Source organism: Cupressus sempervirens, chromosome 2 (genome assembly GCF_028749045.1).
Source record: "Cupressus sempervirens isolate cs-2001-9-10 chromosome 2, ASM2874904v1, whole genome shotgun sequence".
In the NCBI taxonomy this organism is placed as follows: domain Eukaryota; kingdom Viridiplantae; phylum Streptophyta; class Pinopsida; order Cupressales; family Cupressaceae; genus Cupressus; species Cupressus sempervirens.
In genome coordinates, this window is record NC_143119.1 from 473,701,092 (window position 1) to 473,773,180 (window position 72,089).

At 31.9% G+C, this 72,089-nt stretch overlaps 1 pseudogene; it reads right to left on the reverse strand.

Annotated features, from left to right (window-relative positions):
• Positions 1 to 15,362: 15,362 nt before the first annotated feature.
• LOC149573092 (receptor homology region, transmembrane domain- and RING domain-containing protein 1-like) lies at positions 15,363 to 47,147 on the reverse strand (annotated as a pseudogene).
• Positions 47,148 to 72,089: the final 24,942 nt, after the last annotated feature.

Below are 72,089 nucleotides of genomic sequence, written 5' to 3' on the forward strand. Positions count from 1 at the left end.
GTGGGAGTAAAATGTCTCTAGTTAAAAGGAGACTCCAAAAACATTATCGACTACCTTAAGGGGAAAATTAAACCAACCTGGACTATGGTGAATATTATTGGGGAGAGCATTGAAGACCTTCAAACCTTCGACAGAATTCATGTGGCACATGAATTCCACACAGCCAACAAGGTGGCGAATAGGGTAGCGAACTGGGGGATAAAAAATGGTGAGGTGGCTAGATGGACAAATGGAAGTGACATTCCGTTAGAAATTAATGAAACCATCAATATGGATTGAATCCCAAGAAAATTGGGTATTATAAATGATAATAATGAATATTAGTTGCCCGTAGGCTAATTTTAGTACACACATGTGTGTTCTCAAAAGGGTGATAATTTTATTTTTGGGAAGGCGCAGATCTATGAAGTGAAAGTACAATCTCACAGGTACTCCCCATGTCATCAAAATCTTTCACCACAAGTTGAGCATCCATTATGACAAGGAAAGTGCTAGAAACATGAAAACATAGGTGTTTATAGTTGGAAAATTTTGTAGGTTTCAGCTCTCAGAGGTAAAGGCAAGAAGAGAGTCATGGTGGGAAAATGACATAAACAGGAGCCAAAGGATGAGGCCTTGAAATGGAAGAGAAGAACTAAAGTCTAGGAGATCCTAAAGAAAGGGGAGATCACCAATTACATTGAGTGTCTCCATGGTTGGAAATCTTTGGTCACCAAAGCTATGGTGAAACACTAGAATGAGGGCATTATGGAGATTGATGGGGTGGATTTCACTATCACAGAGGAAATTATTTCTCATGTAACTAGCATCCCCATTACTAGGAAAAAAATTTATAGAGATCACAAAACCCTAGGGCAAGCAGTGACGAAGTTCACCAAAAACATGGAGGAGAGGAAAAAGCTAGCAAAAAGTGGAACCCACTATCTCTTGAGGTCTATCAAGCCCATTTGGAGGTTCATGCTGAGAGCTATTATCAAATACATAACCCTAGACACCAGGTTTGATTGCATCTGCACCTACCACTTCATGTTGCTAAACCACTTCAGGTACAGGGTTAAAATGTCCATTCCTTTTTACCTCTATTTGTTAATGAATGATAATATCCATGAATTTCAAGATAAGAAAATGAGGAACCCTGCTTTCCACGAAGGGTCGCTCTTACTGTTATATGAATATTTCAAGTCTAAAAAAATAAGCAAGCAAATTAATGAAAAGAAAGAGGGCAAAAGGGTTAAAAGGGATTTGGGTGATACTTATAAAATTTACTCCCCCTCTGAGACTGAGGAGGTGGAGTTGTACATGGATTCAAATGATTTTGAATCCTCTCAGTGTAGTATGGAAAAGTCTCCCTATTTCAGCAAGGAGTTTGCCACTCCCCTTGAGACTAGGAGAGATAACTCTTCAGACAAAGGGTATAATGAATAGGATGATGGCATGGAGACTGGGGGTGATAGTGTTGATGGCAAGGAGATGACTAAGGCTAGAAAAGGAAAAGATAGCAGGAAGAGAAAGCGGAAGATTATTATCAAAGTGCCTTCCAACAGAGACAAGGAAGCCATGGAGATAGCCAAGAATAAGAGGAAGAAGGTGGATGTCAATAAGGAGAAGTAGGGCAAGGGAAGTGTGATGATGGAGGAGAACTCGAGGGACAAGCCTGAGCAGCAGCCCGACTTGGAACTCGACCAGGGTTACAATGATGTGGGCACTTCTACCTATAGGTGCTCCATCATTGGCAAGGACAAGAAGGTGGTCTAGAGAAATTTTGACCACACCACTACCAGTTTGGGGATCAAGAGAGATTATTTGTACCCAGATCCATGAGAATGAGGAGGGCAGGATCCAAATAGAAGAACTTATAGACCCTTCCTTGATCATCCCCAGTCACATTGCTAAAGACAACCTGAAGATGGATGTACTAAATAATGCTAAGAATAGCATTGTGGATAGCTACAAGACAACTAAATGGATCTACCATGAGATCCTCGATCTCAAACATAGACTCAGTGAGTTGGAAAAGGAGACCTACAGCCTTAGGAATAGGGTTAACAAGGATGAACTTAGCATGGAGAAGAAGTTGGAGGCTTTCAACACTACCTCCCTAGATATGGTGAAGACCTTGCAGGGCATATCTAAGAAAAACCTCAACATCCTCAAGGATCATGATAGCATAAAGAAGCTCATCCATCGTGGTGAGGATCAAAGTGGTAAGGAGAAGGAACAGGGTATAAATAAAAAAGACAAGCCCCTGGAGGAAGGTGTTAGGAAAAGAACCAAGGCCAGCACCAAAAAGAAAGACACCATCTCCCCTGAGAAGGACACCATGGAAATGAAGGAGGAGATGGGCAAGCTATCTGTGCTTGAGATCAATGTTGTAGAGATGCTTAGAGACATTAGTTGATCAACCATGGTCTTTGGCAGCCTACCCTGGTTTTTTGGCACTATTCCCTGGCTTTTTCTTGCTTTATGTTTTAGGGAGTTGCTATTTTACATTCAGGCTCTTGGTGGCCTTTTTTGTTTAAACTATTGACTATCTTTTCTATGTTTGAGGTTTTAGGGCCCTTTTAAAGCCTATTTTCCTTAATCAAAAACATTTTTCTTTAAAATCTTGATTATTAATTAATTAATGTCTTAAAAAGATATCTTAAAGTATCACCAAATTTTAATTACTTTTTAAAAAAATCTTACTCAAAGCTTCTAAAAATAAAAGTATTTAAATTTAAATTAGCACATAGAAGCCTACCACTCAATTACTTTATCAAGGACAAACCTTGTCTTTACACATGGAACATATGAGCCTAAAAGGGAGCAATAACTTAGACAAATATTGGACACCCAAACAAAAATATCATTACACAAATAATAGAGATCCAAACAAAAACACTGTTATACATTATCCTACTTTAAAATAAACCCTCTTTATAACTTAATATATAAGTTCATGTGTATAATTAAATTAAATTATTGTTGCATGGACCATAAAAAATTCACCGTAAGTAATTCTATCTTAGATAAATAGTTATAATGTTTGATTGAAGAATTCCAAATATCAATTATGTAACCATCAAATTGTTCTTTAATATTATTATTTTTTCAAACAATTTAGCTTCTATATAACTAGCCTCTTCCAAATATTAATGAAATAAAAAATATATATATAAAACTTAAAAATTAGTTTAGACAATAAAATAACTTAGCACTTTTTGAATAAAATTAAAAGTTGATATAACTTCAAAACATGGAACTATTTAAAAGAAATTTCAAATAATATAATAAATCTAACTAAATAAATATGTCTAAATTACAGACTCAAATATTTCTTATAAATAAAAAAATCTAACTAAACAATATATTTGTCACTAAAAAATAGCAAATCACTAAACCCAAATGTCTTTAATCATGTTTATCAAATATAGTTGAACCTAAGTAATTGATTTTACCAAGAAATGACAAATCACAAAACCAAAATGTATCAAAAATTACGGTAATGACCTAAAGTAAAGTGAATATTACAATGGAGGCATTTATATCTTGGTTGCAAGACATGTGAAGTTTTGTTGTCGAAGTATCTGAATCTTGTATTGCTTTGGCGACATTGTGGGCATGTTGGCTTAGCCTTTGAAACTCTTTGTTCTTTTTTCAAGTCTTCATATCTAAGCATCTCATTCGTTGGTTGAGGAAGATGAATGTTGTAACTCCCCTAATTTTGGACCCATGCTTCAATTAATGCTTCCACAAAGTACTCTTTTATTATCTCTATCACATTGTCATCCATAGCTACTTAGCAACACAATTCTGGCACTTCCTATCATTTATAGGTAAAAAGTTTCACAATGGTATGATTAAAAAATATAATAAAATAGAAACATCTTTGAACTTTATAATTATCACTTGATTGCTTTAAGATTCATTAGAAAGTCCTTGAAAAATAAGGAAGAAAGCTAACAAAAATCTCTTTTTCTTTTAAGGAAGTCTAGTTTTTTTAAATTTAAAAAAAATGGTGTCATCATAATCTAAATTTGTAAAAATTGCTAAAATTAATTTTTTATCTAAATACTTTAAAAAGGAAATCTTACAAATTGGAATTTGATTGAAGAAGACACCTACACAATCAAATTCCAAAAAAATTGTAATTCTAATAAATTGTGAAAATCTAATTAATTAAAAGATAACCTTGTTAAGAAAATAAATAAATAATCTATAAGTTATCAATCAATTTAATTCAACTTATATGAATAATAAATAATCTATATTACAAAATATGATAATTTATCTATGTATTTAAGAATTAAAAATATTAATATTGACATATATATATATATATATATATATATATATATATATATATATATATATATATATATATATATATATATATATATATATATATATATATATATATATATATATATATATATATATATATATATATATATATATATATATATATATATATATTAGTATGTTATACTTTTAGTTTTGAAATTAAATGTATATTTGGATGGTTTCTTTAACAATGATAAATGAAATATTTTTATTGTTAATTCTAAAAAAAATTATTATTGGTGAGTTTATTTATTAGTTCTTGTAATCTTTTAGTCTAATTTTTTATTTGACTTAGTCAACTAATCAATAAGAGATAAGAATTAAGCTCTTTTGAATACAAACATAATTGTTAATTATTAAAATTTATTTTTAATATTTTAAAAGATTGGATTTTGTGATTTTTAATTAGTTTGAGAAATTTGAAAAAATAATTTTACCAAAGGGAAATTCAAATATTCTTCAAATCATAATAATTCCAAACAATTAAATGCTTTAGACCTAGAATTGCAGAAGCTTCCCTCAAAAGATCTCTCTACTTCCTAACTATGAAGCTTCAACTAGAATGTTTGTGTCTCTAGATTAAGAGACAAGCAAGGGAAGAAGGATTTAGTTTTCTTCTACATCCATAACTAGAACTAGTAGTTACATCAAGGTTAATGGGAGATTCCATATCAAGGAGATGCAAATGAAGACTCATTATCCCACTTCCTACCTAAAATTTTTACAAAAGCAACATTCTCACTACCCCCTCACCCAACTCTTCTGAATTTAGGAGCTTTCATATTTGAGAAGGAAATTAGGTTTGGGGTTGGGCATTGATGAAAAGTGAAGACATTAGAATGATGAATTCAAGTTATCTAGATGTCCATCCCATAGAGAATCCACAAATAGGTATTGTAATTTTTAGGAGGCTAAGAATGAAGGTTATCAAGGAATACCCAAAACATTAGGAGGTCTTTCACTTAGACTTTTCTAGTTTTATCTTTCTATTTTTCTATCATGTTATATATATTGATGAATTCTCTACAATGACTATTTTCTAGTATAGTTTATTCCATACCCATTTTCAATAATTTTTGTACTCCTTTTTACATGGTTGAGGATTCCTTATTCTAAATAGATTTCATTGTTGTGAGCATAGAGGCAAAAAAATTCTACCCTCAATATTGCTATGATGCCTTGTGAAAATTACTATTGCAATCATTAATCATTAATCTCCTATCTTAATATATTATTTTACTATCAAAAATTATTTCATAGCTAATATCAAAAAATAACACAATTGTAACTTCACCGATAAAAATATGGAAAGAAATAATAAACACAATGAACATAATATTTTTAGATAAATCATCCCTGGAAAAACCTCTAAGGGAGAACTAGTTCTATAGATGAGGAATTATATTTTAAACTTCAGCAAATCAAGAGATACATAAACTTCTTGCTTCTTACTAGTAGAGCTCTGACAATCTCCAAATTTCTCCTTTTGGTATTCCCCCACTGCTATCCCCAACACTATCATTGTGCCCTTGCTAACATTGCAAGACTATTTTCTATCACTACAAATACTTCTCAAACTTGTTGTCTTGAAATTCCCACTAACTCCCTTTTATACTACTCTTTTTGGAGAATCTAATTCTGCATTTGAAGGTTAATCTATCATAACAATACTTGATTTTAGTTGTAGACATAACCTATTGGAAACTAATCCAAACATTAATTATTAACCATCCAATCATTTACAACATACATTTCATCTTTAACACATAATCCTATACTACTAATAGAATGTCTACATAAGACATTTCAATAACCCTTCAAACCTACAACCTTAGCAATTGGAATTAATTGAACCCATAATTAAATACGTAAAAATATTATAAATATTATTTAAATATTGTCCTAATAAAATAATATAGTTTCACATAATATTCCAACATGATATCTAAACATCATCAAATTCTACTGACATGAAATACAAAGTGATTTCCTAACATTATAGCTTCTACACTATTCTCTATTGTCAAATATTAAATTATCATTCACAAATTTCAATTTTTTTAAAAAAAAAAGATTATAATTACAATTAATTACATAATTCCTAATACAATTTTCATCACACACACTCTAATTAATAAATAAAACATAATTATCATTAGTTCCTACTTAACTATTCCTAACACTACACATTACTAAGTATTCTTAAAAATCACTATCTATAAACAACTAGTCATTACCCCTATCAAAATAACTTAAATTTTTACCCTCAAATAATAAATATAACACATGAAAATTAGTAAAACTTACTAAGAGTTAAACAAATAAATAAATTACTAACTACAATGTTAATAACTAATACTAACTTAAACTAATCTCAACTATCTCATAAACCTATACCCAAGACAAGTGGACCACTTGGCCACTGGACAGCCCACTTCCCAAGTCATACACACATTTCCTAAAGATGATGTATGTTTCTCAAGGTCTACAAAGGTTTGCAGCTAGTATGTATGTACTTGGGACAAGAGTTAAGTTTTTTAAACAAAAAAATGAAAGTGGGGAGTTTGAAGTTTAATATTAGATGCAAGTTTAACTTAAAATCTTACCAACTCCCTTTCTCATTTCAACACCCAAGTCTTCAATAAATGGTGAGGTGGAGTGTAGTGTTGTTTCCAATACAAGGGTGAGGAGGTGAAGCATTTTGGGGGGAGGAGAGAAGAAAGGTGAATGGGGTTGGTAGGGATATTAATGACATGGGGTACCTTTTTTTTGTATGTATTTTTGAAATTAGATTTTATTTATTGACTTTGCCCTTTTATTTGTAGGTTTGTGTCTACTTTTGGAGGAAGGAGAATGTGACTGGGCGTGGGGACCATGGATGTCCCATCTCACTCTTCTTAAATGGGGTCATCAACATATTTAAACATATTTAAAAAAAGGGATGAGTCATAAGGCAATGAGTGCCATAAGGACTTTAATGTCTATATTAATTCTACTTGCTAATTTATTTCTTTTTCTAAATTTGAAAGAGGATATTTCAAAGGATATTCTATGATTTTACTTTTGATAGCATTAATATTTTTTCCATACATTTTCCAAAGAGCAATTGTGCTCTCCTAGGAAATGTATGGGTAACATGCATTTTGAGGGGATTTGTTATTTCCTTCCCTAGGAAGCATTGCATGAATTTATTTATTTTTTGGATTATTTGAGTATTAAGAAAACATAAATATAGCATAATTTTGATATGAAAAATTAAATTTCCAAGGAGCTTAGAAAATCAATTTAATAACTTAGGAAATTCATAGATTAAATGTATTAGTTCTTCTAGGTCTTCATTCTCTTAGAAACTTATTATGTGGCTCTATTCATCCAAATTGAAAATGAACAATGATATATATGTATTAAATTGAGTATTTATGTAATCATGAACCTTAGGATCCTATCTTTATTTGGTTTTAATACCTTTATGCACAAACCATAAGCTTACTAATGTCAATCTTCTATTTTCATTGTAGTAATTCAAAATTACAAGGGGATGGGTTTTCAATATGATACAAATCAATATTTAACAACTACATCTGTTATTTCCATTTACTAACAATAAATCACAATGAGAGAACTATTGAAACATTTCAATAATTCAATGAAACTTTTCTCTTATAAGGAACTATCATTTTATTAAAAAGTTGATTCAAAGACTCATTTAGGAAAGAATCAAGAAAGAAAACCTGATATCGTTGTCATTACAAATATAAAGTTAACAATGAATTATAAATCAAGATAATTTTCCCAAGGAGAAGTCTCTATAACATTGGACTTAGGAACACCAAAACTTTGAATCTAGTTTGGCTTCATATGAAGGTATCAACTATGCAATTTGAAAATTTACATCAAGATAACCATGGAGAACCAAAACTAATTAGGTGACAATCAAATCTAAACACATAGACAAATTCAACCAATTACTCCCATCCCAAGTTTGCACAATAGGTTCCTTATTGAACAAAGACTAGGGAGAAGGTGGATTTTTTTAGGGTAGGAGAAGTCAATCACAACACCAAAATAGATGCCTCTTCTGAGGCTAATAATCACAAAAACTTTTGTTCTATCACTTCTTATCTCCCCAAACACAAAATAGTTTGTATTGACAAGTAGGGGCCCATAACACCCTAATTTTCTCCCTCTCCTCATCATGAGGAGAGACTCTGCACTGACCCAAAGTCCAACTGAGGCCCTCCTCCTATATATGGCCACTTCTTCCTTATTTGAGGGTGAGTAATGCCAATACAACCCTTACAATTTTCCCCATTAAAAAAATTGTAAAACATAAAAGGAAAATAATTAAGAAACCCACAATAACCCATCCTTCACATGTTTCATCACACATACAAAATACGCACACATGCAAAAGGCCTACTTAATCAAATGAAAATACAACATGAAGAATAAGGACATGAAGGATCCTACCATACAAATGTTATGGCAATGGGATCTTTGAGAAGAGCTAATCCTTCTTTCTCTTCCAATCCTAGCTTGAATCTCTCTAAATGTAGAGAATGGGTGAACAACCTTCAACCCTCAAATTTGCAACTAAATAGGCTTCTAAACTCACCCATCTAAAATTGTACTAACACCAAACTTGACTAAGGCCTTCTAGGGTCTTCAAACTTGATCCTACCATTAAGAAAACCTTTTTGGTGGAGTGTAAACTTGGCAAACTCATGAAGAAGTTCAATTTTTGCACTAAAGGGAAAACAAGATATTTAAGGGGTCATAAAAGTCGACAAAAGGGTCTAGAAGGGTAGTAAATGTCTCCAACCCATAAAAATACCCCTTAAGTACTTGGATAGCGTTAATTTTGGCCTCTAGAATCATATTAAGACCTATATTATTTGCATAAAATTTTGGATCTTTTAAAACCTTAAGAATGACACCTTTACACTAAACCCTAATTAGGGTAATTAATCTAGGTTACCAAATAATTAGTCTTAGATTACTAACTTAATCAATCTGAGTAATGGATTACTTTGCTAACCCTATTTAACATCTTGATACACATATATGCATTACGAGTGTCAAGTGACACCATAAGATTCACTGTTATGTAAGATTCAACACCTTACAAAATATAGAATGATACACACATTCAGATTATGATACAAATAAAATATGAAACAATGAGGTCCATGTCTTTTCATTAGAATCAACCTTAGTTTCACAGACTGAACATAGGGTCAATTATTGATTCTCCGATAAATTCCTTGGTTGATAATCCTGCACACTCAATTCACACATTAGTAGTTCAGTAACATCATATTCATATATTTAAACCAAATTGCATAATCATATTGATCAAAACATCAAACTTTCATTTAAATAATCCTTTCTCATTTCTATACACATTTAATCATCAGTAATTACATAATCAATATAGCATACCCTATTCATTAATTTGAATTAAAATACTAGAATAATCATCATTAGGCATGCATATACCTAAACATCAACAATAGGGCATACTAAACTATCTAAATGCATATAGCCTAATCATCAAGGTACCATAATCAACATCATCATTATAAGGTGAAACACCTTGTATCATCATTAGTGCAAATTATTGTAGTAAGTCTTGAATCACGGAGTATTAAAACTTGAATGCATCCACTGATCTCTATTTCCATTAGGACATCTAAATCATAAAATGTTAATTCAAATTTAAATAAGTACATACAAGGAGGGGTCTTACAAAAAACAAAAATATATCACTAAATAAACTACTAAAAATTGTAGATATATGACCAATTTTGATCATGTAACCATTAGTAGTTTATTGCTAGTCATTAATCAAGCAACCAAATTTATGAATAGACTATTTTAATCATTAATTTGTTCGTTTATTTGATCATTGATTTGGTCAATTATTATTTTTTCTTGGTAGTATATTTGGTAGTTCATTGGATAGTATATTTGGTAATATATTGGGCAGTTTATTTGGTGGTCTATTTGGTTTATATTTGGTAGTTTATTTGATATTTGATTTAGTAGTTTATTGGGTAGTATATTTGGTAGCATATTTGGTAGTTTTTTTAATCACGAGTTTAATCATATTAGGACATGATGGATTTGAACCACCATCCTCCTACTTGTAAAGTAGGTTCTCTTCCATTGAGCTAGTACCTTTTAAGGATAATGTAATAGATTGTCAAAGTTTCAATAACTATACCTTTGTTAATAAATACTATACATATATAAAAAAGAGATATTCCTAGAGCCAAACTCTTGAATATGGTTCTTATGGGAAAATTAAAATAGCTTTAAAAGTCAAATGCATGTGCCTAAAACTTTATTAGTCATATATTAGTTCTAGCGATAAGTTAAGCTTATTACTCAACTATTAACAAATATCATTTTTTTAAAGTCCAAATTCATATAAGAATATACTTGGAATATAACTTTCTATAAATATATTGTTCATGAACAAACTTCTTTGGAAATTACAATGCAATATTCACATTGATTCTTTTTCCTTTTCATTTGATAAATTAGTGTTGAAACTGATTTATTGCAATTAGTTATATATTACAATACTGTAAATTTTTCAAGTGTGTTGAAAACCAAATCAGGTGCCATGGTTGTGGTTAGCTCTATTTCACTGAAATTTCATTCATTAAATCAAGTAGACAACACAATGACTACAAGATGGAAGCTCAAGACACACAACCATTAAAAATTATCTAGGTGAATGCATTAAGAAAATAAAGGTTATCTATCCTCCTTAATGAGAAATTCAATTGCATTTAATTTTAAAATAAACAAAAAGGTCATTCATGAATTTATATATTGTGATACAAAAAAATCTAAATTCTATTCATTCATGTTAAATGGCCAAACAAGATCTTGGTGTCTTAAAGTTTACAAATATGACATATAATATATCTTGAAAAAATTATCATTATTACCAAATTAAAATTGTGATATTACTATTAGGATTTAACTATGTGATTTTGAGTCAAACTCATTTACCCATGTTTCATGAGTAGTGATTCAATATGAACCCATCTCTCATGAGTATAAATGGAACACTTAGCACTTATTGGATCTATGTGATGCTCACAGATTAAAATTGTCATAATTATATAGTTCTGAGCCCTTACAATAGATATTGTGATTCCTGATGTTATTAGCATGGATAATAATTTCTAATATGATAAACGGAAGTAGAGAACCATTGTTGTCATAATGCTTTGAACCATTCCAATAGATTTTGTAATTCAGTTAATATTTCCTCCTCTAAATCAACAAATAAAGCACTAGCTCTTTCATCAAGACCAAAAAATTGGACACTTAGTGTTTAGAAGAAATAGGAATCGATCTCATTCTATCAATATGTGTTTTATTCCTTTCTCATTGATATTTGTTCCATCCAATGCAGCAATATGTGGTGGGAACTGCAAAGAAAAATTAGTCTGTGGAGCAAACTGAGTCCATTTTTTGAAGAGTACATCATTAATGCTTTGTGAACTAAATATTATTTCTTCCTTATGTTTAATAAGAAAGTTTCTCAAAAAAATCAAAATTTGATGTGACTAGTATTTTGAAAAAGGTTACTTATTAATCACACATATTTAAGGGTCACCACAAGAAAAGGCATATACTTAAAGTTGTTGCTTTCAGTCATCTTATATTCTAAAAATTATTCTTTACAATGGAATCATTTATTTTCCATGTACTTATCCTTTGAAAAAAATAAATTGGTATTTGATATAGAATATTTAATTATGTCAAGTTGAGATAAATTTTCAAGATAAAATCAAGGAACACCATAGTTCTTTGAAGTGCAAATTAAATATTGAGTGTATGAAATGAACTTCCACTCCTGCTAATCCTTCTCAACTATAGATTGACCATTCAAGAGAAACATTTGATAATTACTGAATAACAATGTTATCAAAACTGTGATCTACAAGGTTTCAAAATAAGAGAGGAACATTAAATTTGAGGAAAATTGTGAAATTCATATACATTTGGGCTTCCTATCTTAACTCACAAATATTGAAGTATGAAAAATGCATGCGAAGGTTGGAGAAAACTTAAGTAGAAGAACAAATGTGGCACATAACACCAGTCCCTACCTTGGGTAGGGGAGATAAGGGCATAATAAAGTGTAATGATGTGGCCTTGGAAATATAGATTGCTTGTGAGATGGTTGACTCACATAGGCTAACTATTGGTGGTGTCATAGTAGGCTTGCAAGACTGACATAGATTATGCCTTGCAAGGGAAGAAAATTAAATATTGAAAATTAGGACACAAGATGTGGAAAAAAAAAAAAAATTCGTCACAATTTTTTTATTTAAGGTTGATTTTTGCATAGATACTTATCCTAGTTGTAAAGGGGATGATTGAAAATTAAAAACAACATATAGCCATGATGCTCATAGGGAGTTAACTAACTAAGCACTCCACAAATACTTTTTTCTTTAGGCCTAATGTAAATATTAATGTATGGAAAGATGATTTTCTTGATGTTTGGGGAAATGGTAATCTTAATGTTATTATAAAGAAAGTAGATAGAATGAGAAGGGCTCTAGGAAGTTTTTTCTTATCTTCTTGGTTGACTATCATGGATGTTAGAAGAAAGGAATTTCTACCCTACATATTTGCAGTATTTACTCCACTTGTCCTTCATGTATAGATCATTTCTTCTATTTATGCAATTTGCTAAACAAATTTTAGTTGAGACTATTGAATCAATTATCATTCATTAGAATGAGTCAGTCATATCTCACACTCGTGCAATATATTTCAATGTTGAGGTCCTATTTCATGATCTTGGCTACATAAGGAGATTTCTACTCTATCTTTTTCTAGTTATCCATATTCCTTACTATGATAGCTACCCAATCTAGGTTCACTTATTCTATTGCAAATAAGAGGCATTGGAGATAACAATTGGAATTTTAAAAGAGAGCACAATAATATAAGAGTTAAAACATATATAAAACAAAAGAAGTAGGTTTGTTGCAACATATAATATAGAGGAAAATATGTTCACTTTATTTAATACCAATTTGAATCAATTATGATTTATTTTCAAAATGCAATAGCTATGAAGAATCTACAATGTTCTAGATTCTACAGGTTTCTTTATGTAAAACACTACAATGTTTTGTGTTTTCTTAAATAGAGCATGCTTTAAGTTGAATTCTAATTCTAAAATTATTGCTAATGCTTGAGTTAAACTCTAAAGTGCAGTTCGAAAATATAGGAATGATGAAAAAAATATTCATGTAAATTCTTCCTTATTCTAGGAAATATTAATGTTAACTTCCATGCATGACTCTGGCATATTTTTGCATGTAAAGTAATTTCAATTTGAATGGTAGAAATTATCTTTCCTTACATAGCATTAATCTCAAGTAGATTTTTAACTGGATGAACAACTGGATTAATATCTCCTATCAATACTCAAATTGATTTCCAACACCATATTTAAATTCAACAACCATCCATAACCACCACTAAATTAAGTATGTCTCACATAATATCTAGTATAACCTTATTTAAATATGATTTCCCAAAATCAAATCCCCATATTCAAGAATTAGACAAGCCAATAAATATTTAAATAAAGATTTGTAAAAAAGATCAAGAGGTTCACATATACACAAGAACCACAAATTTCAAATTAAAAAACATACATTCTATCTTTACTTATTTGTAGGTCAAGCTAATAGCAATAGTAGGCACAACATCGCAAAATTTGAAAGCTAAGCAAATATGACATAAAAGGAAAATGACTACCCCACAAGTAATGCGAACAAACTATCTTTGACTACATAAATCCTCTTCTACACATTTTTTGTAATTGGAATTACTTCAATCAACTATGTTACTTTTACCTCTATACACTATATTTGACAAGAAATTAAAAAATCAATTATTTTTGAATATTTTACCACTATTGCCAATAGTGGCATGTTGTGATGATTAAATTGTTGAATTGTTATCCTTGTCATCAAGGTTCAAATCTAATGGGGATGAGGTCCCCCATTTGTGGCCTCACTGGTTAATAGCTCCAGGTCAAAGTGTTTACCCATATATATATATATATATATATATATATATATATATATATATATATATATATATATATATATATATATATATATATATATATATATATATATATATTACCACTACTACTTTATTCTTTAGTATCCTAATTTTTTTCTTATTTTAAACCCAAGTGATGAATTCTATTGATCCTTTTCCATGACATGTATGTACTAATTAATGGTACCCAGAGTTATTTTTCAGTGACCTTTTCTCTACTTAATAAAACATTACAAACATTTGATCCAATGATAGCATGTATGCAACATTAAAATTCTCCCTATGATTATTTCTTAAAGTAGTTAGAAACCAAGTACAAAAAATAGTAGTTTTAGTACCTGTATGGTAGGGTTAGAGGTAAAAAGTAGAGAAACAACAACACCATCAAATGTCTTTTTGCAAGAGCCCTCACTAAGAGTCTGTCAAAGACCTTTAGATTTCCCAATTCTAGTATCTTTATCTAAGTTGATGCTATGTTTGGTATCTTTACAAAAAAAAAAAAATGAAAAAATAGTAGAATCTTTGACACGATGTAGATGAGTAAGTTATACATAAAATAATGCAATATAATTATTCGTACTTAATAAATAAATAAAATCTATGATCAAATTTAACTCATAAATACAAGAATTTCATAGCCATTATAGAAATATTAAGAAAATTACTATTGAGTGCGAAGGATGGAAAGACCATCTCAAGCACTATGTCAAAGACTAGTTTTCACAAGCAATCATTGGTAAATGTATGGCCTTACACTAGAAAATGAGCACCATATGAAATCATTTTTTCTAATGCATAGATAGTTACACACAACATTTCTAACATCTTGGTAAAGAACATGCTAAATTAAATAGAGATATCACATCCATTAACTTGTTACAAGATAGAATGGATGGGGAAAGAGTTAATGAAAAATTAGTTTATGGAGATCCACCCAAGGAATTTTTTACTATGGATCGAACACCACAAAGATAAAAATGCATTTCCAATTTTTCCAATGTTGATGCTCAAATTGAAAAAATTGCCATAGGAATCTTATGTATGGACAATGTATGATGATGTAGTTTGATAATACTAAGAATATATTTATTCAGCATGAGGAAGTAGGGAAACTAAAGGTTTATGTATTGATGGAGATTCTATTAAGGATGGTAGTGTTGATTGGCCCTGGGAAGAGATTGAAGAATCTGCATATAAAAGTGTGGTGCTATTTGTCACTAGGGGGACTACTATAGTTACATATTTTGTACCACATTTATATACAAGAAAAAATTTCCACAATCTTGTGATCCAAGAGTCTATGTAGAGAGGATAAAATTTATCGTAGTATGGTAAGATATGTAATTTCTCTCCAGATTTATAATCTTCAAGACATACAATAGAGATTTCTAATGTGGAGTTGTCATTAGTGGTAGATGTGAATATTAGACATAGTAAAGCTTTCACTTGTCAATGACTCATACCATACAATTAGCAATGGTGTTAGTTTATCCATCTTCCACATAGTAACCAATAGATTTTCATAAATATATAGATTGCAATAAGGGAAGACATTGAAATTAGAGAAGAAATAGTTATTATCATTACTCCTTATGATGTCTTAAGTGAGGGAATAATCCAACATTCCATATTTTGTTCTCTAACATACCTCAAGATAACTTGACCAGCCACCTTTGAGAAAAATACAACATGTATTGTAACACCCCGAAAGTCCCCATCCATTACAACCAAAGTATTTCCATTAACATTTTTGTAAACGATGGTTGCTTTAAATCTTGTACAATAATGTTAAGCCACATATATCTTATACTACATATAGGATATCGATTCAATAGTTGGAGATGAGATGTTTCAATAAATAGTAAAAATTTAATTCAAACTTTGGTTTTAGTGGAGAATAGCTTAAAGTTCTTTTTAAATGATATAAAATCCCCTATCAAAAAAGGTCAATTGATATTTTTCATCATCTACAAATATAATTATAAGATTATCCCCATTTATTATGTGTTATTTTCAAAATAACAAGTAAAAGATTGGTTTCTCAAAAGGTACATATCTTATCTCAACAACATACATTATATTTGTGTGATTTCACGAGGCAAATTGTAAAAAAATGTTGTATAATTTTCAGCTTTGGCTATTTGAAAAATAGATAAAAATAGTATTGCTAGTACAAAATAGATTTTCTTGATTATTGCTCAAACACTTTTAAAGAATAGTATGTTTTACTTCTAATTTTATAATAATTGATCAGTTATTGCAAACTAAGGTAGAAGCCACCTATTTTCCTACTTTCAAATTCATTACATGATTGATATACCGTAAAAAAAAAAGAATGACTACATAGGAGGTCATACACACTCCAAGGATGGGTACAAAAATCATACAACAATGGTGGAAATAGATAGCTAATTGACTACTATCTCAGGTTACACATCAATTTTTCAATGTTTTTTAGTTTTCAATAAGTGTTGCAAACAAAAGTTTTAGAAAATTATCATAGAGCTAGAAATGGTCACCCTCCAACACTATGATATACATGATATACCCTAAAAAGAAGTAAGAAACATGAGGAAAATGGAGGCAATAATCAATCCAATGAACTTGGTATATCACATACACCTTGATGGTAAAGAGAGACGGGTACAGGTTCCAACAATAGTTTGCAATTAGTTTTAAATTATAGAAGTTTGGTGTGGTGTGTTGTTTTTTTCCACAAGTGTGTTTTTTTAATTAATTTTTTGTTTGGAGAAGGTGTTGGAAATATAAGGTAGGAAAATTTACTAAGAGGGGAGGGGTGAATCAAGAAACAATAAAATATGTATCTTACTTCACCACTTAATCCTTCATATAATATTCTGATATAATTGCATGCATGAAAGAATGAAAATAATAAAACATTCATAACACTTTGACACAAGATATGGTGACCCAAAAACCTTCCAATTAGAAAGTAAAACTGAGGTGGGGATGAAACCCACAATCTTTAGTACTACAGTATAAAGTTAACCTGATAAGGCTTACAATTTGATCATTTATGGTGATCTACCATCTTAGGAGCAATAAGGACTATGAGGTCCACCTTGTTAAAGGATTTAAAAACATACAATAAAGTATGCACCCGGTTAGGAGATTTATTAAAAAACTATCAAGTCTACCCTATTAAAGGATTTGACTGATGCACCTATTAGGATGAACTAGTCATTGATCTCTTATCTACAACTATGATTTACTAGTTGAGATTCCTTGTATTGCAATGATCACCTAACTATGATAGATAAATATTTGTTGTCCCTTATACTAAATATAGCATTCTTTAATTCACACTCCTGCTCATCATATTATTATTCTCATGATTATTTTCACATTTGGATATGATACAATGTATTTCATATATACTAATCCAAATCACAACTTACTAGAGTTGGCTACAATACTAATTTCATCATAATTCTCAAAGTTGACCCAACTATTGTAGCTTAGGTTTTGAAGGTAGTCGACAATCTTTGGCACTTGGTTGAACTTGAAGATTGGTCCATAATAACCACTTCCAAGTAGCTCAAACTTGGTTAGTACTGTGTGACTTGATGAACACTAAGAAACTCAGTAACTATTGAATCACTTGGTTGACATTTCTTAGCTCAATCAACACTAGATTCACATAGTTAACACTATAAACTTGGTAAACACTATAGAGCTTGGTTAACATACCAGAGCTTGATTAAGACTACAATCTTCTTTACTTCTTTTGAATAGCTTGGTAGCCTCTACTACACTTGATTTTCACTAAACATAGTCTTTGAAGCTTGGTAAGCACTGTGTAGCTTGGAAAAAACTGTAAACTAACTTAGGTGCTTGGTAGACACTCTATTCTAACTACTTGGCTCGGGAACATCTAAAACACTTTGTTAACACTACAGAGTGAATGATAAGCTTGGTAGCAATGTAACCAATTGACTAAGTATTGAGTCACTGATAGAAAAATTGACCTTAATGTCAACAATCTCCCCCTTTGGAATTAGTTACAAAAAACATATCAAACCAAAAATATGAACTTCAAAACTATAAGTCACAAAACTTCCTTTACTAGCATTTTGTGGCTTCAACTCAATTTGACTTCCTAAAGTTATAGCTTGGTAACATACTCTATTTTTCTAATTTTTCAAAATTTCTTTTGTAAAGAGATTTTCTACTTATCTATACCAGTATTTACATAATACTATATTACTCCCCCATACATATATCTTCCTTATATACATACATCTAAAGTATAGTAATCTTCACCTCCTTTTACAATATCTTCTCTCTCTTTGTATTTTAAAAATATCTTCTCCTCATTTTTGACATAAATGCCAAAGGTGTATAATATATATATGTTAATACCAAAATGTGACATGAAATCAAAATGTACCTTCAAAATAAGTAACATTGTCTTGTCCCAATTCTCTTGTAGTATCAAACTTGCATGTAATACAATATGAACTTTTGCTGATAATTCCATCATGTGATCAGCTATGGAGAAGTTGTTGTCATGGTTGAGTGTCTTTGAATGTGCAACGTGTTTCTATAATGCATCCATGTTTGGAAGAATCCATCCCTCGATTTCTATGGAGAGCTATGACTTGGGTCAAGTGATAGCTGGTGTGCACTTGCCTGTATATCTTCATTTATCTTGGATATTTTATCCTTGATCTCCTTTGTGAAGATAGATGTGTCACTTAACTTGACAAATAATGAAATAACATTATTAACAAATGTTTCCAATGAAACAAGAATAGTAGATAACTCTACTTGATCTATGGAAGTTCTTTGTGCAACTTGTTCCAACACTCTACTCTCAAATTTTCTTTCATCTCTTTGTAGCATTTTATCTTGGCCATTCAAGTCTTCATTATATTTGCGGACAATTTCTACTAACTGGTCCAAAATGGGTTGTTTTACATCAACCTCAATACTCAAAGCATCAATAAATATGCTCTTTATGTCTTCAAGAACTTGATTTTCTTTCTTCTTTTCTTCTCTAAGATTTTGTTACTTAGCTCTCTTCTTTAGTAGTTCATCCATGGTATCCATTTGATTAGGAGTGAGGGTAGAGATATCCCAATTTGGAATAACTATGTCCTCATCTAGACCAATTTCTTATGCTTCTTCTTTACCCTTTTCCTTTAGAATGGTAGGAACAATTTGTTTACCCTTATCCAAGACTTCAGTACTCAGTTGAGACTAGTTCACAAATGTCATTGTACTAGCTATGGTTACTCTTGGAATAGAAAAAATTGTAGAAATTTATGGACTAGCAACAAATGTAGAAATGATACTAACAACAAGAATACCTTACTATTGCTTGGTCAAGCCTAATGATGGAGGAACTTGTTTCTTAGTAGATGAAGTGTTGGGTACTTCAATCAATCTAATGCTTAGTTAAATAGATTTAGAGCTTGGTTAGGTGCTTGGTGTAGTAGCGGTATCCAAAACCAACTTGGTAGAAGCTTTCTCTAAGCCTGATTGCACTAAGGTGTTTCTCACAGAGGGAGGAAATGAGGTCATGACTGCTGCTACAATTTTCTCTGCATCAGTTTCCTCAATGCTTTGTATCTCTGGAAGGATTCCTCTAGTAGCTTCTTGTTCTTCCTCCTCATCATCTAGATTAACATCATCTAACTCACCATCCTTTATTTCTACTTCTTTTTCCTCATCTTCATCATCCTTTTCATCAACATGTACAACAAAGTCACTGGGTTGGTGTAGCTTATAGATGTTTTTCCATTGGTAGTAGTTGTCTTCACCACATATTCAATATCCTTAAGCAATATCATACAAGTGTTGAATTTGAGAGTGAACTTCTTCTCATTTTTGTTCAAGGATTCCTTCACTTCTCATTAAGATTTGATATGAGTTGCCTCAAATTTTGTTCAAAGATGTCCTTGATAGTCTTTGTTGCACTTTCCCATCTAGGTTTAATCACCTATAATAGTTCATTAGGAATTTTTAATGCAATCTCATCCAGTGAGTACTTCCATTTTCCCAATTTTGACATAAGAATATCCTCAATCTACTTTTTCTCTTTTGCATTCCTAGTCTCATACTTAAGATATTTGAAATTTGTGATGTCATATCCTTCTTCCATCCTTTTCAATTTATCTTTAAGTGTAGGTGCAAATATTTTGAAGATAATTTTCTTGGCTTCATCTTTACCTGACTTCAACTTCTTCTTAGATTTGGTTGCCCTTCTTGTAAATACAGTAGGGGAGGATTTGACAGGTCTGGTTATGATGACCTTCCCTTTCTTCTTGGAAGGCTATTCCTTTTTAGATTTAGATTCTTTTGCCTCATCCTCTTCATCATGATTTTCTATATCATCTCCTTTTCCTTCTGTTAGGATGAGATTAGAACTTTCTTATTTTGTGCTTTTCATTAACTTTTCTATTCTCTTCCTTCCTTTGTTTACTACTTGAGGTAACCTAATCTCAAGATCAATTCTTTCCTTTGATTTGTCTTAATAGGTGGCTTTAGGATCTATAGGTTCATTCAATAGCGCTTTTATAATATCCTTGGTGTCATCAATGTTAACCTTATAGTCTAGAGGTTTAATCCATGCCACTCTAGGTCTAATTGCCTAAATGTATACTTTGTCATAGTCGACCATGAAATAGATATCTTTCTCATATTCTTCTACAAGACTCATAGTATCCTAAACCTATTTTCATCTTCTCTTTGAATGTTTCAAAATAATTATCCATGATGCTATCAAAATTCTCACTCATTTCTGCTATATACTCATTGATCTAATATAGAACTAGAACATCCTTCATCTATCCTACTAAACCTTTGGAAGGGAAAATTTTCTAAATAAAAAATAATAGATATGTCAAAAGATAACCAAACTTACATGGGTTATTCTTTGACACTCTGATTCTCTCCATGTTCTTAATGAATTGGTTCAACAACAACTTGGCAAGATCAAAGGACAAATTATTCTTCACCATCTTTTATGCAAGATCAATAGCTTTGCATTATATGTTATTCAATAGACTAGAATTGTATATCTTATGTGCAATTAGATGTGTATCAAACTTTAGCTTCATGTTTGTTACACCAATCAGCTTCATACCTCTTCTATCCCACTCGACAAGAGTTCACTTAGCCAACTTAACCCAACCTAGTGTTTTGGTTGTCTTAGCTTTGTTTAGCATTGGCAGTCTATTGATTTTGTGAATCATTTTCTTCATAATCTAAATTAGTTGATCCAACCATAATTGCCCATTATAAACATGGCTTAGGATAAGTCTAATCCATTTGACTTGAAAATCCATTGGCATATGTGAAATGTGTGTCAAACCCTTGGTTTCCAAATGTTGATGCTCAAGTTTCAATGTAGTATCAACATAATTCCTTGAATGCCTCATTCATTTCTAGGGTTCCAAGTTGCTGAATAAAACAATGGTAAAATTAAAAGATGTCATACAAGAGTAATACCTTGGGTAGAATTTGAGATTGTGCACCAGTAGGGTTGAGCACCTCTATAATCGTTGGACTCAACTTGAATGTAGGTGCTTTGTAGTCCACTCCATGAACTAATATTTTATAACCCTTCTTTATTTTGTTTCTTGAAGATGCCATGCTCGATAAGGTTTCTAAAAACTCAATAATTCTTTAACAAAAAATACTCAAATCACTTGTGGGATCTAAATTCACTCTTCACAAATAGCTTTGGAAATTTGGGGTGAAATAATGCATTCAATTTCTTCCTTTTAAAGAATTTACTCCTTTTTATCACCATTAATGCTTTGTACTTCATACTCACTTGATCAAAAGTTATCCTCCACCCAGTTTAGTCTTCAATGCTCAGAAGCATCTACAGCTCAGTAGAGTCACCATTATTCTATAGATACTACCAACTATATTTTTGCAACCACAAACAATATGCAACCCAAGCTTGCTTAGTAAGGTCTTACAACCTGACCTAGCTCAATAAGATCTCTTGCTTTCCATCATGCTTGATGATCTCTATGCATCTTGAATGCTGATTTGGATCCATCTTGTTTGTTGGAATTGATGTTAGATGACTTCTTTTGAATCACAGTACTAGTGATCTCCATAGGGAACTAAATTGAAATGATTGATCCAGCCAACTCATTGACTTGGGTGTCAATTACTTCATGATTTTGGCTTTCTTTCTGTAGAGATTTTGGTACCCATTATTGCCTTATTTGTTTTCTGATATTGTCAGCTTTGGCTTTCTTTTCATCCTCAATTCTACCTATGTTCATACAGTTCTTGGCAAGATGTCCAAGTTCTATACAAATAAAACATCTCTTTGTAGTATCTCTTTTCCTCATATGATGTTTCACATAGTTATCTCCAATGTACCCAAATTCACCACAGTAGTGACATCTACACCATGTGTTGTAATCCCATCCAAATATTTCTTTACAATTTGTTCTATTGGGTTCCACTTCTTGGTTTTGCATTCTGAACATTTGTGTCCTTGCTTCTTGCAATTGTGACACTTTCCTTCAAACTTAGGTTTCTCTATGCATTAACTTTCTCTATGACCATGCTTGTTGCAATTGTAACACTTTCCACTAAATTTTTCTTTTCCATTACTCTGACATTTATTTTATTTATGACCTATCTTACCACAATGATTGTAAGTAGGCATTTTATTCTTTTGAGCTCCTTGCTTAGATGATTCACCTTCTTTTGTGTATCATATTCTAGCTTTGCCTTTGTGTCTATAATGACTTTGCTCATTCAATTGATTCATGCTTTCCTAATATTTCATCATTCTCCCATTAGTTTTCTTTTTAATGCTAAGACCATTCTACATTCTTTCATTCTCTTACCTTAGATTCATAAGCTCTTCATTTACATTAGTGAGTTGATCAATAAAGTATGCTTGTTGAAGGGATAGTTGTTGAATTTCATTGTTCTTTTCTTCTATCTCTTCTTTAGCTGTGTCTTTTTCTTCCATGACTTCACATAATCTAATTGATTAGATTTCTTTCTCTCTTTTTATCTTTATGACTTCTTCTTGAAGATTGGAATTCTTTTCTAATAGGTCTTTGATTGTTACATCAACTTCATCTAAATTTCTTTCTTTAGTATAGATATTGTCATTCATTTGTACTACAAGATATACCTCTATTGCCTTTGATATTTATCTCAAGTTATTAAACTTTTGATGTGAGAACCAAGAATCTTGCATACCAATTGTTGGAAATATAAGGTAGACAAGGTTATTGAGAGGGGAGGAGTGAATCAGAAACCAATAAAATATGTATCTTACTTCACTACTTAATCCTTCATTCAATATTTTGATCTAATTGTATGCATGAAAGAATGAAAACAATAAAATATTCATAACACTTTAACACAAGATATGGTGACCCAAAAACCTTCTAATTAGAAAGTAAAACTAGGGTGGGGATGATACCCACAAGATTTAGTAATGCAATATAAATTTAACCTGTTAAGGCTTACAATTTGATCATTGCTAGTGATATTCCTTGTTAGGAGCAATAAAAACTATGAGGTTCACCTTGTTAAAGGATTTGCAAACATACAATGAAGTATGCACTTAGTTATGTGATTTAGATAAAGATTGTTAAGTCTACCCTATTAAAGGATTTGACTTATGCACCTATTAGGATGAACTAGTGGTTGATCTCTAATCTCCAACTCTGATTTGCTAGTTGAGATTCCTTGTATTGCAATGATCACCTAATTGTGATAGATAAATCATTTTTGTCTCTTATACCACTTGTAGCCTTCTATAATTCACACTCCTGCTCATCATATTATTCTTCTCATGATTATTTTCACATTTAGATATGATACAATTCTTTCCATATATACTAATCTAAATCACAACTTACTGGAGTCGGCTGCAATACCAATTTCATCATAATTATAATGCCCTGCTAAGGAACCCAAAAGAAATTAACCTAAAGTTTCACTAAGTTTTAAAAAAAAAAATTTAAAGATAGTAACTTAACAACAACATAAATAAAAATAGCAAAAGCAATAATATACACATAAACACAAACCACAAAATAGATTATAATTCTTAAGGGTCCCATGACATTGAATCACTCTTAAGTTTAATTAAAACTAAAACCAATAAAACACATCAACATTAAAGAATAATAACAAGTACAAATCCATTTAAATAATATACAATTATCTTGAATGCCACTTGGAAATAATCAAAATCGCTGAAATAATATACATCATGAAATAGATTACATCATCTCATAAGATCTATGAAATCAAATACAATACACTTAGAGTATAACCATCTATCATAGAAATAAAAGATCAAATAGAAAGGAACATTTGCAACATCCAATGGTATAAGAAAATTCACTACCACCCAACCTCGTGGAACCTAAAGGTCCACTCCCACCACACTAAGGAGATAGTCTCAAGTCCCAAACAAGATAATAAACTCAAAAGTCAAAACCAACATCTAGGTAGAAGGAATCAATTGAAAAAAAACCATCTCAAAGGGTGCCAAGACACAAGTAACAACTACTCCTAGAGGCAAAAAGGACATGTTGGAAATCTACTATTCAGGTGGGCAAGTTTCATTGCATGAGCCAACTCTAAGGTTAACCTGGTAGCCACTACAGACTCTAAACCCCCTAGTGTCTCTATGCAAAATTAGTATCATTTCATGTAGACAAGGCATAATAACAAGTTAGCTCTAAGGTTATCCTGACATTCTTTTAATACTCAAGACCCCCTAGTGAATTTATGTGGTATTGATATCTTATTAATTCATTTTAAACCCATGTAATGAAATGTTATCACTTATTAAAATAACCTATAATGGATTACCCACCAGCCTCTTTAGGGCCTCGGCCTCCATTGCAAGACACTTCTCAACATGACATACAAATAACCTACCCTAAGCTTAGTATAAGAAAAATATCTCAAATGATCATAAACCACACATCAATTCTTAAACAAGCAACTGGAACGTACCTAATATATTACTAATCATAATCACAGATTCCACCAATATGATCATCCTAATAGGACTGATCCAAAATCAAGTAGATATGAACCAAATCCATGTCATAACATGACATCATCAAAAAAAAATCTTTTAATCACCTCAGTCCTATACAAGCAATTAGGAAGTAATCAAGGATAATTGATAGAAGACTCTAAGGTTATATCAAAAAAGACACATCATCCACCTCAGTTATACACGGGAGAAACTAAAAGCAATAACAAAACATCTGATAAAATTAGCATAGAGAACACATGACACATCACCATGGTTGGGTATAAAATATCATAACCAAAACAATCCATAACATCATCACAAAAGAAAACTCCCAAGCCTCTGGTAAACATCCTAATTTGGTCAAAGCTAAGTCAACACCCAAAACCCATAACAATAAACCACACATTAAATAAAGTACATAAAATGGTAGATTTCATAATTCATTAGGTTTTGGAACATACACAAGTTTATTTTTCACTATATATTTCCAAATTCTCATTTTCATTTTCAAAACACAAAGATTTAATAAAAACCAGGGTTTTCAATTTTCTTTTCCAAGTATTATTGTTTCTAGAATTTTCAATCTCAAACTGGGTTCATGTTTTCATTTTCTCAAAGTATTGTAGTTTGGTAAGGTTTCAATTACAACCCCAAATCTAACACCAAAGAAATTATATATCATAACAAGTATAGATTCATAATTTTGTTTGGTTTGAAATCACACAAGTTTGACCTTCACAAATAGGTTCACGTTTTCTCATATACAAAGTGCCATAATAGCTAAGGTTTTTTTAGTTATCAAAAGATGTAATAAATTTCTTTTAATAGTAGAAATCATTTTCATAACTACATCATCATGTAAAATCTGAGATTACCAATTTTCCCATATTTTCATTTCGCAATTTACTATATAAATACATTTTTAATAATTAATTAATTAAAAAATTTAATTAAATATTATTAAAATTTAAATCAATAATCACTAAATTGTTAACAATAATAATAATTGTGCTAGAATCTATGTGAAAGTTTCTCATTTGAAGAACCTTCCCCAAAAGGTGGAATTGAATTCAAAACCTGGTAAAAGGATGGAATAGATAATCATTGAAGATCTTCCAAATGCTTTTTTTGTTTGTAAGAACTAGGGCCACTAAGTGAAGAGTTTTCCTTTGAAATTAAAAATCAACCTAAGTTGATAAATGTGGAAAAAAAATAAAGAAACTAAGATCTAGAAAAGGGTATGGAAACCTAAAGTGATGCCTGAGAAGGTGATTGAAGGTAAAGATATCCTAGATAATCAAGATTCAAGAATGAAGATGGAAGTAGAGGAGACTTCAAGTGTGCAAGAAAAAGAGAAAGATGTAGATCCAATGAATCAGATGGTTATTTATAATAATAAAAAGAGCTAGAATGGGAAGATTTAGAAGAATTAGAAGAGACAAAGGAAGGAGAAATTCTTGAGGAAAGGAGTCATACTCTAGCTTTAGAGAATATTTAGTTTGTTGAATCTTATATTCAATTGCCTCCCCTTTGCCAAGAGATTATATCCATTGAGAGAGTCCTTGAATCCAAAGGAATGGATGTGATTTCAGATAAGAAAGAACCCAAATAGAAATAGAGTCAAAGAAAGAAAATAGAGAAGAAAGGTAACATTTTATCTAAAGGAGTTGAGACTCAAAGTAGTAACTAAGAAATTCACCTTCCAAAATTGAAATTGAATGTTCGTACTCCAGAGAAACCTAAAAGGAAAACATCTAAAAAAACCAAAGAAAGTGAAAGTTTACAGGATATTTTTGATGGGAAATAGGCAACTATTCTTGATTTTACCTCTAAAAAGTTATGATGAATATTATGACTTGGAATATTGTGGAGTTGAACAGTATTCATAAGTTAGATATTGTTTGAAATTTTGTTAGAGAGAAAAAACTAGATATTTTAGTGCTTAAAGAAACCAAAATGGATAAAGAGAAAGTGAAAAAGCTTAAATCTTTTAATAACTATTGTATTATGGCTAGTAGTTCAGAAGGAGCCTTAGGAGGAACAATGATAATGTGGAAGTACTCCTTGTTCCTAGGTACTTTGTTGAATGCTAATAAGCATTTTATGGTGGTTAAGATAAAGAGTCTTTCTCTAAATAATGAATGGTAGATTGTGAATGTGTATGCACCTAACATCAAGAGTGCTAGAAAAAGGTTGTGAGCTACTTTATCTAACATTAAGAATAATGACTACTATGGTAGATGGATCTTTTTGGGGGATTTTAATGTTCCACTTTATGAGTATGAAAAAAAGGGGGAAATTCTAGTCAACTGAATGGTAGAATAGATTTTATGGATTTTATAAACAAGGATTAATGGATTTAGATCTTCTTGGGATTGATTTCACTTAGAGTAACAAAAGGGTTGATAATGTGATTATATATAAGCTCACCTCAATAGAGTTCTAATATCACTAGATTGGACTAAAGATTTTTTGTATAATCTAAAGCTATCCAAAAGATTGGTTCAGACCATTTTCCTTTGATTTTTAGAGCCAAGGCTATTCAAAATAGAAAGAATTTTCCATTTAGATTTGAGAAAATGTGGATGTAGCATCCATAATTTGAGGATTGATTGGCTGAATGGTGGAATATAAATATTGAAGGAATTACTCTATTTCAAGTGGCTTCCAAACTCAGAAATGTTAAAAGGAAAGTTAAGTTATGGAACAAAAGATTTTTTGGGAACATCTTTGATAGAAAATCTAAGATTAAATAGGATTTTTACTCTATGGATTTGGTGATGGAAGAAAATGAGAAGATGGTGGAGTATCATGATATTGTCACCAAAGAAGAGATTTATTGGAGGTAGAGATCTAGATCTATTTGGTTAGATGAAGGTGACAAAAATATGAAATTTTTTCATTTGTCAACTTTAAAACATAGAGCCAAAACTCAAATTTAAAGTCTTAATAAAGGAAGAACTAAGTTAACTGATGAAAAGGAAATTTTAGAGGAAATCATTTCCTTTTTCTCTTCTTTGATGTCCTCAGATCCTAGAATTGATTTGACTAATCAAGCTGAGTTATTGGATATTATTCCTTCTTTGATTTCTGAAGATTGTTGTGTGTTATTCCTAAGGAAGAGGAAATTTATAAAAAAAAAATTCTCATTAGGAGGGGACAAGTCACCAGGGCTGGATGGTTTTCCCATGTTGTTTTTTTAGCAAGAATAGAATCTAGTTGATAAAGATGTTTGTGATACTATTGAATAATTCTTTGGGGCTAAAAGAATGTTGAAGGAAATTAATTCTACTTTCCTATGTCTCATTCCTAAGAAGATTGGTGTTGATTCCCCAAATTAGTTCAGGCCTATCAGTCTTTGCAATTTGATTTATAAAATTATTTCTAAAGTCCTAACTTTGAGATTGTTACATATGCTTCCTTCTCTTATTTCAGAGCAATGGAAAGGTTTTATTCCTAGTAGACAAATCCTTAACTCTATTATCTTTGTGCATGAGAATATCTATCTTTATCTCTCTCTAATAATTAGGGGTTTATTATAAAAGATGATATTGCTAAAGCCTGTGATAGAGTAGAATGGTCCTTTCTTCATAAGATCTTATTATCTTTTGGTTTTAGTGTCAATGTGGTTAAGCTTATTATGCAGATGTTCTCTACTACTACGGTTGTTGTTCTAGTTAACAGGCATTGTTCTGCTTTCTTGAAATTGACAAGGGGGTTGAGATAGGGAGATCCTTAAATCTCCAACCATCTTCACTATAATGGCTGATTTTTTGGGTAGATATATTTGGAAATCAGTCTCTTCAAGGGAAATTAAAGGCTCAAGATCTTCTTCTCATCATCTTATTTTTTCTCATGAATAATTTTTGGATGATACTATTTTCTAGGTAAATCTTAGTTTAGGGAGGCAAGGAAACTCAAAAAGGACCTTAATCTCTATTCTTTTGCTTCTGGTCAATTGATTAATTAGAATAAGAGCTCCTTGTATCTTATTAATACCCTTGTTTCTAGATAAGGTAAGATTTCTAATATCATTGGTTGTACTATAGGGTCTTTTCCTTGTAAATACCAAGGTCTCCCTTTGGGACCTAATCCTTCAGATTCTTTTTGGGAGGATCTTGTTAAGAAATTCAACAAGAAATTGGCAAGTTGGAAAGGTAATTTACCAAGTCAAGCTAGTAAAGTCACTCTTGTTAAGGCTTGCCTCTAAAGTATCCCTACTTATGCTTTGATTCTCTTCAGGATTCCAGATAAATATGTTGATACCATTGACAAAGTGCAAAGGAATTTCCTTTGGTCTAGATCTAAGGAGAAGAAGAGAATAGCTTTATTTTCTTGGGAAAAAATTTGTAAGCCTAAATTGGATGGTGGATTGGGCATCTGGTCTATTAGGAGTATGGATAAAGCTTTACTTACTAAGTAGGGTTGGAGAGTTTATCATGACAATAAGGAGTGAAGTTCTATTTGGAAACATAAATACCTCTTTACTGCTCCTTCTTTTCCTAATTTTCTATCTTATCCTAATTTTTGGTCTTCTTCTACTATTTAGGGTGTTGTTCAGGGAGCCAAAAATATTTTAATCAAGGGATGCATCTAGAAAGTGGGCAATGGGCATAAGATCTAGTTTTGAGATGATGTGTAGCTTTTGGATTATCCTCTGATTGAGGATTTTGAGGATAGAACACTTGTTGATAGATGTAAATAAAGTTTTGGTATTTTAATAGAGAATGATTGGACTAATAATTATTGGTATCTTGCTTAAAGTAAAATGGTTTTTACCAGTATCCAGGTAATCTTGCATTCTTTTAGCCTTTATCCTCATATTGAAGATAAAATGGTTTGGGGGATTGAACCAAGAGGTTGTTTTAAAGTCTCTTCTATTTTTAGAACTGAGGAAAAGGGAATTAGACCTTTATGGATTAAATCTTGGATTAAAGGTCTTACTCCCAAAAATAACATTCTTTTTGGATCTTGCTTCAAAACAAAATCTTAACTTTGGACAATATAAAAAAAAGAGGGGTTTATGTGGTCAACAAATGTTGCCTATGCAAAAGGGAATCTGAAGATAGGAACCACCTTTTCTTAAATTGTAGGTACAGTCAAAAAGTATGGATTTATATCCTTCTCTACTAGAAATTAGATTGGGTTTAGCATAATTGATCAATGTTTCCAGAGTTGGAAATGTCCTTCAAAGGATGCTAATATCAATTTTTTGTGGAAAATTTCTCTACCCCTTCTCTAGTGGGGAATCTAGAAAGAAATAAATAATAGAATTTTTAGAGACAAAGAAATTCTTGAGTGGATTCTTGGTCATAATATTAGCAGGTCTATCAACGAAAACTTTAATTCTCATAGAAAACTAAGTGATGAAATCCAAATCAATAATCCTATGAAGACTAAAGGAAATAAAACTAAAATTCATGATAAGATGCAAAGTGCTAAATGAGATTCTCCTCCTATGGGTTGGATAAAAGGTAATTTTGATGGTGCTACTAAAAGTAATCTTGGTAAAGCTAGTTGTGAAAGGGTTCTAAGGGACTATACTAGTAGAATTGTTGATGTTATTATCATTCCTATAGGGATTTCTACTAGCCATAAAGAAGAGGCTATGGCTACTTTGTATACTATGAGGTTGGCAATGGATTCTAGTTATCATAATCTTTGGTTGGAAGGAGATTCGCTCAAAATTATTAATATGTTTAATAACAAAAGCCCAGTTACTTGGACTGTTGAGGGAAATATAGTGGAAATCAAAAACCTTATTAATAAATTTGATAATGTATTATTTTCTCATATTTTTGGGAGGGTAATTTAGTTGTTGATTGGATTTCCAACCAAGCTATTTATAGGGAAAGTAAGTTGAGGTGGCAATGTGAACTATGCAAGGAAGTGAAGCTAATGATGATAGTTAATTATGACAAGACACATGCTAGAGAAGGAAAGATTTCCTAAGATTGGAAAATTTATTAAGGGGAGTGATGGGATTATAGAGGACAGTTTGAGTTTCCTAGGAAGTACTTTGGTGCTATTATTACTTACATATGATGTGTAAGTAAGTTTAATAGCTCCTTAGTAATCATAAAAAAATTACTCTTTTTTCTAGTTTCTGTTTCTCAAGTGAATTGTAGGGGAAAATAAGAATTTGAGATGGGAGGGGAACCTAGAAAGCAAAAATTGAGCGATTGCAAGGAAGGGAAGGCAAATGTTTCTGTGTGGGAGATTTTGCAAAAGGGGAAAGTGATGACCTACATTGAGAGACTCCATGGGTATAAACCTCACATTACAAAGACCTTCTTCAAAAATTGGTTTGAAGAAAGAGTCACTTTGAATGGGGTCATGGTGAACTTGACTGAAGAATTTATTTTTGAGCTTATGGGCTTCCTATGGAAGGGATAAAATTTAGTAAGGAGACTAGTATCTCAAACATAGCTTTTAGAAATTCTTAAAGACAGAAGCTAAAGAGAAAAAATTGAAGAAAAATGGTGACTTCTATGACCTGAAACAAAATAAGGTCATCTGGAGGGATGTGTTGTTATGTATCTATGAGTATTTTATTCTTGATGGTAGGGCAAAGAGATTCCATAAATTTCACTTCATTTTCCTAAATCATTTTAGGCACAAAGATAGGATTCCTTTTCATTTTATCTGAAGTATTCTCTACTTCAAAGCCTCTATGCTCATAGGAAGAAAGATTCATGTCCTATGCTTCATGAAGGTTTAATATTACTTATTGAAAAATTCTATAAAAGTAAGGCCATTAAGCCCTCTCTATTTTTAGAGGAGAGGAAAGGGTCTAGCAATGATCCTTATTCTAAGAGAATTAAGGTTAAAAGTGAGGAAGTTACTAGAGATAGAAAGAAGATTTACAAATGGGAGAGGAATAAGAAAAACATGGAGGAAATCATAGAATCTAAGAATTTTGACAATGATGACAAGATGGAAATGGGGTAAGTTAGCTCCAACCTGGATGGATATTCTGGGAGCAAAGGGGTGTCGACTGGTAAAGATAAGGTGGAAGGAAGCAAGTATATAATTATTGACTCAAATTTTGGGTCAGAAGCCCTCAGGGAGGATGAAGACAAATAGAGTGATCACCCTTCCCACCTGAAGAGGAATATCAAGGGGGAGAAAATGGAGGATACTGATAAGGAAATTGAGGATAAAGACCTTGTTGTTAAGGACAATAGCCATAGTAAAGAGGAAAAAGAGGAGAGGTTGGAGAAGCAAGATATCAATACTAATATCCAAATCAATACTATTACTACTATTATTGACTTTGAGCTTAGAGTTGTTTTAGATGGTAGGGATGATTCTCAAGAAGTGAAACTATCCTTTCTTCACACTACTCAGCTTAAAGTGGAGGCTTCCCTTCAAGGCAATTCTTGGCTTTATAATGAAACTATGGCCCTTAAGAAGAAAATGGGGATTATGTAGAAAGAGTTAGACATTGAACACACCATGAGAGCTAAGATGGAAATACAAATTGGTAACATCCTTGAAAAGCTCAATGAATTAGGAGCTTCATTACTTGATTAAGGAAAGTGGTCAAAGAATGGAACAAATCACTTCTAGTCTACATGTTGCGATAGCCAGTCTAGGTAAGAAGAGTAATGAGTAGATAATGTCTCCTAGTAATGTTTGCATGGGGAGTCTAGGAGGACCTAATAAGAGAACTAGGTAGAGTATGAGGAAAAAGGTCACTGAGGCTCTTGAGGCTCCTATTTTAGCTTTGGCTGACATTATCCAAAGTACTACAGAAGCAAGTAAAGAGGTGGTGAACATCATCAAAGAGCTATTGTAGGTGTTGGTTGTGGAGCTAATGTGTCAGTTGTTGGTCTAGGTGGTTTTTTTGGTTTTTGGTTTTTGTTTTCCATCTTGTTTAAAACTTTAAGTTCCAAGTCCTTGAAAAACCTGGCTACTTTTTATGGTTTAAACTTTTGGTTTCAGGTCCCTATAAAACTTGGTTTCTTTATTTAAAACTTTAGGTTTCAGGTCCTTATAAAACCTGGTGGTGCTTAATGCTTATCTTTAGTTTTTTGTAAAGGGTTTTGGGTCCCTTCAAAATTTATTTTTGCCTTAATCTAAAACAATCATAATAATTTATTTATCAATAAAATAATTTATATTAAATTATTAATAACCAATTATTAATGTATTAATAAAATAGTAATTATTAATAATACAATAATATTATAACATTTAATACTTAATAGAATATTTAATAATTATTATCATTTAATAATTTAAATAACATATATTATAAACATAAAATAAATAAATTTCATAATAATAATAACTACCTTAAGAAATATGTTTAAGGCTCATTCAGCCAAGTTGCCTTTTGCAGTGTCATTGCTTAAGCAGCCTTGGCTACCGTAGTGATTACAGTCACTACCAGTAACCCTGGCTACCTTCGCAATGGTAGTGAAAGGTCTATGAAAAGGATGATGGGGAGGTTATTGCCCCGATTCCTCTTTTCAAATTATATATATTATAAATAAATAAAAACATACAGTCCCCCACCAAATTGTAATTTGCTTGATTTTTGAGGCAATATACAGTACATAATCATATTTTAAAAATATTATTATTACCATACTATTATATTATTACGGTGGTATAAATATATATTTATATTTTTAAAGGTTTTCTTAACTGGTCTGATAGGAGAGAAATAGACAATCAATCAAAAATAGCAATTCCATTACTGGTATTCTTTTTTTTTAACTCTAATCTAAATTCAAGTGATCAAACTACAAATGCATAAAATCTATCAAGGAAGAGTTTCAATTCTTCCATCCATTTATAGAGGTTTCTAAAAATGAAGAACAAACCAATTCATACACAAGGGTTTCAACCCAAATTAAAATTTTGAAAATAGATTTAACTAGACACGAAGAAGATAGGAAATTAAAGAATGGAAAACTATTGTGCAGATAACTCACAAGATTCTACCTGAATCTGATGCTAATATGACAATACACGAAGCCCGCAAGTAATTCCCTTTCCTTTTGGAAACACTTCTCATAAAATTGCTCCTCCAAAACCCAGTTCTTGCAAAATGAGCTCTAGATCTCTGGTAAGGCATTCTCCCCTAAATTTAGGGCTTTGATTGTGAAATCACATGAGAATACTCATTGATCTTTATCTTTTATTATTTTATTATATTTTAAATTTCATGCACAACCTTTATGCAATTTAATTAATATCTTTATTAAATAATTTTCTCTCTCTTTAATTAATTTATTATATTTTAATTTCATGCTTAAGCTTTATGCAATTTAATTAAAATAAACTTTATTAAATTCATATTTTCTCTCTAATTAATTACAAGATATTTTTTAATATAATATTTATTAATTTAACTAATAATATTATTTAGAGTTTATTATTAAAATAAAACTTGTGAGGCCTCACCCTAGCCCATCATAGCATATCATAGCAGTTTATTTTATTTTTAGATACTTTATATTTTGCATTGCAAATACTTTATATTTTGAGACCTTGTTATATGTTGGACTATTTTGGACTGTTACTTAGACTATTTGATACTATGGGATACTTTATTCTATGGTAATCGTTTATAATGTTAGAACTTATTTATGATGCTTGATGATTAGTTGCATTCATGTACTTGGTTGGTTATTGTATTAATGAGTTGGAAATTATGTTTTAATATAAATGTTAGATGGACTTTATATATATATATATATATATATATATATATATATATATATATATATATGTCATAAAATGTTGCAAAAGAGCCATATCATGTTTAGTTCAATAATGGTAGTATTACATATGCACAATGGTTAGAAATGGAAAAATATTATTCAATTGAGAAATTCTTTATGTTTTGATACAATTATGAATATAAAATTAATTAAGGATTTATATGTGCATATGTTATATTTATCTTGGACTACTTATATGTGGTTTGAATGTGCAGGAAATATCCATGATAAACTAGAGAACCAAGACTATACCTTTGTATTAATTGAGGTTGCCAAGCTAAGATCTAATAAAGAGATCTTAACCTCGTTGTTAAGTATTTTACTTTGTGAATGTAATATTAATGGATATCTTGGATTAGATTACTTTTTGTGAAAATTGATTTGCCATTCGTAATGTTAAATGTATATTTATAGTGTCACTTGACAGTTGTATTGTTATGTGTTTAAATGGCAAGTCAGGTTGAGTCATTGGCAAAAGACACCCAAAATTATTCCTAACTAGTTAGAAATTTTTAAGTTTTCATCCCCTTGCTAAAAATATCTTATGAAGGTTTTAATCAAATTAAATTTCGAATTTCAAGTTTAGGGTGACTTTAGAGGGCTTTGTTTGAGTCTTAGGGTGTTCTTTTAGTGAAATTAAGTTACCTACATGTTAGTACTATATGATAGGGCTTTAATTTTGGCTTTAATGGTGTTAAAATCTCTTTTCTAACACTTTTAAATTCCCATTTCTTAAGTATTGCGAAAATGGAAGAATTTTTAAGCAAAATTCCTACCTTATCTCTAGTGAGTTGATAATTCCAACCAAATAGGGAAACTTAGGTGGAGTTGAAGTGTTTGTTCTCTTTTATGATGAAGAAAAATGAGGAATGTTTATCTTTTAGAGGAAAATTGGAAAATAGGTTGGGCATTCACCCACTCTCTAGTTTTTAGAGATTTTTTATTTTGGAGATTGGATAAAGGAAGGATAGAGAGCTCTTCTCAAATTGGGTCATTTACCATAGCTTCAAGAAAGGTTGGATCTTTTGCCATGTTTTGTAAATTATGTGTTGTATTATTTTTCTAAATAAAAGATGTGTAAATTTCTCTATAGATGCATATGTGTGTTGTTCATTGTCCATGTTGTATTATTGGGTGTGGATGAATATCTATTGCCTTATTTTCATTTGATTTTGAGAGTGTGATGTTATAGGTGTGGAAGGAAATCACTCACCCTTGGGAGGGAAGAAGTGGCCTTCAAGTGAAGGGGTTAGTTGGGCATATCCCATAAGTTCAGAGTCTCTTCCCTAGAAGGAAGAGGGATAAGCATGTAGTATGGGTTGCATGTGCCAGTACTTTGTTATGCACTTTGGGGGTGATAAGGGGAGAAATTTTGTGAGAGTTGGTATTTATTCTGGTATGCCTTATGAAGGTAGATTTGGTTTTCTATATTTGGCAGCTTATCCCCTGAGTGCAGAGTCTCTTCCCTGGAAGGAAGAGGGATAAGCATGTAGTATGGATTGCATGTGCCAGTACTTTATTATGCACTTTGTGGGTGATAAGGGGAGAAATTTTGTGAGAGATGGTATTTATTTTGGTATGCCTTGTGAAGGTAGATTTGGTTTTCTATATTTGGCTTCTCCTTGGGGTTTTAGGCACACCTTCACCCATTCTATTGGTTCCTCTAGTAACCTATTGTGTAAAGTCAAAAAGGGTGTTAAATGGTGTATCTTGTAATGTTGATTTATATGTGTGATTGATTGTTACCTAGTTGGTCCTTGTTCTCCAAGCTCGGCGGATGGTCTCTTAGAGACCTAGGCTAAAAAGTGAGCTCTCCATGGTTTACAAGGTTGTTTTGTACAGGTTTTTTAAATGGATATGTGTTGAAGAAAAACTTTGAATATTTTTTTCATTTTTCTGTTGGAGATTTTAAGAAGATTTATTATGAACAATGTAAAAGTTATGTAATGTAAAAGATCAGAAGTAGATCTTCATGTAATTTGTAATTTAATGTAAGGATCCAATTATGATTGTAATATTTGAAATAATTTTTCAATACTATGAATATATTTTAGTTTAAATATTTTTGAATTGTTTTCAAGAAATAAAATTAAATATTATTATTATTGAATGTGTGTAAGTGTGTGTCTTGTTCAAGATAATTTTGGGCATGAAAAAACTCCTAAATAATTATTATTAAATTAAATAAATATAAATACACCTAAATTAGACTTTAATAAAATCTTTTAAATCATGAAAGAAAATCTTTTAAAACTACTCATGAAACATGGGTCAATGAGTTTAACTCAAAAGTCACACAGTTAATTCCTAATAGCAATATCACACTTTGACTTGCTATCGAAATTATCTCCTACTTATCAATTGATGAGTTTCAGGGGCTTTCTAATGAATGGTTCATAAGGAAAAACACTTGGTGAAGGTTTTGCAAATGGGGTTGCAAGCTTTGGGTTTAACCATGGAGGAAACTTCATAGTTAAGTGCGCTCAAGATAGAGTAGTACTGGGATGGGTGACCTCCTAGGAAGTCCCGGTGCTTCACCCCCATGATCATCACCTAGATCTAATGAGTGCTAAGTATCACATTTATTCTGATGAGAGATTTATTCATTTTGAATCACTACTCATGAAACATGGGTCAATGAGTTTGATTCAAAAATCACACAGTTAAATCCTGATAGCAATATCACAATTTGACTTGCTATGAAATTATCGCCTACTTATCAATTGATGAGCTTAAGGGGATTTTTAATGAATTTTTCATAAGTCACAACACTTGGTGAAGGTTTTCCAAATGGGGTTGCAAGCTTTGCGTTTAACTATGGAGGAAACTTTGTAGTTAAGTGCACTTGGGCTAGAGTAGTACTCGTATGGGTGACCTCCCAAAAAGTCCTAGTGCTTCATCCCTATGAGCATCACCTAGATCTAATGAATGCTAAGTGTTCCATTTATTTTCATGATATATGGATTCATGTTGAATCACTACTCATGAAACATGGGTCAATGAGTTTGACTCAAAAATCACACAGTTAAATCCTGATAGCAATATCACAATTTGACTTGCTATGGAAATTACCTCCTACTTATCAATTAATGAGCTTAAGGGGATTTATAATGGATGGTTCATAAGGCATAACACTTGGTTAAGTTTTTTGAAATGGGGTTTCAAGCTTTGGGTTTAACCATGGAGGAAACTTTGTAGTTAAGCGCACTCAGGCTGGAGTAGTGCTAGGATGGGTGACCTCTTGAGAAGTTTTGGTGCTTCACCCCTCTAAGAATCACCTAGATCTAATGAATGCTAAGTGTTCCATTTATTCTCATGATGGATAGATTCATGTTGAATCACTACTCATGAAACATGGGTCAATGAGTTTGACTCAAAAATCACACAGTTAAATCCTGATAGTAATATTGCAATTTGACTTGCTGTGGAAATTATCTCCTACTTATCAATAAATGGTTTTGTTTTTCTCAAATCATCTTATCCAAGAAAGACATTTTTTGCTAAAGACCCTATCCATTATGCACATAATCAAGAGTCTATAGAGGTTCCCTTGGCCATTACAACATTGATAACATAGACAAATAACTTACAAATGTTTGTGATTTCCAATCCATAATGGAAGCCTCATATTTGGTAGTTGCATAAGGAAGGCTAAGATGTGTAAGATAATGCTTCATATAAAAATTTTGTTACACACTTGTTCAAATCCATCTAATAGAAGTTCTAAAAATATTAGTACAAATCATTCAAATTCTAGATTTTTTTTTATAAAGCTAAAGGCAATGTCCTTATCATATATAAGAAAAGTTGTAAACAAGCTAAGGAATTTCAAGAAATCTTATACATCAAGAATTTAGAAAACATAATAGAAATGCAACATTGTTATCCAAGCAATGGTAGATGTTCTTATAAGAAAATATCAAGATAAAATAGTAAGAAAAACAAAAATATAGTCATCTTGTTTATGATTTTTAAACAAATGAGGTTGAATCTTGCTAAACCGTGATATGGATTTCATGTAGAACAATGACATGAAATAGCTCTCATGCAGGAAAATACCCCAAAAAGCCTTCAAAAGTCATGTGGACTCAATGTCCAAGAAGATGTTCTAGACTAAACTAAAAGATAGATATGTTCAAGTAAAACATAAACCCAAATTCTATTCCAAGCAAACACATGTTCTTCCATCCATATACCAAATATTAAAGACAATATAAAAGGTTCAATTTATACTAGTTAAGAAGAAAAAAGTGGCATGTATTCATATAGTTTTATAAAAAATAAAGAAGTCCTCATTCAAAAATCTTAAATGAGAAAGTGTCTTTACAAAGGTAAGATGTTGATGCTTTACTATTTGTAGTTAGTGCCTCTTAACTAAGATATAATAAAATAAAAATTATGGAAGTGGGAATGTTCAAGTTTTGAAAAAAATCATGCCCAACATAAGCTAAATCATTAAAACAATACATAGGCTTTTCACAACAAAAAAAATGGTGGATGAAGCCCAAATAAAGAAGAACAACATTTCATATACAAAGAAAGCATCTTGTTGCAAAAGACTTTGAAAAGGTGAGCTTCAAATAAAATATTTATTTTTTGTTTCTATGAAGTGTCTTATGATGGACAAAAGCATATATGGAGTGACAAAGAGCATAGGCAACTTAACCAATGGGCAAAAGACAGAGACCATACAAGCAATAGTTTTGAGGAAAGAATTTTTTCTATTCTTAGACTCCAAGAAATGTGATATCATTTCACTAGTACAAAAACAAAAATTTATTACTAAATAAACTACTAAAAATTGTAGATATGTGACTAAATTTGATCACATGACCAATGGTAGTTTATTGCCAAACATTTATCTCCCAACCAAATTTATGACTAAACTATTTTAATCATTGATTAGGTCATTGATTTAGTTGTTTATTGTTGTCATTTGGTAGTTTATATGGTAATTTTGGTCATTTATTTGGTAGTATATTTGGTATTTTTGGGTAGTATATTTGGTCGTTGATTTAATAGTTGATTTGGTAGTTAATTTGGTAGTATATTTGGTAATATATTTGGTAATATATTTGACAATTTATTTGGTATTTTATTTAATCATTAATTTAGTCATATTAGGGCATGATGAAATTGAACCACCATCATCCTACTTATAAAGCAAGTGCTCTTCCATTGAGCTAGTACCCTTTAAAGAACAATGTAAAAAAATGACAAATTTGTCTTCCTAGCATTAGATCTACCATGATCATGGTCACTATAACATGATATAATCTTCTAAAAGAACACAAATTTTAGTTATTATGAAAAACAATAATCTAAATCTTTATCAATAATAATTCAACAACACTAAATTTATAATTATATTTTATGTCAATTACACTTCTCTAAATTATTGTAGTGATAGACACTTATAAAATATAATTTGAAGCACTTTGGCCACACACAATTATTATTTCTTGTGCTAACTTCTCAAAAAAAAGATACAAATGATTATGCAATTTATGTCAAGAAAATAGACCTTTGCATTAAATAAAAACATCAAACCCCATTAAAAAATTGCATCTATTAAAAACTATGAAACACAATCAATTGAAATACTCACTTTTTAACATATGGAAGTGTCAAAGGATCAAATATTTCCTCTCCCTTATGCTCAAGTGGGTGCTAAAAGTGTTCATTACACCTAAAGTTGACATTTATTGAACCTTAGTATACAAACAACATAAAAATAGGAATTTGATAAAAATAAGGCACATGAAAAGAAAGTTTTTATCAATGATCTATAATTAAGTATTCCTAGTAATGGGGAAAGTGGTGCCAATCCATAAATGTAACAAAGAACTAATTAATCTATTTATCATGAATTGCTTTAAAAAACCTATAACAAAAGGAAATAATGGACTAGGAAAAAACAAAATGAAAAAAAATGGTTTAGGAAATGTAAGCTTTGTCAAGACAAGATTTAGAACCTTGCTTAAATAATTATTAGCCTAATAAGAATATTAAGGACCATTAAAAGAGTCTCAGCCTAAACATCTTGTATTACCAATGGCTCCTTATCCCTCCATGCTACCACAACTAAATAATCTAGAGAAAGAACAACAATAGGACTAATTCATTAGAAAAACCCATGAATCTTGAGATATAAAAATTGACAAGAAATATTGATTTCAAAATGAAAGATGACATCTTACCTTTGTAAGTGATGACTTTACCAGCAATTTCCACAAGAGATAAAGGAACTCTATCATCTCTACTCTAAAAATTCTTGTTGAAGGAATCAATTTCTATTCCACTCTCTATCTCCATTCTCCAAAAAATAAAAATAAAGCAAGATTTTTGCTTCTCTTCTAATCTCTCAATCTTAAAATATTTTCTTTTCCAATATTCAAAGCCCTTGGATATAAAATCTCTAATCAATATGTTGGATGGAGATAAAGCATAGAAGGAAAATAAGGATAATAATCCACCAATATTACTCTTTAGCAAGATAATATTCATATCAAACCAATCAACATAAGCACTCATTAAAAGAGAAGAAATCAACATTCAAGAGGAAAATGACATCAAATCATATCCATTTGATAAGTCTAAGGAAGTAATCTTAAGTCAACAATCAAGTGAAAATAAGCAGTGAACAAACTAATAATAAACAACAATAACAAATAGAAAAGGTAATTAGAGTTGCTAACAGATATGGAAAGGTGCAATCAAGGAAAAATAATAGGTAACTATAGAATGATTCCTTACAACTATAGAAGAAATCATTTCAAAGACTAAAATGATATTTAAAAAATTATCTAGGTAACTGACTAACTATCATACCTTATTCAACATTTGATATCCCCTTTAAGTAAGTTGATGTGACATATGTCACCTCTTCATGGGGGACTTCAAAAAACCCAATTGTGTCCACAGCTTCTAAAATATTTTATCACCAAACCATATTTTAAACTGAGGCCCTCTTGGAATACATTTAACCTAGAAGAGAAAGGGCATGTAACCATGCATATATTAAAAAAATTAATAAATTGAGCAGATTGGGTTTCTCTTTTTCTCAAAACTGAGGCCCTCTTGGAATGATGAGTTTGTAAAGTCACTAAGCTACAATCCTTAATCATGTGATCCTTAAGTAATCTTGCATGCCTCTTGACCTAGACACTCTTTGGTATCTACCCACCCAACCCCATAGACAAAACTCTCAGGAGCACTACTTGATCGTGATTTTGACGCTTAGCCAAATTGTGTTGGATTTTGATGACTACCTCATACTTGTTTCTATATCAAATAGGTTGTCAAAATAATAAGAGATACTTGTGATCAGAAACTAAACACAACATGAATAAGATAGAATCATTTGAAATTCAATAGCATCACTAGTCATTCACTATAGGTTCAAAGTTTTTGTCCTCATCCACTGAAAAATCACCACGAAGTCATGCAGGGTCCTTTCCAGTGAATGATGCTCAAATTCAGTACATTGTAGGTGAATATTCATTGAATCCAAATTTTGGGTTGGAGGGATGAATATGCTAACTTAAATTTCAATCATTAAACTAATTGAGAGCTCCCCTTCAACTTTTTGACATTGGATGTTACAGTCTAGCATTAAAACCAATTTTTATGCAGCTAATCACATTACTTATTAAAAAAAAATCCTAATAGGGTGTTATATTTATGTTTTGTAGGTATTAATTATATTATTAAATACTTTTCTACTTCTATGCAAACACCAAACTTGATTTTAAATATTTTTACAACTATTAGCTTGCCAATGAGTTTATGCCACTATCATTTCCAATCCAATTATCATGATTTTTTGTTCTATAAAAAAATGATGAACTTCAAAAATTATTTTGTACATATCTTGAGATATTAATCAATTCCCAAGTTTAGAGTCTCATGCTAGGTATGAGGATATTTCTATACATGTTTAACTAATATTTTTTTATTTGAATCCATCAAAGGAGGGTCTCAAATCTATCCATTTTAGAACAAAAAAAGGCTCACACTTGATGTAACATGTTCCTATAGTTTCTACACAAGGAATAATTAGCAAAAGGGACAAAAATACATAACAAAAACCAAATAATAAGTCTCAAATGTCCATTAGTTCAATATCTAGTACAAGAAAGCTCACACTCTCTGACCACTAGGACAATTGATCTGGAAATGATAAATATTTATTAGAAATATGTTAATGCAAGTGGTTGGTCAAGTAAATGTCTTGGTAATAAAGGATTGGAAATCCTTCTACATTGACTCCATGACTAGATAGAATCATGTATTTTTCCTAAGAATAACATACTAAATTCATTTTATTTGTCAACCTAGGAGCATAAGCTTGAGAGGGTGACTAAAAATTACATGCTTTGATTCCTCTTTAAGTCATTACAACTAAAATAGGAAAGAAATGTTGAAGGAAACTAAGCTAGGAACTGAAACAACATTTTGCCTTAAAGCTTAGAGTAATGTTGTAAACAGTAAATATATTTATGCATCTATGTTGTAGGAACAATTCAATGGTTCTATTATCAATGGTTGTAGGAATAGTAGAAGTCTACTTTGCAAAGAAATAATCAAAGAAATAAAATATATTCTAACAAAGTGGTTCACTCACCAAGTGGGCCTCCTTGGATGAGTGAACAAAAAAAATAATCAAGTCTAAAGGTGGAAACTTGAACTCTTTATTCTATTCATTCATAATAAGAGATTACCTTTGAAAACAAGATTACACACTGCTAAACAGAACAATCTATCTTCTTTCAAGTTAAAACTAGGAAAAATCTCCTTTCAAGGTTACAATAGAAATTATTTTAAGGAAAGCGACAATGACTTCCTAGTCCTACAATCACTCCATCAACAAGGATCAATTACAGATCATAAAGTTCACAATAAAAATATCATTAAATATATTTTAACTCCTCCAAGAATATAGTAGGTTGAGGAAACTATATTCATGTGCTTCCATATTAGAAATTGCACAATAATATGTGTGTGTGGTGATTCATCAATCATCTGGTTGGCTTTGACTTAGCATTGAAATGTTGACTTGAATGTGCACAAAAAAAACCTACAAAATATTAAATGCAACAACATCTACATTCATATATTTATTTTATCATCAATGTTATAAAAGGTATATTGTTCAAATTATCACTCTTGCAAATCATACAACTGTAGGAAGGAACCTACCCAAACATAGCATGGATGAGAAAATATTTATCAACATGTAATATTCTTTCATTAAACCATAGAAATCCATAGATTCAAGCGAACACAACATATCTAAACAATCTATACTTCAATCTTCATGTCTTAACATATAGATAGTATATTCATAAAAACATAAGTTCTTTTGCTTAAACCATAGAGTCATAAAATGTTTCTTGCAAAATAATTATCCAAAAATAAGATATAAGGTTCTCAAAATAATGGCCTTTTAGAGGCTCATCATTCCCCCCAACTGATCTATTTTTGGTCTCCAACAATCATAAAGTTCCATATTCAGGCCTGCATTCTCTAGTCACTAGGTGTCCTTTCACCTAGCTCATCCTTCACATAATCGAAGTAACCATATTTTTTTTTGAGCCTCTTCTAGTGCCAAACTTTAGCAGTCATGTCATGATCTTTTTCATTGTCATTTACTTCTAGTAGTGGTTGTAGGAGAACTAGGGGTTAATACCTTAATGGCAACCAATGTTTGCACTAATTTCCTCCAAGTCAATAAACCAAGGAATCCTTATTATAGCAAGATTCAAGTTTTGTGGAGACTGGAGTTCTCTTATTTTTAAATCATGTGGCATTCTAACCATCACTACCTTGAGGCAATGATTGTTGTCTCAACATTTTGAGATAAGTGTTATTCCCAATCTATGATTGTCTATTCTCTGACTGTACTCACCTTACCAAGTCCTACAAGATTTCCCAAAATTAGATCTAATCTAAATATGTCTATCTAGAATGTTGAACTTTTGATCTCATGAACAAGGGTTTTGTCATCTCATTCTCCCTATAGGGTGCAATTTGATGTTCTCTACTTATTTCATTATGTATCCAAGACATTGCTTCCCTTAACTGTACATCTCCTACATGTAAGATCGGGTTCCAATCAGTGTCATTAGGCACTACTAGATTGTGAAGATACAATTCACACAATAAATTTTTCAAATCCATAGGAACAAATCAAAATGCATCATGAAACTCATGTGGGGTAGAGATAGAGGGGTTAAGACCTTCCACAAATTGAGTCAATTTATAATTTGCAAATTGTTCTTTCAAAAATAAATTATATATGGGTGATGGTGGCCTACATTCCATTAATTCAAGAATCAATCCTATAATTTGCTCAATTCTTCTTTTTAGAACTTCATTCTGATCTAAACTTTGTTTCAACTGGTAATTATACTCATCAATAATTGGTAATTTTTCTCATCAATAATAGCTGTTCAAACAAATTAATTCCTATAGACAAGGGTGTAGACAGGTTTGGTGGTGGTAATGGCTCATGATTAAAGAGGTATATCCATTTGGTGCCAACTACTAATTTTTTTTGAGATTTTGTAGTGTGGAGAACCATCTTATTCTTATGATAATATTTGTTACCTCCTTTTATTCCTTATTATATTCTATGGTTGTTGTACTTAATGTATCTAACCCTTCTTGATCCAATTTTTCTAATACATCTTTAACAATTTCATGTCTGAATTCTAGATAATCCTTTGAAGGGAGTTCTATAGAATTTTCACTAATGTCTTGCATAGCAAGGTTTTCTTCATATTCCTCAAAAATTTCAAGCTCATCATATTCCTTATCATTTTTGATAAGCACATAATTAATACTACATAGCTTCTGGTTGTAGATTATGGGTTTTGCTCTAAGTTTCACTAGCTTCTATTTGTTGCAATTTTTCCTCATGAGAGGACTCCTTTTCACTTTTAGACATTTAGGGGTAACTATGGGAATAGAGGCTTTTGTAACTCTACTCTCAAAGAGTCTCACACCTCACCTTGTGGGTGGTGTTGATAAGCATGGAGGATTCTTTCATTTCCTCCTACTTATAGGTGTTTCTACCACAAATGCTTCAAGAGGTTTTTCTAGATCTTTCTCCTCCTAAGAGTGCAAGGGTTTATTAAGGTTACTCTCCTCATCTAGTTGCTCTAACCTTTTTTATTCAAGTTCCAACATTTTACCTTTGTCCTTCTCAGTGGAAAACCTATTCTTAATAAATGATGAGGCAGCACTAACAACTTCTACCTCTTTGCTTCTTCTTTTTTTACAATGGAGGGTTCAATCTTGTAAATCCTCTTCTTAATTGGTTTAAGACTAGAGGGAGATCCTTTAGGAGCATTTTCAATTCTAGGGAAAATTTTATAGAAACTTGTGGGTGTTCTTTCCCTTTGTCCTACACCCTAGCCTCAAGGGCTAACCAACCTAGGCTCTACCTCCTTTAACTACAAGAATTCATCCCATGATCGAATTGCTTGCTTATTTAATTCTCTTTCTACAATTAATTTTATTAGACCATGGTGAGAGACAAACTAATCACTTCCTGACTACACTATAGAAGCTTTCTTCTTAATAATGTTAAAAAGGAAATTTTGAAGGTTTACCTATCTATAATCATGTTGTAGGTGAGTCAACATTTTAAAATGTAGAGCATGCAGGTATTTGTAACATACCCCACATTTGAAATATTGGATGATAAACATAGTAGATTGAATAGACTCCATTGGCAAGGATAGCCTCAAAGCACCTTGTTTCTTATCAATGTCTAATTGTGGGTCCTAGTGTATACTAAATTGTGCCCTAGTTGTCCTCGGGTCAAACTCTTTCTCCCATTTTTCACCTTCCTGGGGCAATCCAGTGACCTCGGTAGTTACCTCTTCTAAGAACTCAATTCTTAGACCTTTAACCACTGCAATGCCATCCCTTAAGGTGGTCATAAATTGAATACCTACTTCTTCATCAAATCCATTCAAACTAAGACAATAATCCAACTATCCCCTTCTCCTAAACATTTCATAGTTGACTATATCTCCCAAAAGAACTCAATGATCAATAGGTTTATTCCTTTGTATGCCTCCACCCATGGTTAATTACAACTTTATTATGGAAAAACCCTAATGTTTCAAATCTTAGTAGATCAAGGTTTACAACACTGGCCCTAGTGTTTCAAAAAATGGTGTCTACTTGGGGATTTTAATGTACCATATCTCATAATATCCTTCTTGCTTCAAATTTCATAATTTTTGCTCATGTACAGGTTCATCAATTGAACATGTTGCAAACTAGCATTAAAAGTTAAGTGACTACTTCTAATGTTCTTAATTTCATAATGATTCAATTGCAAAAGGACATGTCACCAACATGTGATATTAAATATGCACTTATTTCTAGTCATCTCAATACACTTTAAAGGTACATGTGTTTTGAAATTTTTAAAAAACAACATTTAAATATTTTCCTCCCCCAAGTAAAGTAAGGCATGGGTCCCACCAGGCCAAGATAGGTAAGAGTGAATAATTATAAACAATACCAAATCGCAACAAAGCATGAATAAAATAGAATAAAATGCATGCAAAGTTATGAGGGAGGTACCTGGCAACTACTGCAAGAAAGATGTTCTAGAAATATCACCAAAATTGATAGAGTGATGGAATGGAATGATAAAATGGAAGAGAGAGAAGTTGAAGTGAAATGGATGTGAAGAAGGTACTTCCAAAATGGAAGTGTTTATTATGAATGCACTGATTGGAGTCAAGAAGCATTAGGAGTTAAGGTAGGAGATCTAGACTCATTGGCTACAAGAATGAAAATATCCTCATTGTGCTGGAATTGTTGCAAGAACTCATCACGACTAACTGGTTTATCGTAAAGCTTGAGATGATGCCCATTAAAAAGTAGTTTGAAGAAAATAGGATTAATGGTAGATAATTAAATTGCACCATTTGGAAATATGAAAAAAATCTCATAGGGTCCTAACCAGTGTATTTGGAACTTCCCTAGATTATGTTGGTGCTTTGAGTCGTCAAGGAGTGCCAAATCTCCTACAACAAACATTTTATGTTTAATAAACCGATCATGCCACTATTTTCTCTAGTGTTGAATGAGCTTAGTATTATTCAATGTAGATTTTCTCCATTCATCAAGACCATTTAAATTCAGGATTCAGGATTTTATGTTTAATAAACCGGTCATGCCACTATTTTCTCTAGTGTTGAATGAGCTTAGTATTGTTCAATGTAGATTTTTTTCCATTCATCAAGACCATTTAAATTTAGGATTCAGTCCTGTTGGGAAATATTCAATCCTATCCCAAGCTCTAAGGCAATCTATTTTATATTCAAATTCTATAGGAATTACTGTTGATTTTTCATTAACAAGTTTGAAGGAAGTAAAACTAGTTGTGGACTTCCAAGTGGTTCTATAAGCCCAGAGAGCTTCAGGAAAGCATGTGGCCCAATCCTTCCTATTAAGTGTTATAGTCTTGGTGACAATAGATTCCAACTCCCTATTAGTAACTTCTACTTAAGCATTAGTCTGAGGATGATAAGGGGATGATTTACTATGTTTGATAGTATACTCCTTCATAAGAGCAGTTATTAATTTTTGATGTAAACTGAATCCCCTAATCAAATGTCAATTTCCTAGGAACACCAAACCATGTAAAGATGGATTCATATAAAAACTTTGTCACATTGACATCCCTAGGGTGTTTCATGGGTTTAGCATCTACCCATTTGGTTATGTACTTCTTGCATACTAGAATGTAGGATTTGCCTTAGGAAGTAGGTTCAATGGGTCCTACAAAGTGAATCCCCCATTTTTCAAAGGGTGTGATAAATACTTGAGGCTCCAGGGTCATTTCATCTAATTTAATGGTTCTACCCATTTGTTGCCACTTGTCACATTTCTTTGTATATTGGCTACATCCTTGTGTAAGCTTGGCCAATAATACCCAGTTGTCAAGATTTTGAAGGTTGTTCTTTTGGCTGTAAAGTGACCTCCACAAGGCTCATTATGACAAGCCTTCAAGAAATCATATGTTTCATCTTCTCTTAGACATCTTCACATGACTTGATTAGGGCTAGTATAGAACATGAATCCAACAATCCATGAATAATTAAAGCTCTTCTCTACTAGTAATTTTTTTGTTTGGGCAAAGAAGTATACTAGCATTTTTCCTATGGTGAGGTAGTTGGCAATATCTACAAACCATGGGTTTTGTGTAGCCAATAGAAAAAGGTGTTCATCTAGAAAGCTATCATCAATGGTTGTAGGATCATTAGAGACATGCAACTAAGAGAGAAAGTCAGCTACCACATTGGCTTTACTAGGTTTATCAACTATGGTGATATTGAATTCTTGCATGAGTAATAAGCATTGAGACAATCTTCCTAAAATTGTAGGTTTTTTCACCAAATACTTTATAGCAGAATGGTCAGTGTGAACAAATATCTCATATCCAATAATGTAATGCTTGAACTTATTAAAGGCATAGATGACTATAAATAATTCCTTTTCAGTGACTGTGTAATTAAATTCTATAGCTTGCAAATTCTTACTGATGAAATAAATAACATGTTCAATAGAGTCTACCTTCTAGCCCAACATGACACTAATAACATAGTCTGAGACATCTATATGAATGTGAAAAAGGCATGCTCCATTTAGGTCCTCTAAAAATAGGCTCAGTGGTAAGTACTTCCTAAAGCTATAGGAAGGATGCTACACAGTAAGAGTCCCAAAAAAATTCAAAATCCTTTTTTAGTAGGTTGTAGAGAGGTGCTACAAGTTGACTAATGTTTTTAATAAATCTTCTAAAATAGCCAGCATGTCCCAAAAAACTATGTACATCCTTCTACATCTTTGACATAGGCAAGGTAATGACTTCAATCTTTATTAGATCTACTTGGATGCCCTTAGATGAAATGAAATGGCCTAGGACTACCCCTTCCTCTATCATCATATAGCATTTCTCACTATTCAAGGAAAGGTTATAGTCCTAACATCTTTTAAGTACCATTTCCAAATCTATGTTTGTTTCTTCAAAAGTAGCACCATAAACAATGAAATCATACATATAGATCTCCATACAATCAGTAGAAATATCTAAAAAGATATTGCTCAAAGCTCATTGAAATATGGTTGGGGCATTACACAAGCCAAAAGGCAAGACTGAGTAGGCAAATGTTCCCCATGGGTAGGTAAAAGTTGTTTTTTCTTCATCATTTGGGGCTATTTGAATCTAATTGTAACCACTGAAACCATCTAGAAAATAAAAATATTTTTTGCTAGCTAGGTTGTCAAGGACTTAGTCTATAAATAGCAATGGGAAATAGTCCATCTTAGTGGCTAAATTGAGCTCCCTATAATCTACAAAAACTTTCCATTTTCCTCCCTTTTTGGGTACTATGACCAGGGGTGAAACCCATCGACTATAGGAGATGGGGTATATAAAACCAACACTTAATAGTTTCTTAATGATATCTTTTAAGATAGGGTTAATTCTCCTTTGAGGTTGTGAAACAGGCTTGAAGTTAGGGCTAATGTAAATTTTGTGAGTGCAAAGCATAGGATCTAATCCTTTCATGTCCATGTAATCCCAAGCAAATGCACTTTGATTCTCTTGTAGTAACTACAAGATAGCTTCTTTTTAGTAGGGTGTTTACATTCAGATCCTTGCCTAGACCAATTTCCATCTTAATAACCTTATCAGCTATAAATAATTGATCAATATAAGAAGAATCCATCTCATGAGGTAATAATGAATGGAGAAATTGTGAATATTATGAATGATGTAGTTAATTCAAAGATGGTACAATGGTTTGTAAGATACATTCAGTTTGAGGAGACATTGGAAATTTTGTTCCATATTCATTAAGGATAATGGATGAAATTATTTCATCTTCTTCTCAAGTGTCTATAAATGATTCTCTACCTATCATCATCAATTGATGAATGGAATTGGCTTCTACATTGTCATCACCCAAGTCTGGCCAGATTACTTGGTCATCTAGTAACAATGGTTGAGTAGGGGAGTATAAAGTAAAGTTCTTGATGAACACCATTGGATATTGTCATCTTCCCAAATCGGAAAACTATATAAGCATTTGCAATGGCTAACTGTTGTCTCCCTAAGATTAAAGGATATCCTCCCAAAATGGCCTTTGGGAAGAGAGCAACAAAATCAACTAAATATTCCCAGGAATTTAAGTTGACTATAACATCTTCTATCATCTCATCTCATTTAATGGTAGAGAAATCAACAAGTTGAAGGATGGTGGGGGTCTCTCTAAGGCTAATGATATGTAACTAAGATAGTGCCTCCTTTTTCATGACATTAATAGATGTCCTACATCATCCAAAGCATTTTGAACTTGGATCCCATGAATAATGATTGTACTTATAGGACTCCCAAGGTCAGAGTATTTGGGTACAGTTAATTTTTCTAGCATTAAGTCAGACAACTATCTTAGGACATGAATGGTTTTTGGATCTTTCTTCTTCCTTCTTAGCTACTTAATGCATGCTTCCCTAATAGCTTTAGTATAGGTGGGAACTTCCTTAATAGCATCCAACAATGGTATTTTTACTATCATTTGTTTTAACTGATTAAGAAAATCAATTACTACATTATTCTTCATGGGTTGGTATTATTCTATCAACCTATGGGGAAATTGAGGTTCTTTGGCTACAAGAGAGGTATGCCGATTTGACTCATCTATATGCTTAGTAGGAGGATCCTTAACTTCATTTATTATAGGTTTTTGGGGTGCATAAAGAGTGGTGTCTAACCTTAAGTGAATATCATTAAATGAGATGGCATAGCTTTGTTGTTGAGCTTGATGTTTAGTATTTTTTTGATTAGGGTTTGGTTGAACTGGTTGTTGGGTCTTCTTGGAAGGAGTATTAGTGGCTGCAAGAGGAGGCATTAGAGCTTTCTACTAAGCTAGTGGTAATAGGGTTGGTTGACTAGATTGGGTACTCCAATTTTGAGGTTGTTGCCAACCCTTTTGAGGTTGCTACCAACCTTGCTGAGGTTGTTGCGAACCTTGGTGAGGTTTTTTCCAACTATGATTTCCACTAAAACTAGTATTTTGAAAAATTTTCCTTTGATTATTATTATTATAACTTTGAAGAGGATCTTATGGCATATCTTTTCTTTGAGCCCACTACCTTCTTTGAGCAACATAAAGTACCTCTCCATTTTTATCAATGGTTTTAAACTTAGTTGGCATTGGTTGTGTCTACATACTTCCAATAGACTTACATCTAAAATGCTTTTTATTTTCTCTACAATATGGATGGTATTTAGTCAACATGGCATTAGCTTCATCTTTCTTTCTTTGGTCTTGTATGGTGTCTAGTTGAGTGGCTACATCATTAATGATGTCTTGCTTGATGTCTAATAGTAACTTAGATAACTCCATCTTCAATACTGCTAAACTACTATTGGACTTATGTGGTAGGTCTCTAAGTCCCCTACTTTTATTCACAATATCTCTGGAATAATTTAGGCATATACTCTCTATATCATTCCAAGTCTTTTGAGTGATATCCCCTATTTCCATAAGGTCTAGAGATTCAATGCTTTCTTCATTTACACCTCTCAGAAAAAGATGTTTCTTTGACTCCTCATTCAATTAATGTTGTGTGTTACAATATAGGTTGAACATGAACTAGAAAACATAATCTTCCAAGGCTTCATCATCCTTTTGGGACATTTTGAAAATGTCATCCCCTTTTAAATCTTGACCCCTACAATATTCCTTATACTTTGTGAGAAATAGATTGCACATTGCATGCCAATTTTCTACAACATTGGCACCCAACCCCATGAACCATCTCAGAGCAGCTTCTTTGAGGGTAGAAGGAAACAACTTCAATTTGTGGGCATCAATTGTATAATCATAACTCCTACATAGTATGTCAAACTCAAAGAGAAAGGTTTCAGGGTCTTCAATGATGAAGGCATAAAACTTGGGGAGTGCAATATTAGGTATGTTTTTCAAATTTTGGCTACCTTGCTAAGGATGGATAGGAAAAGGAAATGTTGGTTGAGGTTGAGCCATTCTTGGAGGGGGTACTATTAGTGGTGCTTGATAGATGACAAAAGCAAGTGGATTATCTTGGTATTTAGGTTTGACAAAAAGGTCATTCAAATGCAAGGATTCATCAGAGGATGAGGGTATTCATTCTTGAGCAGCAATGAATGGATTTTCAAAAGTTTCCTCTTCATTCTCACTGTGAGGTTCTTTAGGTTCAAGATTAAAAATGTCTTCCTGAATGTTACAAGGAAGAAATTTTTCAAAGGGGTTTCTTCTTCTATGCATGCAAAATAATGCAAAATCTAATCCAACATAATGACTTTAGGGTTGAATTAGATTGACACCTTCCTTTAAAATGGTGCCAAAAATGGTCGATTAGCTAAATACCTTAGTAACAAAGGATTGGACATCCTTTTACATTGACTCCATGACTAGATAGAATCGTGTATTTTTCCTAAGAATAACATATTGAATTCACTTCATTTGTCAACCTAGGAGCATAAGCTTGAGAGGGTGACTGCAAAGTATATGCTATGATTCCTCTTTAAGTCATTACAACTAAAATAAGAAAGAAATGTTGAAGGAAACTAAACTAGGAACTGAAACAATACTTTTCCTTAAAGCTTAGAATGATACTCCAAATAGTAAATCTATTTGTGTACCTATGTTGTAGGAAACTTTCAATGGTTCTATTATCAATGGCTGTAGAAATAGTAGAAGTCTACTTTGCAAAGAAATAAAATCTATTCTAATAAAGTATTTCACTCACAAAGTGGGCCCCCTTAGATGAGTGAACAAAAAAATAATCAAGTCTGAAGGTCAAAACTTGAACTCTTTATTCTATTCATTCATAATAAAAGATTACATCTGAAAACAAGATTACACACTACTAAACAGAACAATCTATCTTCCTTTTGGTCAAAATTAGGAAAAATCTCCTTTCAAGGTTACAACAAAAATTATTTAAAGGAAAGTGACAAAAACTTCCTACTCCTATGATCACTCCATCAATGAGGATCAATTACAGATCATAAATTTCACAACCAAAATATTATTAACTACATTTTAACTCCTCCAAGAATAAAGTAGGTTGAGGAAGCTATATTTGTACACTACCATAATAGAAATCGTACAATAATCTTCTTGCATAGTGATTCATTAATCATTTGGTTGGCTTTGACTTAGCATTGAAATGTTGAGTTGATTGTGTGTGGAAAACACCTACAAAACATTAAACACTACAACTTCTACATACATATATTCATTCTATCATCAATGTTAGAAAAGGTATAATGTTAAAATTATCACTCTTGCAAATCCTATGACTACGGGAAGGAACCTATCCAAAAATAGCATGGATGAGGAAATATTTATCAACATGTAATATTCCTTCATTAAACCATAGAAATCTATAGATTCAAGAAAGCACATTATATATGAACAATCTATACTTCATTCTTCATGTCTTAACATATAGATAGTATATTCATAAAAACATAAGTTCTTTTTTCTTAAACCATAGAGTCATAAAATGTTTCTTGCCAGATAATTGTCTAAAAACAAGATAAAAGGTTCTCAAAATAATGACTCTTTAGAGGCTCATGAGTAAGATTTTTACTTCTTAGATCGCATAAAGTACAAAGATCATATACAACATGTAATTCAAGAAGGAAGATAGAAAAGAAAGAAATCATAATTTTAATTAAAATTTGATTGGTATTATTAATCAAATTAGAGGTCATGCATGAGTACATAAAACAATGATAGATGATATGGATGATGTAAACATTCATCTAGCAAAGACATCATTCAAATGGAGACAAAATTAACCTGAAATTTTTTGTGTCTAATTTATATATGCAGTTATTCGACAACATGTTCATCTAAATAATAATGTTTTCTTAATTTGACATTAGAAGATACACTTAATCAAGAATGGATTTTAGCAATAGTTCTTGGGTAGAGAAAAATGGTAAAAGACATATGGAAATACTTATAGTTTCATATGCTTATAAAGCAATGATAATATATTGGAATACACAACAGCACTGAAAGAAATGATAGTAACTACATGATTAAAAAATGTAAAAGAATATTTAGAGATCAAAGGGTGAATAAGGTAAAAGTAGTGGTAAGTATTGTGACAAATCATACTTGCCATGTCACTAAGAACAACAACAACCATCTACAAGTTAGACACAAAAGCCTTAAATTCAAAGGTATATTGTAGTCATAGTTAGATAACAACTTGATATAGTAGCATCTTTTAATGTCCTAATCCTATTGCTACAATTTATGGTGGCATCTATTAGCACAAAGTTTTATAGTATAGGATGCACTCTACCTTATGAGTTTTGTAACTCATGTTTTTTTTTTATGCATATGAAAATTTCTTCTTCCTTAGATTACAAATTTTTCTCAACATTTGGCTCAGAATGTATCATGTTGTCTGCAACAACAAGAGCTCATTGGTTTTACTAATGAGAATGTATGATGTGATTAGTATAGTCTTGCAGGATGCAGTTTATCAGTAAGATTCCTAAGGGTTAACAAAGAATGACATAATTTCTATACATAGCCAAACTTCATAAATTACCACCCTTCTCATGAATTCAAGGAACTTACCAAATCAAACAAAATAGGGTTAGTTAAAAACAATTATTTCCAATAGAGTTTTGACATCATTCTTTTACTCCTTTTCCTGTTTATGTAAAGAAAATATAATTATTTGATCAGCAAGAATAATGTATAATCAATGCCAATCATATATAGTCACAAGGAGGTTGACAAAATAAAATACTCATGCAAGTTCTAGAAAACTAAGACTAAATAATATCAACTAATATAATGCAATATTTCCATAAAAAGAAATTGGCACTGATTTTAGGGCAGCACCATTTTTTCAATAAATTTTACTTGACTCTAAATTTCAAATTCCACATGATGAGATATGTTATGGGCTTTTTGTTGAACTATAATGGCAAATAAATTTGTGGAGATGAGGGAATAGCATCAATCCTTGCACATACCATGTGTTTAATTCATGGGAAACTTCCTTTTTTCTACAAATGGGTATTAATTTTTTAGGAAGTTTAAGATCAATTAAGTCACCACATCAAATTTGTCCTCCTTTAAATAGGTGGAAAATTAAATAGAGTGTCCATGGTGAACTATACTTTTTAAGGAAGATTGGCAGAAATATGCTTACCTTTCTAGACACCTACATAATCTTTGAGTTTTCATTCCATGCCCCCAAAATCAAACTCTAGGTTTTAGGGACATGGTATACTTTTAAGAGTCCTTGAAATTTAACCATGTCTTCAACTTTTTCTTTGACTTGGAAGTCTTCAACTGATACTACTATTTCCTATAGAGAAATTTCATATATAGTTATATTTCTTTATGTGTATGAGATAAAGTTGTGAACCCAAAAAAATTGAGCTCTAGCAATTATGACCTACAATTCTTTGGATTTTAACATCAATGGATTTGGGGCACAAATGAGTCACATTTTTTTAAAAATAGAAAGTGTGTCATAGTAGAAATAAATGGTATAGGCAAAATGTTTACAAATCAGTATAGTTCATTTTGTTTAAAGTAGCAATCAAAATAAATGTATAAGAAATAATATAATTTAATACCTTGTCACTCACATTGTGTCATCATTTACAATTGCATTATGTCTCAAGTCACAAATGTACAACTCCAATATGATATCTCATAACACAAATGAATGAAAAGAAGGATAAAAAACTTTAGACACATTTTTTTAGAACATCTTCATATTTATTATTTCTACTATTTAATCTATGAATTTTTTTGTGAAGACCATGAGATCAAAGCCAGGGTTTCAACATAGTTTTGAAGAGAAGGGAGCCATACCTAGTAAATCTACCTAAAAGATGTGTGCTCAAGGCATCTCTTGCTAATCCACAAAAATGTGTTGATCATGAATTGAGAGGGCTCCGAAAGGGCTAGGATTTCCAATTACTAGAATATTCGATCATATGCCCTAATCTCTAGCTCTCTTTGCTTTGACTTTTGTAAACTTAATACTATTAGTTGAAAGATGAGAATCTACTTTGGCAACTATGATTATATATGAACAAAAAAATTGCAGGTGCATTCATTCCAACCTAGATCATAATTTAGGGTTCTTCAATAACATCATTCCAACCTAGTTCACAATTTAGGGCCTTCTAACAACATCATGATCACTATATATCACTCATCTGCAAGAATAAATACGAAGCCTGATGAACCTCTAAAAGGCCATTTATTTGAGAATCTTTTATCTAGTTTTTAAACAATTATCTTGCAAGAAACATTTGATGACTCTATGGTTTAAGCAAAAGAACTTATGTTTTAATGAATATATTATCTATATGTTAAGACATGAAGATTGAAGTATAGATTGTTCACATATTCTCTATTTGCTTGAATCTATGGATTTCTATGGTTAAATGAAGAAATATTACATGCTGATAAATATCTCCTCCTCTATAATATCTTTGGGTAGGTTCCTTCCTACAGCTATAGGATTTGCAAGAGTGATAATTTGAACATTATACCTTTTCTAACATTGATGATGAAATGAATATATATGTTTGTCGAAGTTGTTGGTTTTAATGATTTGTAGGTATTTTCCATGCACATTCAAGTTAGCATTTCAACACTAAGTCAAAGCTAACTAGATGATTGATGAATCACAATGCAAGAAAATTGTTGTGCAATTTCTATTATGGCAACACACAAATATAGCTTCCTCGACTAACTATATTATTGGAGTTAAAATGTAGTTAATGATATTTTTGTTGTGAACTTTATGATCTATAATTGATCCTCGTTGATGGAGTGATTGTAGCTATAGGAAGTTGTTGTCGCTTTCCTTTAAATAATTTCTACTATAACCTTGAAAGGAGATTTTTCCTAGTTTTGACCAGAAGGAAGATAGATTGTTCTATTCAAAAGTGTGTAATATTGTTTTTAGATGTAATCTTTTATTATGAATGAATAGAATATAGAGTTCAAGTTTCCACCTTCAGACTTGATTATTTTTCTATTCACTCATCCAAGGGGGCCCACTTCGTGAGTGAACTACTTTGTTAGAATAGATTTTATTTCTTTGCAAAGTAGACTTTTGTTGTTCCTACAACCATTGATAACAGAATCATTGAACTATTCCTGCAACATAGGTGCATAAATAGATTTATTGTTTGCAACATTACTCTAAGCTTTAAGGAAAATATTGTTTTAGCTCCTAGCTTAGCTTCCTTCAGCTATTCTTTCCTATTTTAGTTATAATGACTTGAAGAAGAATCAAAGCATATACTTTGCAATCACCCTCTCAAGCTTATGCTCCTAGGTTGACAAAGAAAATGAAGGTAGTATGTTATTCTTAGGAAAAATACATGATTCTATCTAGTCATCGAGTCAATGTAGAAGGATGTCTAATCCTTTGTTACTAAGGTATTTAGATGACTGGCTATTTTTGGCACCTTTACCAGGGAAGGTGTCAATCTAATTCAACCCTAAAGTCATTATGTTAGATTAGATTTTCCATTATTTTGCATGAATAGAAGAAGAGACCCCTTTGGGAGATTTCTTCCCCGTAATATTTAGGAAGACATTTTTAATCCTATACCTGAAGAACCTCATAGTGAGAATGAAGAAGAACCTTTTGAAAATCCATTCAGTACTGCTCAAAGATGAATACCCTCATCCTCTGATGAATCCTTGCAGTTGAATGATCTCTTTGCCGAATTTCAATAACAAGATAATTCACTTGCTCTTGTCATCTATCAAGCACCACTAATAGTACCCCCTCCAAGAACGGCTCAGCCTCAACCAACGTTTCCTTTTCCTATCCCTCCTTAGCAAGATAACCAAAATTTTAAAAACATACTTGTTGCTGCACTCCCCAAGTTTTATGGCTTGATCACTGAAGACCCTAAAACCTTTCTTTTTAAGTTTGACATCCTATGTAGAAGTTATGACTATACAACTGATGCCCAAAAATTGAATTTGTTTCCTTCTATCGTCAAAGAAGCTTCTATGAGATGGTTCATGGGATTGGGTGTCAATGTTGTAGCAGATTGGCCTACAATGAGCAATCTATTTCTCACAAAGTATAAGGAATACTACAACGGTTGAGATTTAAAAGGGGATGACATTTTCAAAATGTCCCAAAAGGATGATGAAACCTTGGAAGATTATGTTTCTTGGTTCATGTTCAACCTATAATGTAACACACAACATCAATTGAATGAGGAGTCAAAGAAACATCTTTTTCTAAGAGGTGTAAATGAAGGAAGCATTGAAGCTCTAGACCTTACAAAAAGAGGGGATACCACTCAAAAGACTTGGACTAATATACAAAGTATATGCCTAAATTATTCTAGAGCTGCTATGAAGAGAGGTAAGGGACTTAGAGACCTACCACATAAGTCCAAAGGTAGTTCAAGTGTATCCAAGATGGAGTTATCTAATTTACTATCAGGCTTCAAGAAAGACATCATTAACAATGTATCCACTTAGTTGGACACCATGCAAGCCTAAAGAAAGAAAGATGAGGTTGATTCCATGTTGACTAAATACTATCCACATTGTAGAGAAAATAAAAATTAATGTAGATGTTAAGTCTATTGCAAGTATGGAGACACAATCAATGCCAATCGAGTTTAAAGCCATTGATGAAAATAGAGAGATACTTTATGTCACTCAAAGAAGGCCATTGGCTCAAAGATAAGGTATGCCACAAGATTCTCCTCAAAGTAATTAAAATAACAATCAATGGAAAAAAAATTTAAAATAACAATTTTATCAGAAATCATAGTTGGCAACAACCTCACCAAGGTTGGTAACAACCTCAGTAGGGTTGGCAGAAACCTCGAAATTGGAGTACCCAATCTAGTCAACCAAACCTATTATCACCAGCTTAGTAGCAAGCTATAATGCCTCCTCCTATAGCCACTAATACTCCTTCCAAGAAAACTGAACTACTAGTTCAACCTAACCCTAATCCAAACAATACTAAATAGGAGGATCAACATCAAAGCTATGCCATCTCATTTAATGATATTTACTTAAAGTCAGGCACCACTCTTCCTACACCCAAAAAGCCTATAATAAATGAAGTTGAGGATCTTCCTACTAAGGATATAGATGATTCAAATCAACATACCTCTCTTGTAGCCAAAGAACCTTCATTTCCCCATAGGTTGATAGAATAAGGCCAGCCCATGGAGAACCATGTAGTCATTGATTTTCTTAATTAGCTAAAACAAATTATAGTAAAAATACCATTGTTGGATGTTATTAAGGAATTCCCTACCTCTAATAAAGCTATTAAGGAAGCATGCATTAAGAAACTAGTAAGGAAGAAGAAAGATCCAAAAACCATTCATGTCATAGGACAATTGTCTGACTTAATGCTGGAAAAAATAACTTAACCCAAATACTTTGACCTTGGGAATCCTATAGCTATAGTCACTATTCATGGGATCCAAGTTCAAAATGGTTTGGTTGACCTAGGAGCATCTATTAATGTCATGAAAAAGGAGGTACTATCTCGGTTGCATATCATTGACCTCAGAGAGACCCCCACCATCCTTCATATTGCTAATAGCTCTACCATTGAACTAGATGGGATGATAGAAGATGTTATAGTCACCTTAAATCCCTAGGAATATCTAGTTGATTTTGTTGTTCTCTCCCCAAAGGCCACTGTGGGAGGATATCCTTTAATATTAGGGAGACCATGGTTAGCCACTACAGATGCTTATATAGCTTGTCAATTTGGGAAGATGACAATATCCTATAGTGTTCATACTAAGAACCTAACTTTATACTACCTTGCTCAAACATTGTTACTAGATGACCAAGTAATCTAGCCAGACTTGGGTGATGATGATTCAGAAGCCAATTCCATCCATTAGTTGATGATGATAGGTAAAGAATCATTTATAACCACTCGAGAAGAAGATGAAATAATTTTATCCATTATTCTGGATGAATGTGGAATAAAATCTCCAATGTGTCCTCAAATAGACTATATCTTAGAAACCATTGTACCATCTTTGAATTCACTACATCATTTAGAAACTTCATATTTTCTCCATTCATTATTACCTCATGAGATGGATTCTTCTCTTATTGCTCAATTATTCATGGTAGATAAGGTTATTAAGATGGAAATTAGTCTAGGCAAGGATCTCAATGTAAAAAATGTTTTATCACCTTACCAACAATATGCCATGTTGTAGTTACTATAAGAGAATCAAAACATAGTTGCCTAGGATTACATGGACATGAAATGATTAGATCCTATGCTTTGCACTCACAAGATTTACATTAGCCCTAACTTCAAACCTAACAGCCTCAAAGAAGAGTTAACCCTATCTTAAAAGATATTGTTAGGAATGAATTGTAGAAACTATTAAGTGTTGGTTTATATACCCCGTATCTAATAGTCAATGGGTCTCACCCTCGGTCATAGTACCTAAGAAGGGAGGAAAATGGCGAGTTTGTGTAGATTATAGGGAGGTCAATTCAACCACTAAGAAGGACCATTTCCCATTGCCATTTATAGACCAAGTCCTTGACAACCTAACTAGTAAAAAGTATTTTTCTTTTTTGGATGGTTTCAGTGGTTATAATTAGATTCAAATAACCCCAGAAGATCAAGAAAAAAAAATTTTACTTGCTTATGGGGAACATTTTCCTACTCATTCTTGCCTTTTGGCTTGTACAATGCCCCAGCCACATTTCAACGAGCTGTCATTAGTATCTTTTTTGATATTTCTACTAACTGTATGGAGATCTATATGGATGATTTTACTATTTATGGTGCTACTTTTGAAGAAGCAAAAGCAAATTTAGAAATGATACTTAAAAGATGTCAGGACTATAACCTTTCCTTAAATAGTGATAAATGTTTTATGATGATGGAGGAAGGGGTAGTTCTAGGCCATTTTGTTTCATCTAAGGGCATCCAAATAGATCAAGCAAAGATTGAAGTCATTAGTACCTTGTATATGTGAAAGAAGAAAAAGGATGTACAAAGTTTTTTGGGACATGCTAGCTATTATAGAAGATTTATTATAAACTTGAACCAAATTATAGCACCTCTCTACAACCTACTCAAAAAGGTTTCTGAATTTTTTTGGGACTTTGATTATACAGCATCCTTCCTACAGCTTAAGGAAGTACTTACCACTGTGCCTATTTTGAGAGGACCTAATTGAGGCCTACCTTTTCACATTCATATAGATGCCTTAGACTATGCTATTGGTGTTGTGTTGGGCCAAAAGGTAGACTATGTTGAACATGCTATTTATTTCATCAAAAATAATTTGCAAGGTGTGGAATTTAATTATGTAGTCACTAAAAAGGAATTAATTGTAGTCATCTATGTCCTCAATAAGTTCAGGCATTACATTACTAGATATGAGACATTTATTCACACTGACCATTCTGCTATAAAGTATTTGGTGATCAAACCTACAATTTTTGGAAGATTGGCTCAATGATTATTACTAATGCAAGAATTCAACATCACCATAGTTGATAAACCTAGTAAGGCCAATGTGGTAGTTGACTTTCTTGCTAAATTGCATCTCCCTAATGATCTTGCAACCATTGATGATAGTTTTCTAGATGAGCACCTTTTCTATTGGCCACACAAAACCCATGGTATGCAAATATTGCTAACTACCTTACTACAAGAAAAATGTGAATTTACTTCTCTGCCCAAGGAAGAAAGTTACTAACAAAGAAGAGCTCTAATTATTCATGCATTGTTGGATTCATGTTCTATACTAGCCCTAATCAAGTCTTGCATAAATGTCTAAGAGAAGATGAAACATATGGTGTCTTGAAGGCTTTTCATGATGAGCCCTATGGAGGTCACTTTGTAGCCAAAAGAATAGCCTTTGAAATCTTGACAATTGGGTATTATTGGTGAAGCTTGCACAAGGATGCAACTAGATATACAAACAATTGTGACAAGTGCCAACGAATGGGCAGACCCTCTAAATTAGATAAAATGCTCATGCAACCTCACACCATTTGACAAATGTGGGATTGAATTTGTAGGGCCCATTGAACCTACTTCCTAAGGAAAATCCTACATTCTAGTAGGCATAGAATATGTAACCAAATGGATAGAGGCTAAACCCATGAAACACCTCAAGGATGTCAATGTGGAAATTTTTTTGAATGAATCCATCTTTACATGGTTTGGCATTCCTAAGCAATTGACATCTGATCAGGGGACTCAGTTTACATCAAACTTGATAACTACTCTTATGAAGGATTATACTATTAGACATGGTAAATCATCCCCTTATCATCCTCATGCTAATGGTTAAGTAGAAGTTACTAATAGGGAGTTGGAATCTACTCTCACCAAGATTGTAGCACTTCATAGGAAGGATTGGACCACATGCCTTCCTAAAGCTCTCTAGGCTTATAGAACTACCTGGAAGTCCACAACTAGTTTTACTCCCTTTGAGCTTGTTTATGGTAAGTTAGTAGTAATGCCTATTTAATTTAAATATAAAACCTTGAAGACTACCTTAGAGCTTGGGATAGAACTCAATATTTCCCAACAAGATTTAATCTTGAGTTTAAATGGTCTTGATGAATGGAGGAAATCTATATTGAACAATACTGAGCTCATTCAACACTAGAGTAAATAGTGGCATGACTAGTTTATTAAGCAAAAAATGTTTGCTATAGGAGATTGGACACTCCTTTATGACTCAATGTACTAGAATAATCTAGGGAAGTTCTAAACATGTTGGTTAGGACCCTATGAGATTGTTGTCATATTTCCAAATGGTGCAACTTAGTTATTTATCATTGATCCTATTTGTTTCAAACTACTTGTCAATGGGCATCAGCTCAAGCTTTACCATAAACTAGTTAGTCATGATGAGTTCCTATAGAAATTCTAGCACAATGAGGATATTGTCATTCCTGTAGCTAATGAGTCTGGATCTCCTACCCTAACTCCTAATGCTTCTTGACTCTGATCAAGGAAATTCATAATAAACACTTCCATTTTGAAAGTACCTTCTTTGCATCCATTCCACTTCACCTTCTCTCTCTTCAATTTTACCATTCCATCCCATCACTCTATCAATTCTGTTGATATTTCTAGAATATATTTCTTGTAGTAGTTGCTAGGTACTTCCTACATAACTTTGCATGCATCTTATTCTATTTTATCCATGCTTTGTTGCAATTTGGTATTATCTATAATTGTTCACTCTTTCCTATTTTAGCCTAGTGGTACCCATACCTTTCTTTAGTTGGAGGAAGGAAAATATTTAAATTTTTCCTTTTTAAAATTTCAAATTGCAAGTACCTTCAAAGTGCATTCAGATGATTGGAAATAAGTGCATATTTAATATCTCATGTTGGTGACGTGTCCTTCTATGATTGCATCATTATGAAATTAAGAACATTAAAAGTTGTTAATTTTTTAATGATGGTTTGCAATGTGTTCAGGTGATGAACCTATACACAAGAAAAAATTATGAAATTTGATGCAAGAAGGATATTATGAGATATGGTACATTAAACTCCCCATGTACACATCATTTTTTGAAACACCAGGGACAGTGTTGTTAACTCTATTAAGATTTGAAACATTAGGGTTTCTCTACAATTCAGTTGTAATTAACCATGGGTGGAGGCATACAAAGGAATGAGCCCATTGATCATTGAGTTCTTTTGTGAGATGTAGTCAATGTGAAATGTTTAGGAGAAGGGGATGGTTGGGTTATTGTCTTAGTCTAAACAAATTTAATTAAGTGGTAGCTCCTCAATTCATGACCACCTTAAGGGATGGCATTGTAGTGGTTAAAGGTCTAAGAATTGAGTTCTTAGAGGAGGTAATAGCCAAGGTCATTGGATTTCCCCAAGAAGGCAAAAAATGGGAGAAAGAGTTTGAACTGAGGACAGCTCTGGCACAATTCTATATACACCAAGACTCACCATTGGACATTGATAAGAAATAAGGTACTTTGAGGCTATCCTTGCCAATGGAGTTTATTCAACCTACTATGTTTATCATCTAGTATTTCACATGTGAGGGACATTACAAATACCTGCATGCTCTTCATTTCAAAATGTTGGCTCACCTATGGCATGATTACAGACAAGTAAACCTTCCAAATTTTCAGTTTGACATTATTAAGAAGCAAGCTTCTCTAATGTTGTTAGGAAGTGATCAATCTATCTCTCACCATGGTTTAATAAAATTAATTGTAGAAAGAGAATTAAATAGCAAGCAATTGGGTCATGGGAGGAATTCTTGTAGTTAAAGGAGATAAAGCCTAGGTTGGTCAGCCCTAGAGGCCAAGGTGTAGGATGAAGGGAAAGAACACCCACAGGTTTCTATAAAGTTGTCCCTAGAGCTAAACATGCTCCTAAAGCCTCTCCCACTAGTCTTAGACCAACTAAGAAGAGGATTTACAAGGTTGAACCTTCCATTGTTAACAAAAAGAAAAGCAAAGAGGTAGAAGTTGCTAGTGCTCCTAAAGCCCCATCATCTGTTAAGAATAGGTCTTCCACTGAGAAGGACAAAGGTAAAATTTTGGAACTTGAAGTAGAAAGGCTAGAACAATTGGATGAGGAGAGCAACCTTAATGAACCCTTGCACTCTCAAGAGGAGGAAGATCTAGAAAAACCTCCAAAAGTGCCTATGGTAGAACCACCTATAAGTAGGAGGAAATGAAAGAATCATCCATGCTTGTCAACACCACCCACGAGGCAAAGTGTGAGACTCCCTAAGAGTAGGGTTCCAAAAGCCTCTATTCCCATAGTTACCCTTGAAGTGTCTAAAAGTGAAAAGGAGTCCTCTCCTGAGGAAAAATTGCAGCAAACTAAAGCTAGTGAAACTCAGAGAAAAACCTAAAATCTACAACCAGAAGTTGAATATAGTATTAATTATGTGCTTATTGATAGTGATAAGGAATCTAATGAGCTTGAAATGTCTAAAGAATTTGAAGAAAACCTTGTTATGGAAGGCATTAGTGAAAAAAAAATTAGAACTCCCTTCAGAGGATTATTTAGAATTTAGACCTAAAATTGTTAAAGAAGTATTAGAAAAACTAGATCAAGAAGGGTTAGATACATTAGCTACAACAGCCATAAAATCTAATAAGAAAGAAAAGGAGGAAAAAACTGGTGTCATAAGAAAAAGAGGGTGCTCCACACTATAGAATGTCAACAAAACTCACTAGTTGGTACCTGAATGGATGGACCTCTTTAATCATGAGCCATTGCCACCACCAAACCTATCTACACCCTTGTCTATAGGAATTAATTTGTTTCAATAGTTGTTATGGGAAAGAGCTCAATGCAAATTGGAGAAAGAAAAATTAAAGCATGTTATTGATGAGCATAATTGCCAGTTGAAACAAAGTTCAGATCAGAAGTTCTGAAAAGAAGAATTGAGTAGATTATAGGATGAATTCCTGAATTAATGCAATGTAGGTCATCATTGTTTTTATATACTTTGTTTCTTAAAGAACAATTTGCAAATTATAAAGTGACTCAAATTGTGGAAGGTCTTAACCCCTCTATCTCTACCCCACATGACTTTTATGATGCATTTTGATCTATTCCTATGGCTTTGAAAAATTTACTATCTGAATTGTATCTTCACAATCTGACAATGCCTAATGAGACTGAATGGAACCCAATCTTATATGTAGGGGATGTGCAGTTAAGGGCAGCAATGTCATGGATACATAATGAAATAAGTAGAGAACATCAAGCTACACCCTATAGGGAGAATGAGATGATAGCACTCTTGTTCATGAGGTCAAAAGTCTAACATTCTAGATGAACATATATGGATTGGATTTCTATTTTGGACAATCCTATAGGACATGGTAAGGTGAGTACCATCAGAGAATAGGCTTTTATAGACTAGGAACCACACTTATCTTAGAATGTTAAAACAATAATCATTGCCTCAAAGAAGCAATGGGTTAGAATGCCACATGATTTAAAAATAAGAGAACCCCATTCTCCACAAAACTTGACTCTTACTACAATAAGGATTCCTTGGTATATTGACTTGGGGAGAAATCAATACAAACTTTGGTTGCCATTAAGGTATTAACCCATAGTTCTCCTATAGCAACTACTAGTAGTAAATGACAATGTAGAAGATCATGACATGACTATTGAAGTTTGGTGCTAGAAGAGGCTCAAGATAAATTATGGTTACTTTGATTATGTACAGAATGAGCTAGGTGAAAGGATGTCTAGTGACTAGAGAGTATGGGCCTAGATTTGGAACTCCATGATTTCTGGGGACCAACAATAGATTAGTTGGGGGGAATGATGAGCCTCTAAAAGACCATTATTTTGAGAACCTTTTATCTTGTTTTTAGACAATTATCTTGCAAGAAAAATTTGATGACTCTATGGTTTAAGCAAAAGAACTTATATTTTTATGAATATATTATATATATGTTAAGATATGAAGATTGAAGTATAGATTGTTTATATATGTTGTTTTTGCTTGAATCTATGGATTTCTATGGTTTAATGAAGGAATATTACATGTTGATAAATATCTCCTCCTCTATGCTATGTTTGGGTAGGTTCCTTCTTGCAGTCGTAGGATTTGCAAGAGTGATAATTTGAACATTATACCTTTTCTAACATTGATGATGAAATGAATATATATATATATATATATATATAGAAGTTTTTGTGTTTAATATTTTGTAGGTGTTTGGCATGCACATTCAAGTCATAATTTTAATGCTAAGTCAAAGCCAACCAGATAATTGTGCAATTTTTGTTATGGCAGTGCATGAATATAGCTTCCTCAACTTGCTATATTCTTGGAGGGTTAAAATATAGTTAATGATATTTCTTTTGTGAACTTTATGATCTATAATTGATCCTCATTGATGGAATGATCATAGAAGTAGGAAGTTGTTGTCGCATTCCTTTAAATAATACCCATTGTAACCTTAAAAGGAAATTTTCCTAGTTTTGACCAAAAGAAAGATAGATTGTTCTATTTAGAAGTGTATAATCTTGTTTTCAAATGTATTCTCTTATTATGAATGAATAGAATACAAATTTCAAGTTTCCACCTTCAGACTTTATTGTTTCTCTATTCACTCATCCAAGGGGGCCCACTTGGTGACTGAACTGCTTTGTTAGAATAGATTTTATTCTTTGTTTATTTATTTGCAAAGTTAACTTTTGACATTCCTACAACCATTGATAACAGAATCATTGAATTTTTCCTATAGCATAGGTGTATAAATAGATTTATTGTTTGCATCATTACTCTAAGCTTTAAAGAAAATGTTGTTTCAGTTCCTAGCTTAGTTTCCTTTAGCAATTCCTTCCTATTTTAGTTGTAATGACTTAAAAAGGAATTAGAGCATATACTTTGCAATCACCCTCTCAAGCTTACGATCCCAAGTTGACAAATAAAATGAAGTCAGTATGTTATTCTTAGAAAAAATACATGATTCTGTCTAGTCATGGAGTCAATGTAAAGGATGTCCAATCCTATTTTACTAAGGTATTTAGCTGACTAGCCAAAGCCTTATATTTAAAGGTAAACTTAATAGTTCAATGGTCACATAAAAATATATAAATGTTCAACCCCAATTTTTCTCATCATGTTTCATTTCTCAAAGCATACATATTGTAAATACGGAAACACCAAATCTAAATGTAAATTTTAGGGCTTGAAATATACTTGTTTGGATGGATCAGAAAGTGTTATGTCATAATGATGACGAAGCACCAATGCAATCATGTCTCTCTAATGGCAGTCCATTCCATTATCTACCAATATTTCCACTACTACAAAAATTTTAATTGTCAGAACTTGCAATCACACTCAAGGGGTATTTTGTGAATCGTATATATTTTTATTTAACTTGAATACTATTATTGTTAATAATTTTTCTTTTATTTAGGCATAATTCTAAAATTAAAAAAATTATTAAAAAATTTAATAATATTTTATTACATATTTTAATTGAAATTTTTAATGTAGAGTTTCATAATTTTTAATATTTACTATTTTAGTTACAATATGTTAGACTTTATATTAGATCTTTTTAAAATTAAAAATAATTTGTTTCCTTTATAGTAATTTATGTTTATATATTTATATTTGTCCAAATTTATAATAAAACAAAAATAATTAAATAATTAAAAATATGTTTAAAACTAATATGTTTATATTTTTCTTTTTATTATAACATTTATAGGGTTGTAATTTTTATTATTTTTATTAATCATTATAAATATATAATTTAAAATTTGATAATAATGATCATTTTTTATTTTTAATTATAAACATTAATTTTATAAACTTGGAAGTAATTATTTTGACAACTTAAACCATGAGACTCAAAAGTGCCCACATTGAAGGGTGCATCATAAACATGCACAAGATTTATATTTCACAAGAAACAACAATTTTGTATCCTATAATTGGATATGGAAACCTCTCACTAAAGATCTATAAAAAAAAGGATCATTCCATAAAAACTTGGGTCATGCAAGGATCAAAATTTGGAGTTTTCTTCTTTAAAATGCTATGTCAAAAGGAATGTAATAAATTTTGACTTATATTTTTAAAGATAATGTGCATTGTTTTGTCTTCAATTTTTTTAATTTAAAAAACCCATATTAAGAGATGACAAACATTGACAATTATTAATATTGACCAGAAAAGTTGTTACCTCTGCACAACATCAATCACAAAAGGTTTAAATTTTGCATGGATTAAGGCTTTTTAAGCCAAAATGCAAAGGGATATTTTTAAAAACTTAATACATAGGCATAAGTGTGAAGTTTCAGCATTTCATTGAAAGCATTCTCCAAGCATATTTGCACATAAGAAAGATCCAAAATTTTCATACAAAAAGACTCCAAAGTGTCGAAGATCCTAAGGAAAAGTCCTATTCTAGTGGTGATCAAAATCTAGCAAAAGACTTCTTAGAGATTTCAAAATGTAAAATATATAATGAGAGGGTTATCTTATTTTTAGGTTTTCAAAGTGCACTTTAAAATAATTAATTAATAAATATGAAGAATTGATTTTGAATTCATTTCTGCAAAATAGTTTCTAGAAACTATGTTATGCACAGAAATAAATAGGTGGGATCTACCATGAAAATACATTATACACAAAAACGATTAGAAAAATATCCTATTAAAATTGAAATTAAAAAAATATTGATCTTTCCCAATCATAGAAATAGAAATAATTATAGAAGACACCATCAAAGCTTCCAAACTTTTTCCAATCCATTCTCCTTGTTCTCAAAGATCATGTTCTTTTTTAACCTATTCTTATTTTGTATTTGCATGTCTTTCTTTTTCATCTTATAGAAAATTGAAAATTGAAAATTTCTAACCAAAATTTCATATTAGAAAAAAGAGAATAAGAATCTTTCCATTATTTTCTAATTTCTAAAATCTAAACTTAGTAACCTTTCCTTTATTTTCTAATTTCTAAAATCTTAAGTTAAGAAACTTTTCTTTATTTCCTTTTTTCTAATTTCTAAAATCTAAAATTAAGAAGCTTGAAAATTTCCAAAAAGTTTAGCGAACTTTTGTTAATGAAGTATTTTATTATTTTCTCTAATTTTTTGGTGGCGTAGGGTTTCGCCAAAGTGGCAACCTCCAACGATGCCAATGTAGAAGGTGGGGGGCAGCTTGGCACTTTTGTGCATGCCTTTGATCCAAGTGTGTCTCTTCCTTCATATGGCATTAAAGACATTAATATGTCTGAGGTAAGTAACAATGGCAAGACTGTTGAGCATGTACCAGGTAAGATATCTTCGACAGTTGATAAATTTGCTCCAATTAATGGCAATATCAATCCAAATCTCCATAGTAGTAATTGACCTAGGTTTTTTTTTGAGGCTATGGCTCAATCGTCAATCATTAACCAAAGAGCCAGGTTTGAATTTGCATGCATTAGTAATAATGAAGCCTCCAAGACCAATAAGACCCCTTTAGCTTCTTTATCTCCTTTTACCATTGTTCCTAATCCTGAAATGTTAGAGGAAATTGTTAAGGAAAAAGATAGATTAAGAGGCACTGCTATTTTTTTCTCAGCTGTTGAACTTGATAAATTTCCACCAAGGAAATTTATGGATGATTGGTTCCATCATTAATGGAATAATAAATTAGGGTTGCACATTTTATTCTGTAGGCAAACACAGAAGGGCTTATATGTGATTTTCTTTGTGAATCATGATGATCAAAAAGAGGTTCTTAAAAATAGTATTGGAATGTGGGCTCAACATTTTTTGGGCTCTTGCCTAGTTGCCAAAGGCTACCCATGAGGAGGTTCTCACACTTTCAGCACCAAGGTGGATCCTTGTCAAAAACATTTCCCCATTTTTGTGGTGTTTTCTACCGCATTTGCTTGAGCCTATTGGTCAAATTATTTAGATGGACGAAATAGTGAGACTCGTCACTCATATGGATGCCAGAGTGCTTATTTTACTATTGCCTAGTAAGGACATCCTTGTTGATATATCAATTAACATTCTTAATGAAGCTTATATCTATCTTATAGAAATTTTGTGGGGTTTGAACGCATGTTTTCTCTGCTGCAAAGAAGGGCATCTCTAAAAGGATTGTCCAATCATTAAGAAAAAACCTAATCCCTATAACAATTCAATTAGAAATGTGTCTAAGCCTCCCATTACCAGTAATCCTCCACATGAGAGTACTCTCTATGAAACGACCCCTTCTTTATTTTCATCCCCATCCCCTCCTAAAAAAACCTCTAATCCCTCTAATACTTCAATT